Source organism: Metopolophium dirhodum, chromosome 1 (genome assembly GCF_019925205.1).
Source record: "Metopolophium dirhodum isolate CAU chromosome 1, ASM1992520v1, whole genome shotgun sequence".
Lineage (NCBI taxonomy): Eukaryota > Metazoa > Arthropoda > Insecta > Hemiptera > Aphididae > Metopolophium > Metopolophium dirhodum.
This window is the reverse complement of record NC_083560.1, coordinates 87,198,933-87,259,880: the sequence shown is the minus strand read 5'-3', so window position 1 is coordinate 87,259,880 and position 60,948 is coordinate 87,198,933. Positions and strand designations below refer to the sequence as shown.

At 27.7% G+C, this 60,948-nt stretch overlaps 3 protein-coding genes across 3 annotated transcripts; all 3 read right to left on the bottom strand.

Moving 5' to 3' along the window:
- Positions 1–9,602: 9,602 nt before the first annotated feature.
- On the bottom strand, positions 9,603–27,849 carry LOC132935515 (tyrosine-protein phosphatase 99A-like). The gene is given in 13 exon segments (XM_061002095.1): positions 9,603–12,229; positions 12,298–12,433; positions 12,876–13,147; positions 13,210–13,340; positions 13,816–13,987; positions 14,054–14,342; positions 14,421–14,776; positions 17,686–17,900; positions 19,109–19,413; positions 19,545–19,807; positions 19,889–20,178; positions 24,210–24,395; positions 27,062–27,849. Coding segments are annotated over 13 exon segments (2,916 nt in total). The 5' UTR covers positions 27,174–27,849; the 3' UTR covers positions 9,603–12,040.
- A 4,317-nt stretch (positions 27,850–32,166) lies between these two features.
- LOC132934730 (tyrosine-protein phosphatase 99A-like) lies at positions 32,167–37,496 on the bottom strand. The gene is made up of 4 exons (XM_061001067.1): positions 37,302–37,496; positions 34,033–34,218; positions 32,564–32,853; positions 32,167–32,482 (listed from the first exon to the last, which is right to left on the bottom strand). The coding sequence occupies exons 1-4, from the start codon at positions 37,411–37,413 to the stop codon at positions 32,303–32,305; spliced, it is 768 nt and encodes a 255-aa protein (XP_060857050.1). The 5' UTR covers positions 37,414–37,496; the 3' UTR covers positions 32,167–32,302.
- Positions 37,497–39,874: 2,378 nt separating this feature from the next.
- On the bottom strand, positions 39,875–45,148 carry LOC132934607 (uncharacterized). The gene is made up of 8 exons (XM_061000942.1): positions 45,046–45,148; positions 44,810–44,926; positions 44,624–44,720; positions 44,037–44,311; positions 43,303–43,535; positions 41,773–41,932; positions 41,401–41,570; positions 39,875–40,503 (listed from the first exon to the last, which is right to left on the bottom strand). The coding sequence occupies exons 1-8, from the start codon at positions 45,055–45,057 to the stop codon at positions 40,203–40,205; spliced, it is 1,365 nt and encodes a 454-aa protein (XP_060856925.1). The 5' UTR covers positions 45,058–45,148; the 3' UTR covers positions 39,875–40,202.
- Positions 45,149–60,948: the final 15,800 nt, after the last annotated feature.

The window sequence follows — 60,948 nt, the reverse complement described above, 5'->3', positions numbered from 1 at the left end:
ACCAACAAATAAAATTGTATTGATATTTATAGAAAAAAAATGGAAACGGAAAATGTGCGTAAACAGCTCAAAATATTTGGAAAATGTTATGGGGTATAGAAAATCCTAATATAAACATTCAGTTAAGATTTCATGTACCTACGGTTTTTTGTATAAGAGTCGCACTAAAAACCAAAATCGATTTTCTCAAAAACATTGATTTGATCTCAGTGATTTGATACCCAAGCTCTAAGAAGTAGTTATCTTTTATTCTGTTATAGTTATTTGAGAAAAACGTATTTGCATCGATTTATCTGATTTTTTCATTACTGGCTTGAAGTCGTTACTTATTAGTTATTACCTAGTAATGACTAATGTTTAGTCAAGGTAGATTATGAACCTTTATTGTTTACCCAATGGCCAATTTTAGTTAGGTTAGGTTAAAAAGTTTGAAACCAACTTTGAATACCATAAAAAATTGAAATTAATATCAATAATTGAGTAACTTTTGTTTTTATTGAACAAAAATTTATATTTTCAATTTGTATTTACACATTATACAATAATTAAATATGATGTGGTTTGATTGACGGGAGGGGAAAGTCACCCAATGGCGACACCCCGAACCCGTGGAAAATTGAATAACTTACAAATTTAAAACCGATATTCAAAATCAAAAACGAAAAAATTTAAAACCGTTAATCATTATCGAAATCAAAACCGAAAAATTTAAAACCGGTATTCAAGATTGAAATTAAAATGAAAAAAAATTAAAACCAGTTATCAATATCAAAATCAAAACCGGTAACCAATATTAAAATTGAAATAAAAATTTATTTTTTCGGTTACAAGCCCTGAATTTTACTACGTTTACCTCCATACCACTGCGAACTCAATCCCATTGAGTTGGCATGGTCGGTAGTAAAAGGACATGTGAAGGCAAATAACACAGCATTTAAGATAAATGACGTTCGAAAATTATTAAACGATTGTATACAAAAAGTGACACCTGAAATGTGGTCCAATTTTGTTTCACAAACTATATTAGAAGAGGACAAATGTTGGCAGGTAGACTATATTTCTGATGAGATGTTGAACGAAGAACCGACATTGCACGTGTTAACGATTACTGAATTGACAACTTCTGTTTCAGAAAACAGCGTTTGAAGATTTTTTTTTTAAATATTATAATATCTTTGTAAATAATCATGTTCAATTTGATCATTTTAGTTATACTGAAAGCTAATAAAAAACAAAACAAAACATTTTTTGTTAATTTATTATTATTATGATTATTATTTGTATTGTTAAGTTGTATAAATATAAACATTTAATTTATTATTATATTAAATTTATAAAAATGAATACCGGTTATAATAATATGCAACACCGCGGCGAAGCAATTAATTAGCTGTGTTTTTATGATCCGCTGTATTCACGTTGTCGAGTGGTAAGAAATAAGAATGGCACTATGGTGGGCGAAAATTCGGCCGGCAGACGCAGTGGCGTAACTAGAACTTCGATTGCCCGTGGCAAAATAATCCAGTGGGCCCTATGGTCATACAATTTTGTAATATGAAGAGTACCTATGCACTTACACAATTTATATTTAGATACACCCCTGCTAAAATATTTAATAAAAAATTAAAAACTTATTTATTAAACAATTATGAATAATATGGTCACTTTTTATGACACATTATAATATGTATCTCATTTTTTAAAAATAATATAGGTAAATAAGGTAATAGTAAAATATTTAATTTTATTTTCAAGAGGAACATCACAAAAAAAAAACAACTTATTTTAGGCAGTTTTAATAGTTTTACTTGTTCTTCCAATTATTTACTCTTTTCGTAGCTATACTTTATAGGTACTTTTTTCGACGTGATCACAATATTAATTTCGATTAACGGGTGACGACTGACAACAGAATGACTAAAAATAATATCGAAAAACGACGGCTGTTTCAATAATGGTGAGCTGTTTTTTTGATTCACCACATTTTTTGAAGGGCCCTCCCTCCCTCTGGGCCCGTGGCACTTGCCCACTATGCAACCCTATCGGTACGCCACTGGGCAGACGTCGCGTACGTCAGTATCGATGCGTGGTTTGGACTCTCGTGGGCCGGAGTTTAGACGTTTTCATATTTTCTCAATAAATCTCGTATTTTTTTATAGTTTATATAGTTTATAATCTGTTATCTCAAGAATTGACAGCAAACGCTGAAATTCGACTAGAAACAAAGAAAGAATATACATTATACACAGATCGTCGGAATCATCATTTAATCGATGGACTAAACGGTTATATTAATGCTCTTCAAATGATAGGGCAGCAGCCTAAATTGTGGAATTACTATAATTCATTTGAATACGATTCAACTCGACAAAAATGCCTTCGCGAAATGTAGTGTATTATTAGACACGGACTCACAAAATAATTTTATGACCGAGGAAGTATGTCAAATATTAAAATTACGATGGTCAAAAATATCAAGTGCTATTGTCAGTATAGGACAGTCACAACAAAAATCGTCACATGCTGAGTGCGCAACAATAGAATTACTAGATTCTAATTATAAATCAACCTTTGAATTTTCGGTGCTACCCAAGTTAACAAACAATATACCGTTAATGCACATAAATACATTCAACTTGAACGTTCCAAAAAATATTCAGCTGGCCGATCCACAATAAATCTTCAAAAAATTGATATTATTTTAGGTGCCTCGGTGTTTTTTGAAGTATTAGGAACTTATCGTATATCCAGTCAGTAAAAAATGGAGTTTTCTTTCAGGAAACGCATTTCGGTTATATTATAAGTGACCAGGTACCCAGTGCAAAAAACAACCCATTTAGCTCAATTATGTCGTTTGTCGCGTGCACCAATATATGCTAAGATTAGAAGAAAAATTATATCGACAGCACTTTGATAGTACAGTAAAAAGACGAGAAGAAGGAAGATTTACGGTTTGCTTACCGTTTCGCGAGTCTGTCATGAAATTAGGCAAGTCACTGGCGTAATGTAGCGTTACGAAGATTTCTGGCATTAGAACGATGATTAAATGCAAACGAATCCTTGAAAAAGGACTATGGGAAATTCATGGAAGAGTACCAAATTTTAAAATTCACCTTTAGATTCATATGACACAGAAAAGCATTATTTTTTACCGCACCATGCCATAATAAAGACTGATAGCACCACCACTAAACTACGTATCGTTGTCGAACTACTTCAAACCTAAGTCTAAACGATGTATTATTGAAAGGTCTCGTAATACAAGAGGAGCTTGTTACCTTGTTGGTACGTTTTCGTACCCATAAATACGCCCTAACAGCCGATATTAAAGAAAATGTATCGTCAAGTCCCCCAATCGAAGAAAAGCAGCGAGGTTATCAATCGATATTATGGCGTCCTAATACTAGAGAAAAAATACAAATATATCGTTTAAACACCATAATGTACGGCACAGTTCCAACTTCAATTTTAGCGATAGGTTGCCTACACAAGTTGGCAGATGAAGAACTGACAAATCATCCGGATGCCTCCGAAATCATTCAGAATGATTTTTATATGGACGATAGCGGGTCTGCGGATCTGTGGGTTCAAATACAATTCCAGATACTATATACGTATAAGGGACGACGTTATTAGTATTTTACGTAAAGGTGGTTTTGAGTTACGTAAGTAGGCAGCCAATGATTCTGATTTGCTAGAAGGTATGCTCGGATCGGATAGCAATGAAAATAATTTAATTTTAGAATTAGATAAAGGTCCTAAAAAACCTTTTGGAATCCAAAAGGTGACGTATTGCAGTATACGGTTACTCCATACGAAAACGGCTCCGTAATTAACAAAAGAAAAATACTGTCAGACATTTCATCCATTTATGATCCGCTTAGGCTTATAATAGGTCCTATTATAACTCAGGTAAAATAATTTTTACGGACACTAGTTTGTGAAAAATATGATTGGGATGAATCATTTCTGAAAAAGATAGAAAACGAATGGATTGCAAATAGAATTAATATATACTCTTTAAGACAAGTAATTATTTCGAGATAACAGTAGTCGATAACGGTAGTATAAAAATGCAGGTGTATGGATTTTCGGACGCGTCTATTGAAACCTGCGGGGCTTGTTTATAAGTAATACAAAATTGAACACCGTTGTAATTCAGGTAGAGGCTTGTCTAAATTTTCGTCTCTAGTCCTTTGTCCTCCGATTCTTCCGACTTAAAAGCTTTGAGTCCAGGTCATTTCTTAACTGGATATTCGTTGATCGCCATACCTGTGTGCCTGACGTTACCACCACATCTATGAATAGATTAAATAGGTGGCGAAGAGTGACCCAGGCATTCCAACAAATATTATTGTCCGTTGGAAAAAAGAATATTTGGCTCAGTTACAGCAACGTAATAGATGGGAAGGCGAGAAGGGGCCAAGGGTGAAGATTGGTACGGTGGTATTGATGAAGGAAGACAACTTACCTCCTTTACAATGGAATTTGGTTAAGGTAGTACAATTACATACTGGTCGTGATAACGTCGTAAGAGTGATCACATTACTGTCTGCCAAGGGCCAATTCATGCGAGCAGTGATGATGGTGGGTCCATTGCCTTTTGAGGGGAATCAAGCTGATTAAAATGTTTATTTTATGCTAATATTGTATTTATAATTATAATTTTTTTTTTTTTTTTGTAGTTTCATATACTTTGATTTATTCTATGTTCATGTTAATGTATTTTTTATTATTAGAGTATTGTACATTTTAAAATTATATTTTAAGGTTTTGAAACATTATTTTGTTTTGTACAATGTTTCAAGCCGGGCGGTATGTTTAATTTCGAGCACAACATCAGACGGTCGTTCTTATTACTATACTAAGTATAACATTTTAGAAAGTCATTTATGATGTATCAAAATGAATACGTTTCAGAAATCTATAACTTTGTTAATAAAATATATTTTTTTTAATTTTGTTACTCATAATTTTTACATAACAACTATATGCAGACACAACTAAATGGGCCATTTGGTCATTTGGTAATGGTCCCAGGTCTGACCCCTTTCTCCTTAAATTCATCACTGCTGATTTGTACTGGTTTAGGTTTACATACACTGTACAGTTTACAGAGAAAAACATATGTATACGTGCCAGTACATAGAATACATACATAATTCAAAATAAATTCATAAACAATAAATAAGGCGTATAAATATAAAATTTATTTTTTCATTTGTTATTGCGTGAATAAAATAAAGTTGTTATTACAATTTACAATGTAACTTAAAAATGTACTGTATACAAATGAATTACATATTTTATTTAAACTATTTAAACTATTCTATAGTATATTATAGTATTAAACTATTATATTATAATATTGTCTATAGTTATTATACTCCACAAGTACATATAATAATAATGATCATAATAATAATAATAATTTTGTTCAAATATGTGTACAGGTAAATAATATAAATATTTAACAAAACGTTTGTATAAAAAAAGACATGCAGATGTGGTAAGTATATTTTTTAGACAGTAAAAAATAATGGTTTATGCATTTGTTAAAAGTACCATAGCATGTAATTATTATTAACTATACCAATGTAATTTTTCCTTCAAACATTCATGCCATTATGAATATTTGTAAATTTAGAAATTATTAATAAATTGTGTGTGTATGTGTGTGTGTACCAATAATTATATAAAGTGAATCAAAAACTTAAATGAACTGGTCAAACATTTCTTCATAACGTTTTTTAGTTTTGACATTATATACTTGACTATGTTAACAGTAAATTGTTTTATAAGATAATAATTTAGTTTATTCAGTTAACAAGTATATTTGATCGTAATTTAATAATAATAATACAATTTATTTAATGACAACTATAATTCAGTTTATATTTATAAAAATTATAATAATTAAGATCATTTATTTTTTATATTTTGGTATTTTAAACAAACTTTACAACAAAAAAAAAAATTTAAAAAAACCAGCAGAAAACAAAGCATTTTTTAAATAATGACTAGTTTTCTATACATCTAATTTTTATCTCAAAAATTAGAATGAACAAAATTCGAGTATTTTAGTAACTAAAATGTGTATGCAATAATATTAGGTAACTAATAAATAAATAAAAAATACTAAGCATTATACTCCACAAAAAAATAATATTAATTCAAGGGACATTGAATTTAATTTAAATAGTAATATGTAATTCTCCTTAAACTTGGAGTGGAAAATAATCATAATAAACCAGACAGTAATACTTTATTAATTCTTTACAATCGAAATAGTCAGAAAAATAACCAAAAATAATATCATTCATATATAGCATCTACATAACTACATCTATACTATTTAATCAGACTTCAAAACATTAAAACAAAATTCGTTTTTTATAAGACAGTGAACACTGTCATATAATAATTAAATTTTGGCACAATTTACTGACAAAGTGTAGGTGGTTAAGGATAGAAAATATAAAAAAATACAAAATTTGATTGAGCATAATCAACATTTTAATGTTTCTTACTCAATGATTTGCCAATCATTATTTAAAAAATTTAAACTTACAAAACTCCAAATAGAAATACACAGTTCATTAAATAGTTGTTTTAAACGGTAAACTTGAAAATCAACCATTTAATAAATGTTTAGCACAAACATAGGTAACTCTATGAAATTAAAACATGTAGCTGTAATTAGCTTAGCTATATACACCTGCAATTTAGAGGCAAAAGTGCCGATAAATCAGTAAAAAATAAAAAAGGCACTGTTATATTTAAATATATTTACTTACTCTAAAATAAGTATAAATTAATTTTATGGAACTTGAAGGATATTTCAAATCACCTCGATAAATAGGAAAATAATAATAATAAATATAAATTAGGCCATACATATAAGACTAGTAAATAAAGACATTAAACATAATGGTAAATTTATACAATGGACCATTAGGGAACAATTATAAATAGGTAGTGACATTAAAATTAAGTTATACCGATTTAGAAGTAAATGTGTGTAGCGTAGCTTGGAAGTTTGTAAACATTATATGTAGAGTTTGTAAAAATGGAAGGTTACCGAACATTCTAGAAAAACCTATACATATATACATATTTTCTTAAGTGTTTATATCTAAAGAAAGAAAGCCATACTTTGATACATTCTAAAGAGAAATAGAATCCTTTATGTTAAGACTTATATGGTTTTCCCTTACAAATTTCATATAATATTATGATCATTATCATAAGCATCTAAAATACATAATAAACTTATAATTAACTTCTTTGATAAAATTGTAGTTTATTTTAATTTGATAAGGTTCAACCAATTTAATATTTTATTTAAAAGATCTATTCACTTGAAAAAACCTTTTAACTCTTAATATTTGGAGCCAATCTCGAAGAGTCACCAGTCTTCTATCTCTAATTTAGAAAAAGTTAATTTCTTCTATGTGTATCATAAACCGAATGTATGTTTATCATGCATTTTTTTTTCTACAAATATCAAATTAAATGATTTGTTTTAATACATGGTATAAAACAGTCTTACTAAATATTTATTAACGTTTAAAACATCTAATACAATTGTCAACTACATTTAATTTTTTTAATTATTGACTAGTATTAAATTAAAATACACATTAATGTATAATGTTATCATAATTCTAAGAGGTTACATAAAAAATCAGTAGCGTTAGACATAAATGGTTGTATAAATATGGTGCAACATAAAACTAAATCTAGATTGTGCATTAAATAAAAGTACATAAATACATAAGCTTTAAGGATCAATTAAGTGTGTTCAAATGTTGCCGTAGTGTTTATTTAGGTACTTCAATGTTTATTGCTGTTTAAATTAGGTTCATCACAAATGTATTAAATAAATAATTGGTTTTATCCTTAAACATTATAAATTGACAGGACTAATAATATATATGAAAGTTTTAAATTATGGCACTACAATTTCCGATTTGTATTTTAATTTTGTAAATTTTGCCTAATATATGAACAACAAAGATCTAAATTTGTTATTTTGAACTGTAATAATAAAACTAAAACATAAATATAAAACTGTAATTACAATAAATATATTAAGGTTGACATAATATGCAGTATGTTTTTATTAACTTAAAAAATCATAATTGATATTGTAAGAAGAATAACTTAATACTTAAAGATTTTAATTATTATATGAACTAATGATCAATATTAATCAACTGTCTATTTAATTAGTTTTAATGCATATGTTATTTAATATAGTTAAAAAATATAAGCATGTTAAATGTCTATGAAAAATAACTAAATTTCTCTGTTTTAATAAATAATGTACTAAATCCAATTCAAATTTCGAAAATAAGATTTAAATTCCCTATAAAGTAATTCTAAGGATCAATTATTCACTTTTAATATTTGTCAAGATAATAATTTAAAAATAAAACAACAATTCATACACAATTTGATCATTTTAAAATTGAAACAAAATGTTAAGAAGCAAGGAAGACAATTCAAAATAAGCCAATCAATCTGAAGCAATTTTTCAGACAATTGACTAAATTATTATTTGTAAAATTAATTGATAACAAAAATGTGTAATTTGACTGAAAATCAAAGTAAAAAAAAAAAAAAATATTTGAAATGATTGAGCGAATTTTTATTATTGATGTTAAAAATTAAGTATCATCAGAAATAATTATTTTAATAGATTTTGTTATTTCCTTTAAAGATTTAAAATGTATATTATGATTAAATAATATTCATTAGGCCTGTAATTTAATCAAGGAAAACTATTGAAATAACTGTAAAAAAATTATATGTATAAAGTTTATAATTATTTTATCATTTCAAAAAAAAAATAGTATACTATTGAATAATTTAAAACAATTTAGAATCAACAAATATCAATATTAACATTCATAAAATAACATAACTATTAATAAGATTTAATAGAATAAAGATTTGGAAGGTATTATTTTAGTTTCATTATTGCAATGTAATATGTACAATAACACTGATATACTAATAATAAATACAATTATTATAACAAAAAAAAATTAGTCCTCAAGGTTTGTTTTATGTTAAAAACAATTTAAATGTTACATTAGTTAAATGGTTGATGTATATTTAAAAATTAGTTGGATAAAATCATTTCAAGTTGAATATTTAAAAATAGTTGAGAGAAATGTGTTGGTGTCTTATGTTATTGTATATTAGAACTATGTAGGTAATAAACGTCAAAATAATAACATCAAGTACAAAAAAATACTTTTTTTCTTATTTTAAAAATGGGCATTGTGCTAATAAAATGATTATATAAGAATAATATTATTGGAAATTAGAATATGGTAGTAAGTTAAAATGCAACAGCAGCATGTAAAAATAATAAATACTTTTTGGCGGCCTTTATCAATTATGGGGTTAAATTATAAAGTGTAAAATATTTTGGAAGAATTAGAATATTACACAAAATGTATACCATAAAAAATATTGCAAAAATTATTTTAACTCAAGTTACATATCACATATATATAAATAGAAACTGAAATTCAAATTATGAATATTAGTTAAGAATATTCAATATAACTAATAATTTTAATGTAACTGTACAAAATGATAATATTGTTTTTGTTTTAAATTTTTACATTTAAGTAATAATAGCAGATTTTTATAGCTGGACAAAAATATTTAAAAATCGAATGACTTCATAAATATGTTTTTAAAAATATCCAATTGTGTTTTACAATATTTATATTTTTGACAAGAATAATTAGATATGTCTAGTTTAGAATAATTGTGTTATAACAACTGAAACATTTACATTGGTAGAATAATAAATTTAAATTGACTATAGACATGGTAAACAATAATTACCAACATTTAGTAAAGATATATTACCTAAATACAAATTATTATGATTTTATTAAAATCCAATTAACAAAAACATACATAAAAAACGTGTGAAGAAAATGGAATGATGATTAATTCATAATAATTTAATAGCTTGAGTTTCAATATAAATGAACTGAGGGAAAACATTGTAAATACGGTTACGAAATTGCACTTATACTATTGATTTAATAGTCAAATTTACATTATATAGAAATATAAGAAGTATTTACTCATGGTGATCATTGATCAATGAAACATGATTATTCACTTATGTTAATTACAGAAACTATAAAGATTTTGAGAGTTATAATGTTTATTTATCTATGGTATGAATATACCCAATCTAAACGTTCTATATACAATTATAATTAGGTATTTTTAGTTTGTACTAAATAAATAACAAAGATTTAAAAATATATAATCCAACATTTTGAAAATGTTGTAAATATATGGACTGCTGATCTATTTAATGTAAAACACTATTTATTTCAGAAAATATTTCTTTTACATAATTTTAAGCAGTTGAAAAATAATATTTTTGGAAAAAATATTATTCCTTACTAATTTTTAAGTTTTTTATTCTTTAAAAAGATAATTTACATTTTTAATTTTATCTTACAAAGTAGAATATTATTCGGGTTATACAACATGAATTTTTAGTTTCTTAATCTATGGTAGAATATTTGTTGGAGTACTTCGATCTATAAAAATCAAATTTCGGACAAGTAGTTTATTGGTTATATTTTTAAATACTTACTACCCATAAACTACATACTCGTCTAAAATTAAATTTTTATACGGCAAAGTAGATACTACAACTGAAAAAGCATTCTGCTTTAGAGTAAGGAATTAAAATTCATGTTATATTTTAAAAAAGTAAAACAACTAAAGATTGTAACAATAAAACAACGATTTTTTAAGTTATGTAAAAAAAGAATATTTTAAATAACTATTTGGTTTTTGAATATTGAGTGTCTTAAGTTAAATAGATCATCCAGTATCCTAAAAAAAATAGGATACATTTATGCAAAAGGCCGCCACAGAAGTGTTTTCTTATACAGTATATTGAGGTAAAAATTATGTACACATATTATATTAGTCTGTACATCTGGTTAAGCCCAACAAAAACAATTTATATACAAACACTCATATTATTTATAATATCATCATACAACATTATACCAAAATTATTCACAAATATTTAATAATATAATTTTGTTATACTAAAATATATGATTTGTTTGTAAGGTTGGTAATATTATATTCTAAGCATTGATAAATAAGATTCAAATTTAACAATAGATTAGCAGAACTATTTGTTTTTAAATTTCACCTGAGATGTTTTTATATTTGAGTAGAGTAAATTATAAGGGTTATGGTTAAATAGTTAGAATGGTATAATTATTATAATAATGAATTACATAAAAAATGAATAAGTGAGGTACTTATCCATCAAATGTATAAAATTGCTTAAATTGATAGAAACCTTGTATACAATTCTAATGGCATTGATAAAACAGTAATGATAGTAATGGCAGTAAAAAGATATTTTTCTGGTAAAAAGATTTTAATGGAAAAATACCTTACACATTTCAAGACAACTTAAATCAATACAAACAAAATTTACAATAACGGCGAGGAGATCAACATTTTGAATGATGAAGATTTGTATGAAATATTACTTAGGTATCTCGTGTTAAATTATAATACTATAATAGTCTTTAATATTAAAATTGCTGGTCTACTTTATATAAAAAAAGATTGTAAATATGCAGGTAAATCAGTAATTAAGTAACATACTAAATATATTGCAATTATAAACTAAAAATAGTTTGTTATTTTTAAAAATGTTAAAATAAAAATAATTTTGATGATAATTAATTGTTATCATTACCAATAATAATTATTAATTTATGTTAATTTTAATGAACATTTGCTTAGTTGTTTATTACTAAGATAGTTTCTATTTTAAATTCAGATAAATTAACAGAAGGTTAATTGTGATATATAAATTTACTAAGTAATTTAAACATACAATTTCTAAACATTTTGAAGACACTAAAAGACTTGTTTAATGCACCATCACGGTAATTGAGTAATTAGTTAAAATACTTAATAGCTACTTTTAAACTACATACGGATTTATGAATTACTATGATTGAGAAATTAATACTCCATTTTGTTTATTTGGTGAAAGAGCATTTCCATTTGGTAAAGTAAGTGAACTATGACTACCGTTTGCCACATTATTTATACTGGTAATTGAAGTTGATGGTAATACATTAAAACAGCTTCCTCCAGACATGAGTTCCAAAGCCCGATATAATAATAAATAATTTTCCTATTCAAAATAAATAAAGTAATAAACAGTACACTTAAATATAATGGTTTTTTGATAATTTAACTTACTATGTCCTTCCAAATGCCTGGTCTTTGATTATGATAAAGTTTAGCATACAATGAAATATCAACCACATTTTCATGTTGTAGTTGCTTACCAATAGTTGTTAAACAACAAAATATTGCAGCTTCTGTTCCACCAAATCTATAATAAAGTGATATTTAAATAAGTTAATATTTTTAGAATTTAATTAATAATCACGGTTTTATACCAAATATTTTAAATTTCAAAACTTAAGATAATTAAAAACTACAAGCTTGATTTGTAAAAAAAAATGTACATCTGACAATATATGGATCTTTAAACATTAAAGATTAACATTATAATTATATTTTTATTTAAAGCTTATTGATTTCAAGATTTATTGAACGTTAATCAGTTAAGACACTTTATATAGCATGCCTTATTTACACACAATATATTACACTTAAAATGCACAACTATGTTTTAGAGTAATATAAGTACTTTTATGAATGTTGTTATAAATTTGTATGCTACTTTATAAACTATCATATAACTAAAAAAATTAAATATGATCATATTGGTCATGATGGTATTTTTAATTATTATTATATATAATACTTACTTATCTACTACAACAATAGGACCATTTTGGTATTCTAAATGCCACATTTGTACAATTTCTAATAACTTAATCAATGAAGATAATTCTCTCACAGAATATTTACTGTGAATTAATCTAACTGGAAGCATAAAATCATCTTGTACAGATTGAATGACAAGATCTCTTGTTTCATAATCGTCTCCTATTTTGTCTTCTTGAACACTTTTAACTTTGAAATTGTCACTATCTAATGTTGTATCAGGATCCACAGGCCAAAATTTAATAAGTGAATCCTATAGTATAATAAAAATGTATATTTTAGTTAGTTTTAAATCATTAAGCTAATAAAACGAACCGTGTCTTCACTCATGTCAGTTAATATTACTACAGTCTGTGCATTGTGGTCCCAGAGCATTTGCCAAAAATCTAAAACTGTATTTTCTAGAGGATGCTGTGTAACAATAAATTCTCCTAGCCGCTTAAATCCTGAAAATGTATAATATAATATTTAAGTAGTACAATCTTATATCAGAAACATTTGTCATGATCATAACTTAAGTTAAAAGTAATATTTTTTTTTTGCATTTGGGTGTATTAACCAATAGTAGACCCAAAGGCCTAGTTAGGTTGTCAATTTAGAATTTTGCTTTTGGGCACTTGTAGGTTTCTGCCTACCCAGTCTGCTAATAATTATAATTTATTCCATAAGAGTCATAGTAAAAGTGAAATGTACAAAACGCTCTAGAGATGGCGTTTAAACAATTTTTTTTAGCTCATGAATTTTTATTTTTATTTAATTTATAGTTTATATACATAAAATAGAAAACTAATAAATTGCAAACTCTAAATACTTTTGTGAGTGTATTATGATTTAAGTCAACTAGTCAACATACCTAATTCCAATCTAAGTCATCAGATTCATTCAATCTTTAATTATTTTAGTGGAATAATAAATAGTTACCAATAATCCAAGATGCATTGATGTAATCACTTCCTTCAATTCCAGGTTTTGGTGTTAAGTGCACTCGAGAATTTTCTACAGGAACAAATTCTTGAGATCTATTTTTATTTCGATTAAAGGGTTTATTTGCTGAAATTAACAAATAGTCTTGTGGGACAAATGATGTTATCATCTGTAAGATAATTAAAAAATATGCATTGAAAATAATTTTTTCTAAAATATTTGTTTTTATTCAAACCTTATAATGTTTTTCAAAATCTGAGGCAAATGATGCAATTTTACAATCAGCTATGTCTGTCTGAAGATAACTTGTTAAGGTTTTTCTATTAATACTAGAATACATGCAATTTATTGCTTCTAATAAAGCGTCATGGATAAATATATATTGTTCTTCCGTTTGAACTAAAAAATTCCTTTGCTGTCTAATGTGCTTTAAGAAATCAAATATATTCACTTCTTTTTCACTTTTAATTTGCTTAAGCATAGTATCTAAGACAATATATGTACCAGTTCTACCAACACCAGCACTACAAAATAAATTTAATTATCATTATTCATCAGTATTTTTAACTTGAAATTATTAAAATATAAATTCATTAATATACCTGCAATGAACAACAATAGGACCAGCATCAGCTGGATTAGCACCAGCTGATTTATTCACAAAACTTAAGATCGGCAAAGGATGATCTGGCGTACCATGATCAGGCCAATTAGTATAATGATATTGATATATAGTTCTACCTAATGGCACGTTTTTTTTTCTTTTTAGCCTAAAATATATAATTTTTTAAAACATCTTTTATTTTGAAAATATATAATATAATAATATTACTCGTGTATGATGCACTTGAAATGTACGAACAGTATACATAGCCATAAGTTCTTCTTTTAATAGCTTAACCTGAATAAAACCATATGTTTCTATACCTTCATTTGGCCAATATAAATCGCACTTCCTCTATTTAAAGAAACAAACGGTAAGTCTACTTAACATTTTTATACCTTTTTTTACCAGGCTTCTAAAGTCTAAAATGTATTATAAAAATCTTTACTATTACAGTATGATATAATAAGGAATTTCATAATATTTTTAGACTTTAAATTGCATCATATTAAACAGAATATTTTAATGAAAATATTGATGGAATCAGAATCAATATTTGATTACTTATAACTAGAGGTCGAAATAATATTCTCTTAAAAAGTTGAAAATATTCTTTTATATAAATATATTCTTAAATTAAGTATATGCCTTTATATGCGGAAGAATAAAGTTACATACATAATACAACAAAATACTTATATAAATAGGTATAAAGGTAAGTGAAAAATAATACCGCTTAAATAAAAACTTTAACTTATATAGGTAATATTTGATATATTTAATAAAATTAGATTTATGACGCATTTTTTTTTAATTAAGTCAATTTTTCATTGTTATCTACTGATTATAAAATTAGTAGAAGAGTTATAATTATCGTATATACGTTGGTAAATAAATATATAATACAAATATATATATATCACTATAATCGGGCATATAATTTATATTATTTACGCCACTACAACACAAAATATCTAAAATCTATTAAATTAATCGATATAATCAGATATTCTCCAACATTCTTTATTATACACAATATTCTTGTATCTTAAAACATTCTCAAATATGCAAAAAAAACTTTTTCCATTAATTTACGGGTTTCGTGATTTTTAAAGATTTCAAACCCTTATATGACTGCATAGACTCCACAACATACAAATTAAGTTTTTATTTTGCTTATTCATTGTTTTATTGTTACAAAGACCTCACACCAGTATTTAATATCTGTCTTACACACGCAGAACATTGCAAATATATGTACTAAATTCTTACTTAAGTTTATTTATTGTTAATATTACTATCAGATAAAATGTATGAAAATATAAATAAGGGCTGGCAGAATTTCAAATTTTGATACCGGTATTCATTATTTTTTTACTCCTGGTAAATACCAAAATAACTGAACCTCAGTAATCAGTATATCAGTGAATTTTTAGTTATAAATAATGTATATGGTATTTTTGGTAATTACCGTATTTACGGTAACTGTAAATACTGAAAATACTGCCCTAAATTATCAGTGCTTGAGCAAGTATTTTCTTTTCGTATTCTAATTTTATTATGAATTATAACAGGTACTTAAATAATTTCAAATTTCAAATTCATGTGACTCGTTATTTTAATATAAACTATAAATAAACTGTAATATGAATCTGTCATGAAGATTAGTATTTGTTAAGTAACATATGTGTATGTTGTCATCTTTTTCTTAATTACTATTTTTGAGATAATACTTAAGGCAAAGGACTAATAGTCATAAAAAGTTACCAAATATGCATTTTTATGCAAAATAAAAAATATACCCAAAATATACATTTTAAAAATTCAATTTAATGACGGCAATACGACATCACATGGTAAACAATTTAACAATCATCTATCTATTAAAAAAATACAGCAAATTAATCTTACTATCTTCAAGCTCTTTTAGGAAAAACGAGTGCCCGCTGACAGTTAAAAACAATATTATACTACAAAAATCAATGTATGTATTGGTTGTATTAATTAAAATAAAAACATTAGTGGAGAAAAAAAATTATAAAATTATTAATTAGGTAAGTTGAAATAATATTATGTCTCCAAAAGTATAAATTTGAAGAAATATGCTAAAAATAAAACTCAAAATATGCATTTATATGCAAAATTTCATTTCAAAACTAGCTTTGTAAAAGCATGAAACATATTTGTTTCGTACTCTGATATTTTTGAGACTGTGCAAAACAAATATGCAAATGCTACAAGTCCTCTGTCTTATAATAATTTTTAGTATTTTAGTGTCGTGATGATAGTTGACTTACACTCTTCGTCATCGCAGAGAACGATCAATGATAAAACTAAATTTGGACATCAAAGAAAACTAATAAACGTAGAATATAGTAAGTAGTTAGGTAGTAGGTACTAAGTACACCACTTGCATGGAAAATACTGTCAATCATAAACTTGTATTCATAAATAAAATATTAATATTATCCAAAAAGAATCAAATTTTTCCAAAAAGAGCAAATAAGTGACACAATCTTTGGGAAATTTTTTGATAATTTTATTATTATAAAAATTTAACACAGAAAACTATCTTGTTTATTATAAAATATAAGTTATCTTTTTTTAGTGTATCTTTGACATTGTTTAAAAAGCAGTCAAAAACAAATCTAGTAACAAAATCTGTTGAAGTGGTAAAATATAAATATTTTATGTATACAAATAAAGTATGTTAAAAGCAAAATAGAAAAAGGGTATTTTATTGTAGAATATATTTCTCAATGTGAATTGACAATGTAGAAATTATTTTTATCACACATTCTATACAAACTCTAGCAGATTGTCTGATGTAAGAGATTATGTGATGTTATGTATTTTTAGTTGTAGATTTTAATTTTAATATTAATCTATTTGTTATTGATTAGACTACAAATAGTTTTAATTATTATGAACCTCTTTATGAAAAAATACGTAATAAAATGTACTTCTTAATTATTTAATTTATTGTATTATGAATTTGGGGTGCTAGGCTGACAAACCTAAATTGTTAAACTAAATAATCACATAATATCTTTAAAAAGCATAAATCAAATTTAGGGGTTATTTACAAAGAACCAAACTTCAAACGATCTCTATCACAATATATTAAGTTAACTTTTGGTAGAAAACGCTCTTATAAAATACAGCAATAATGTGTAAAATAATAAATTCAATTTTAAAAAAGAATTCAAAAATAAAAATTTCATTTTCATATTTTATTTATACTGATTCTTAAAATATATTACCCGACCACGTTCCACTAAATTTGTTATCATCACAATAACATAAACATGTTGTTCCCACATCATTTGCCAAAAATCAATAATTGTTGATGGTAATGGTCCTTGTGTACCAATGTATGCATTAGCTTTTTCAAAACCATCAATATAGTTTGCATTTATATAATCAGAATGACTTCCTGGTATATTATTTATGTGGAGCTTAACTCTACTATGATCGTCTGTAAATTAAAATATTATCATAGGAGTCATTGATTATATAGTTTTAACCAAAAAATAAACATAAGTTAGTTAAATTAGTATAATTTTGTATAAATTGTTTTTAATTAAAACCCATTTTTCAAATTATAATGGATAATGATGATCCTTTATTTTATAATATTATCATTTGCTGGTTATCATTATTTTAAACTTAAATAATTAGATCATATAGATCTTAAAATTAAAATTTAATATTTTATTTTACGTAACATTCACAGATTGCAGTAAAAAATAGTTTAAAGAGTTAGTTGAACCAAATTACTAGATATGAACTGACCTCAGGAAGAATCAATTATTATTATTTAATAAAAAAAATAAAAATAATATTTAATACTGACTACGGAAAATTGCAATATTATAATGGAATGACATTTCCTATCTCACTATCTGCAATGTGTAGATACTCGAATTTACCATGATGTGAAATACACCTAACGAGTACTGATAAAAAAACTTGTATTTATAACTAGACATCTACAATTAGATGTTTAGTTGTAATTCCAAACCTAGTAGATAAAACAAGGTTTACTTATTACTAACTAATAAATGCACCAAAGCTAGTAACGAAGTGTTTAAAATTAAAATCACTTTTAAAATTTGGTATCATTTGTGATTATCACTAAGATAAATGAATACGATTTATCTAACTTATTCAGTGTGGATCAGAGCAATCTTCTCAAATAAATAAACAATTACTAACACAATTAGATTATGGTTTCAGTATAGTATATAAAAAGGGAACACCAATGTATGTGTTAATAACTAAAAATGAAATATCTTCAGTATATCAACATTATCTGTAACATATATTATTATTATATCAGATTATATAAACAGAGAGTGTTTATTTGGGATTTCAACAAAAATTAATATAAAAGAGTGAATTTGTAAAATAACACTAAACTATATCAGTTTACATTTTTAAATAGACTATAGTATTATAATGAAATACTTGGAATGAAGTATGGAACTATAAAATATGTTTAATTATTTTATCTGGCCATATTACAAATTTTCGTATACCAATGAATCTAGAATTAATTTATTGGTTTATCGTCTTAGTCCAATTGTGCTGTTATCAGATACTCTTAGGTAATTTCTTAGATCATCATTACAAAATATATGAGTGGATTACAGTAGCATGATTAATTATAACTTATTTGCTTACATGGAACTATGTTGAGGTATCGGTTTTTTGATTTATTTTCTGGTAGTTGTGATGATTCAGTTGAAAAATCAAAATTCATTGACTCTTCTTGAATGATTTCATATTCTTTGCTAAAACCAATATCTCCATCAACATGCAAATTAGCTACATGCCTGGCAAAACTGTCCACTGTCACAACATGAGATTCTTGTTTATGCTTCCACCAATCAGAATTTGGCAATGTTGGTACAGTATGTGACACAAATGGTGGATCCTCCAGATAATAATAAGCAGCATGAAAGTATACCCTACACACAGGATGGCATCTATAGTACAAAACATTTATTTTATGTGTTACATGTAAAGCATCACACATATTATTAGCTATGGCGATAAAAAGATTTAATTTAAAAATATTATATTAAATTAATGTTAATAAACAAAAATGAATACTTACTGCCAAAATAAAACAACAGCTACAATGAATAGTAATCCCAATACGCAACATAAACCAATCAAAAGGGATTTTGTATTTTCAATTAAATTATGATTATTTTTCGAAGTATTATCATTATCACAATCTTTATGTAAGTAGACAGAACGAGGTTCTGAAGCTTCACCTTCAATTAAATGATTGCCTAGGAAACTATTTGTCGCTCCATTTATTTTTAATTCATACATGGTATTGTCTGTTAAGTTTTGAACAATGTACTGATTATGCTAGAAAACAATAATAATTTCACAATTAATTAAATCAAGTATTATGTTACGATGCTATTTTAAAACCTATAATTTACATACATTTGAATTGATACTGTCTTTTGGTAATGAAATGTTGAAATTCTTAACAATATCAGAAGTATCATAAACATATATAATATATTCATCCACTGATCTATAAAATAGTCGAGGTGTAGTCCATTGTAAGAAAATAGATGTACCATTAGTTCCTGGTACACATGTAGCATTTGTAATAATTGGTGGACCTGGACCATCAACATCAGTATATTGAATTATCGTATCTGAAGATTCACTTTTTATATATTGTTCGCATTTGGCTACAATGTGTACTTGGTACTCAGTGTAAGGTACTAGAAATTTAAAAATGTAAGTCAATAAAAAATGTACAAATACATATAATTGAGATTAGACATTTTGTTTTAATAATAAATAATAATAGAAATAAGTAAATATTTACAATAAGAAAATGTAACATCTAAAATTTGTTGTAATACCACGATAACATTAATATTTGTATTACCCAGTTACATGGGTACATAATGGATAATATATGATATGATATAATTTTTATAGTAAAACAGGAGATGTAAACTAATTTCAAATATTTGGAAATATAAAAGTTAATTTTGGTAATTAAATTTGAATTAAATAAAAAATAGACTTACAATGTTTGGTTCTATTGTATACTCAAAGTCAATAAACAATTAACTTTATAATAAATTTTCAGAATATTACCAAATATATTCTAGAAAATAACCATAAAAACAAATAAATTAAATTAAAAGATGATAATATCCCAAAGCTTATAGTCAACATGGAAATGTGTTTAAAAATAAACAAGTTCCTACTAGGTAAGGGACTGTTGTCATGAATGAAAAGATTGTAATAGTAATGAATAAGGTCCAGATTTAAGGCACATGTATTTTTTTTTTGATAATGATAGAAAAATAATTCTTATATAAAAATGTGTTTCATTTAATTTATAATCTAACCAACTTAATATCAGTTTTTTTTGTTTTTTATATTGTATATTAAATTATAAATTTATCACAATAGTATTAACGGTACAAATCAATAAAAGCTCAGAGGATTTTAAATGTGTGAGTGCCTAAAAGACTTTTTGAATTTTGATTGATACAAATTAATCTGGTATGTATATTATCTAATTTGAGAATTTTGCCTGACACAATTACAAAATTAGAAACACGAGGTTTTAAAATATTAAAATATTCTATGTGTATTGTATAATTTTTTAATTACCTTATTGAAATAATACATTAAATGATTTTTTTTTGCATTATTTCACATTTTAAGTGTTTTTTATTATTTATATTGCATTAAAATCTAAACACTAGTATTAAGTGTCAAGAAATATAGATTATTTTTATATTTTATGTAAGGTGTAATGTACTTAAAAAAATAAATTTTTTTAAGGGAAAAGATAACACAAATATTAAGTTTCTTAAGTACATTTAATTAAAAAAAGAGTGATATATTTTAATTATACGGTTTATTGTTTATTTATGAATTAGATGTCATTACTAAAATACTATGGCCATGACTGTTGCATAATTAATTAACAAAATTAATACTTATTATGTTTTAATCATTAGTAGGCGGGTACTTAAAATTACAAAGTTCTGTATTGATTTCACCATTGTGATTTAACAACTAAATACTAATATAGATACAAGCAAATATGATCAGTTCAATTTTTTTATTATTGAAAAAATCTATAATAAATATTCCATACTTATAGCAACAAAAATAATTATGAATAAAATAAAGATATTTTAAGTAAAATTACTAAGAAAAAATATATTATACTGACAAAAAATAGCTATAAATATTAAATACATTATTATTTCTTTATCTTGTATTCTGGATCCCAAACTTTTTTGGTTCATGATTCTCTAAATATTAAAACTTAATTACCATGCATCTTAACTGTAAGAGCTTCCTCAAAAAAATGTGGGAGTCACTGGTTCTACATACTGATAAATATGTAAGTCAATATACAGGGTGTAAATGCAAATAAAAGAGAATATTATACCCATTTGTTTTTAATATTTTAAAATTTCAGTAAAAAGTACTTATGAGGAACCTTGTATCAAAATATGAATTCCTATTACAAAGAATTAAAAATGATCTCAAATATAAACTAAGCAAATTAGAAAATTTCAAGTAGGTACCTACAAAACGTTAAAAATTATAATTATATTTTAAGATTTAATTATATATATATAATGATAAGTAATATTAGTAATAATGGAATGTTTCAAAATGTCTAATATAATTTAAATTACAAATCAAATATCTAAAATTGTTTAAAAAAGAATCATTACATTTAATTTACACTACAAACAATTATACAAAATTGTGACCACACTTGTGATTATTTTTAATTGTTAAAGGAATCAATTTATTTGGTATTTAATTTTTAAGGCAAGAACCAAAAACTATCAAAAAAGTTGAACTTTTTATAGGTTTATAAACAAATTAAAAAGTTCCAAAATTATATAAATTCTAGAAAATGTTGATATAAATTTTAAGTCCTTATTCTTTTTAATTACAACAAAAAATCGATTTGGTTTAAAATTTGAAATTACATAAATATCCTTGAAATATTTTCCCCTTATATTTTGCAGATATATTATGTCACCAGAAACCAGCATCAATGTCGAAGTTGGAGCAATATTTTAGTTCTAAAACTTTATTTTTAAAAAACCCATTGTAAAACCAAAACATATTTCTTTCTTCAAATAGAATTTAAAATAAAATAAATATATACCTATCTATATCAAAATTGATAAAATTCAATGTCACAGTAAAAATGGCAATGCTTTTGTGAGCATAAATCACAGTTTAAAATAATCATTTATCAAGTTAAAACCATTAAATATTTAATATCCACTACATTTTATACTCATATGTTTAAAGTAATATTATATAATAAGATTTTATCAATAAAAAACAGTTGAAATGTGTTCTATAAACTACGAAGTAGAAAGAAAAATGTACATTTAATATAGCCAATCTATTCAACAAAATATATTATGACATTTAGAAGTTATATTATCATAATAGGTACTTTTTGTTATACCGTTTAATTTATTATTTGTTTATTACTTTTAATAAATTTATTCAAACATTTTCAAGATTTAGTTAAAAATAGGTCGTTGCTTACACATCAAGTTATTGGACTTTTACTAAAAACAATTAGAAACTAAAAATATGTACAATTTTAGGTTGAAGAATAGATCATTTACAAATATATTCTGGTATTGGATATTGTATAAAACATTTTAAAATATTAGTCTCGTATAACAAAAAAATATATCAAAACAGATTTTCAATTATTAATTCCAACATTAGGACGGCTTAAATTTATCTTTCGATATGAGAAGTTATTATACAATCACCTGTAACTTTAAACAATTGTTGATTTTAATGAGGACAAACATTTTGCGAGGTAATCCCATACCACTCCACTCCGCCCATCTAAACTTTAAATACTTATAACTCATAAACTACTCGCCCTAAATTCGATTTTTATGAATCAAAATACTTAGAAAAATATTTTGCTTAGGAAAATAAAATTAAAACTCTGTTGTCATTCAAAAAAGTAAAAAACATAAAAATTATAAGGATAAAAAATATTAAAAAATATAATATTTAATAGAAACATTGTTTTTTTAACAACTTGAAAATACTTAAAAAAAAATATTTTTAAAAACATTGATACTTTTTGAGATAATGAGTGTTCTACGCTTAATAAATCACCCTGTATATTATTGATTTTATCCTCTTTTTTTCAGAATTCATTCAAACGAAAAGTATCAATATTAGTAATAAGGAATAAGTAATAACAATGGTAGTAAATTAATGTAAAAAACTTGTATTGGCTAATAATGAATAAATATTTATAAAAAAAAAAGATATTCAATATGATGTTCCGGTTTGATAATTTCAAAATCTGGCAACCCTAAATTAAGGTAATTTTATGTCTATTTGGAGTATAAAAATGAAAGAAAGATGTTTCGGAACTGAAAATTATAAAATGCCGAGGACTTATCCATATTCTACAAGTAGTAAGTTTACCTCAGCGGTTCCCAACCTTTTTAGTTGTGCGGACCACCAATTTTGTAAAAAAATCTTTGAGGCCCACTAATAGCACATCTATTACGTGTGCATATAATATATATATATATATAAATTTATATACATATATATACGTAAGTTATTAGAAATAAAAGAATTAAAAACGGCTGGTACACCTAACTAAATGGATTTTAGAAGACTATAAAATAAACATTTTCCATTATAAAATTACTAATAAGAATATTCTGTTTAGAATATTTTAAAATAGTTATATACTTACTGAGATTTACAATTGTATATATGTGTGTATTTGCCAATAATCTTGCATATGTGTTATTGTCATGTGAATAATAAAGATTGTAATTGGTTATTCCATCCTCACCATCTTTTGGTGCGAGCCATGTTATTGTTATTGTTCGACTGGTTACATTAGCAACAGTTAAATTCTGTGGTTTACTTTTGGTTACTGTAACAATAACATATATATACAATTACAGTTTAAATATAGGTAAACTATTCTATTAATATTCAAACATTTAATTGTAAATTTAAAAAATACAAATAGAATATTTTACAATCAATTTTGGAAGCCTTGTAAATGAAGTTGATAACAATAAATTTGATAAAATCATAATTAGGATTTAAAACTAATTATAAAAGAAAACTTTATTAAGAAATAAAAAATAGTAAAAGTATTATTAAGTGTATTAGTATATATCAATACACATATTATACAATAATAATAGGTAGGTAATAACTTTTTATTTTTGAATAAAATAATTTTCTTATTATACCTAATTCAAAATAGTTTATAGATAATAGATGTAAATTTGACACAACACCTATCTATTATTTTAAATTAAATATAAATTCATAATCAAATACCTAATTAAATTTTGAATCTGAAATCTATCATTTGTACCTATTAAATAATTGAATATCTAAAAACTCTTACCAGTCTACCGATGACCATAGATGCAAGATACGCTAATGAAAATTAGGTCTACATTTAGATTTTGAAGAAGTATTGAAGTAATATGTTACTGAACAATTTTTGTTTTATTTTTAAATTAGGTGTATAAATAATATATATATGCGTTACAATGGCTGGTATTCATAATAATTAATAATAGTACAAAACGATTATAAAAATTAATGTATCAAGTATTATTATGTAAGTATTTTATTATATATTAATATCTATAATATCTTTTTGTTAAAAATAAGCTAGCTAACTTTTCTTATGTAAGTCATGGAAAGGTTTTGAAGATAGAGGTTTTTATTGGTTTGTGTCATGTTAGTACAACAATGATTTAGTAACTTTCTCAATAAATAAATCTAATTTTAGATATAATATTACAATGTATGGTTGCACTAATGAGATAGACTCTATCACACTTCTAGTTAACCAAAATAAATAGTAAGGATTTGTTTAAATAAGTAGAAATAGTCTAAAAGGATCCACGAAACATAACTTTAAATATGTAGGTGTCTTGTAGTAAGATGCTTATATGAAAATGTTCTTCCAGTAAAACATATAAATAAATCAGTCGTTTAGTCAGACTTTTGTGGATTATTTGGATTCAGTTTATTTTAATGCAATGCCAAATGAGTAAAAAAACAAAATTTATAAAAAATTCTATCTGAAAATATAAATATTAAAGGATTAGTATAAATGGTTATTTTTGGAACTATCTAGATAATTAAATTTATCTCTGTAAAACAATGTTTTTTTTTTAAATCTAATTTTCTTTTGATAATTTGGTACGTTTTATAATATTATAACAATAAAACACTTTTGTTATAATAAAACCCACAATTAAATGCTACCTATATTTTATGTTTTAATATTATTCTCTAACTCTATCACAAGCAATATCGTAAATGAGTTAGATAAATTAATTTATTAATGAATGTATTGAATGTGTTAGGTATGTCTTATGTGTATCAATTGGAAACATCAATTTACTACAGTATATCATTATGACTATGCACAAATACTTTTTTTCATCACTTTATAGGGATAATTTTATAGTTTTAACTTATTAGACAATAGCTGTTTTTAAATAAAAAAAACTAAATTTATAAAAACTATAATATGTGCTAAATGTGACTTAGTAATAATTCTATTGTTTAAGAACATAAAATAAAAATAATAGGTAAGTATAATATTATTTTTGCTAAATATTTGAAAAGATTGATCATGGTATAAAGGTACCTAGGTATTATATTATTTAGAATAGCGAGAACATTTTTTTTTAGTTAGCATGTGCCCCATATAAACATCAGGTAATGGGGCTTGTACTTTTCTATTGATACAGGAGGTCCCTAATATTAGAATAGGTGATTACCTATAATATATGGTCATATTCAGTACTCGTCTTTAGGGGGGGGGGGGGGGGGGGGGGGGGGTACACAGGATGACAGAGTACCATAACTAATTTTTCAGAAATTTTAGTATACAGTATACCCCAACTATTATTTTTATCAAAATGTGTGAGATACCATCCATAATTTGTTTTATGGATTATTTAATTACTGTAGATCTATAAATCAGTTAATATTAACTAATTATTACTAAACCATTAATTAATTTACTTTTATTATCCATTTGCGTTTGTTATTATTTATTATATATAATATATATAATAGGTACGTACAGTAATTACCTAGGTATGACTTATTTTTTTAGTTAATTATTAATAAATATTTCTCTATATAATTTAAAAAGGGTTATTAGGGGATGCGGGGGCATAGCCCAAGTTTACCAAGTGATGGGAACTCTCTTTTTTTAAAAGTAAATAGTAAATAGTAAATAGCCCCCTTACTTTAATTTTGCCAAGTTAAGCACTGGGCATACTAAAGGAGCAGTCAGAGAAATGTGCTCAAAAGAGGAGTGTATGGAGAATCAGGTACTTGGAAAAATCAATAAACTGAGTCAGTGTCGGCTAGTAATCTGCAAGCGGACAAAACGTATGAACCGTGTGAGGAGCCGCCAGAAGCGGGCGTTGCGAAGCACCCTGTAAACTATAGGGGGCAAGACGGGCGACCGCCAGCCCGGACCGTCCGCGATTACGAAACCGTAAAGATGACAGAAACGAGACACCTCTTTACTGCAGATTATGGACTTACCCTGTGAATCACAGTTGCTTTTGTTTTGGGCGGCTGCGCGTCCGACGCAAACGTACAGGCAATTGGGACACGAGAACAAGACGAAGCCCAGACACCATGTTGCTATCCACATCTCCCGGACGGTGTGTATATACGATATGTGCGGGCGTTCACGACGCGGCGTGGCGTCGTACCGTCACGATGGCACCGTCGTTGTTGCACTGCCTCTCTGATTTCGGTAACGGTGGCGCGTTCATCGCATCCGCCGATTAGCAACCGACTGACGGCGCGGCGCGGGCGAGCACGTCATTATTCCTATTGCAGTAGTCGTACGACACACGACGCGATCCGCGCAGCGCAAACGACGACGACGGACCGACAATATGATGCATCAAGGAAACCGGGCGACGCGCGCTTACAATTATTACAATTTACTATTACTGCCGCTGTTGTTTACGATTTACGGCCGTGCAGTCGTAATCGCTGGCGAGCGGAGAAGTTTATAACCATAGACAAATATTAAGTACTGAATTGCTTATAATATTATAATATTTATAAATTATAATATTATTAAAGTTGTGGATACCGTCGTACACCGCCGCAGTGTTTACGACGATAGCTTATCAGTTTATCAAGTATCAACGCCATCGCCGACGATGCCGCGGATCGAGGTAACTGCGCCGGCGCGGCGGGGGGCAACGGTGGTTTTACACGATCGCACGCACGCGCACGTGAAATGGCAGTATATATATATATATATCATAATATTATTGTAAGGTTGAACGAATTTCAGCCATGGTTGAGCTCATTCACAGGACGGGACGCATAATTTGCAAAAGCGGGAACACTAGGACTCGGACCGCCTTTCTTTCTTTCTTTTTTTTCATTTCTATGAACACGGGCGTTGAACAGTGTGACCAGAACAGGCTCACTACGCAAGGTCGATGTGCATCCATAGTAGGCTTCGATTGTTTCGAGTGTTCCTCCTCTTCGCCTTTGAGTAGGCCATGTATAATTCATGTTGTTCAATATTCACGAACGATACCGGGTTTTTTGTATAATATCAGATTTGTAAAACTATGACGGAATTATTTTTATGTTCAACGCTTGAATTTAGAAATGAGAAAAATACCAATCTAGTAGGTACATTTAAAATTTTTTATTAATTTGTAATTTAAAAATATTATATAATATACTAATAATTGTATGCAATTAAAAATCCCTTCTAAATCTTACTACAATACTCTACGGCAGTACATGAGTACATCACTAATGTTAGGTATACGCTTGTTAAGACTTAAATCTAATGAAAATAATAATTCACGTCTGTCATAGAAATTCATTACTATAGGTACTAAAATATTATGTTATAAAATCTTTAAACTGCTTAAAAATTAGGATTCTAAATTCTAGTGTATAACGTAGCAACATATTATGCTATTGTGAAAATATCAAGTTACGCAGTTCAAAAATTTATTTCATGCATAACTTTCATAGTTTGAAAATATGAATATATTATATAGTAGTATTATGAATTAAGAATATTAATGAGTTTAATAAATGTCTCTATATCATCTGGTCATTTGGATACGTGAGCGCGGCAGCGAAGATCGCGAACGTTGGCACATATAGACCATGACGCGGGTGCAATGCACTGGCCAAAGGGACTGCATTAGAATTAAAAATATATTTTTCGACACTTAAATTCATAAACTAAAATATCTTAACGTGATTAATGCGTAAAAAGTAAGCACACTCATAATTCAGTTTTTAAGTGAGTTATGAGCATTTTTAATTTACGCTATATTAGTATATTAGTATATTACCTACACACGCAAAACTTGCTAAAAAAATGAACTATCGTAAAAAACCCATACCACATACATAGATAATGTTCTTACCACCAAGTTTCATAATAGGTCGATACACTCAAGTTTTTAAGTACTAACGAAGCTAAACGGGATCTGCTGGGCGTAAGTGTGCCATGTCACGCAATTGTATTGGGAACAACCTTAGGAACCTGTTCCTTAACAACATTTTGGTAATCATTAGTTCAATGAAAAAAATTTTAATGTTTGGGTATATTGTTCGTGAGAATTGCTATAAAATGCCAACTGGAAATAAGAGTTGCCGATACTCTAGGGGGTGTCACCCCATGGGCGAAGCTAGGGGGAGACTTGGGGCTTTATTTTAGCCCCCACTGTCATAATTCCACTTCCACCAACAGTATAGCTAAATTTACAAATTTTAATTTAAAATATAATTTTGTTTTTGATATATTAAAATGTCGTGTAGTCTTTACTACACAGAAGTTGTTATTAAAGTTAACACGAAAATAGTCTTCACCACCCAGAAAAATAGACTCAGGATAATATTTTTGTAATATTAATATATAAATGATGATACGCTTAACGACTAACGATTGACGGGACGATATAGGATATAGGATATGTTTTTATATTTTTTATTAAAATATAATTTATCACCGTCATTCAATCTTTGTAAGTACAATGGTTGTCTGATGGTTCGAAATCTGGTCAACATCGTTATTATTATTATAATAAAAAATGTTGGTTGGATAATCAATTAGTAATCATTTAATTGTATTATCATTCAACAATCACCAGGGTAATTTAAAACGTCTAAAAGCTAAGAAATATTGTTCAAAAAACTATAGTACCTACCTATTGTTCTAAATGTATATAAAATGCTACATTTATCACTATCTGTTCCAACAAGTTCCACATATAGTTAAAGAACATTTTCAGCAATGCATCGAATAGATACTTACATAAGGGCAACTATATTCCAAATCAATTCTTTAAGTTGTATATTATAGGTATTGAAACATTTTTTTTTTTTAATGCCAATAGGTATACTGAGCATTCAGTGAGCAGAGGCTTAAACTGTATGACTGTAGTCTAATACATATTATTATGTTACCCAAATCAATTCTTTAACTTTCAATAATACTATAAAAAAATTAAAACCTTGAATTTGTACCTAATTAAAACAACATATTTAATAATTTAAGGTTTACCTCCTCATTCCGCTTTTTAATGATAAGTATTAATAGTATTATATACACACATTAATAATAAATTAAAATATTAATTTATTGATTTACATTTACATTACATTTATAAACAATTAATGTAACGTGTTTGGGAAGTGTGGGGACAGAGCCCTCCACTTAATTTACTCATTATAACATTTTATGGCTGAAGACCCCCCCTCCCCCTCTGACTTAGGGTCTAGTTACGCCTATGGTCACCCTTCCCGCCCACTCCTAGAATCGCCACCCAAGCCAAATAGCTGACTTAAGTTAATTATTAAGGAACCTATTTAGTATTATTTCTTTGTTATTATTTGTATAGAGAAATATATTCACAATTTTTGCTAATTTTTTTTTAAGTGATCTAAAACTTTTCCTAATTTATTTGTGTTGTTCACAAACACATACCTAAAATAACATAATATATTATATTATACACATACTCACTAGCAGTTAGCACGGCTATCAATAGAAGATAAGATAATAATATTCACATATTATACATATTATCTTTAATCGCGGGGCTCACCAGTCACTATATATTATCATAATATCATATATTTTTTGTATTACGTACGTACCTCAACAGTATTTGTCCGGCGAACACGATCAATACTGATTTAGTTACACATACCACTACACTTAATTCATACCTATACATTATAATATTATCCAGTCGGTGTGTACCTATACTATATTACTACATTTATATACACTTAACATTTTAAGTATTTCGGTGACTACGGCGTGAATAATATTATTTTATGTTTTCGAAACACATTAATATTATAATTATTTATATCATGTTCTCGTTGACTATACTTTGGATTTTAAACTTTGAAAATTTGAATAATATTTGATATAATAACACAGTATATTAATCGTTAAAATCATCACTTTTTTTGGACCTAAGTGTGAATATGGGGCAACCCTATTGGTGCCAAGTGTACTTCATCATTGTGTAGGTCACTGTAATGGATATGTTAAATTTGTACTCAATGATAAATCACTGCGTTCGTAAAACGATTCTAAGCAGAAATAGCTTATCTGTCTATATTACTATAAGTATACATAAGTATATATTTTATATTACTATTCATTATTCAAAATCCTTTAGTTACAGCCTTTGATTATAAATAGGTACTAGTTTTTTTAAACTATAATCAGTGGTACTGTACCGTTGATATTTGATACATCAGTACTTCACTACAGCTAAGCCGGGGGTAACACTTCATTGAAATTACGTACGTGATGGAAATTAAACCACACTTATGAGTTTAATAAAGCTATAACTAGTTTAAACTCTATATCAAATGCAGGGAATAAATATATTTTATTATACATTAAAATTACTATTATAGTAATACGGTAAGTTGTCAAAAACATTGCATTTATTATAGTATTAGTTGTATTAGTTTCCTACTATTAGTTATTATAATAGTTTAATATTTACCTACCCATGTCATATAGCTACATCATAATATATTATATTTTTATTGTTTTTATAACTTGAGTGAATACCGATTTAAAGAGTGAATGGGTACATGGTAATGTGGTATAAATTGCAATAGGCAATAGCTAAAATATAATTTTATATATACATAATATAGTAAAATATAATAATATACATAAAACTATAATAAAAGTACCACTACTACAACACGAAAAAATTTTTCAACTATAACAATAGTATATTGTGAGGCACGAGCTGTAGGCAAGGCCGCATTTCGCCCAAGACTAAAATTGCTTTCCCGCACGAGCCACACAAACTATTTTTTGTCTTTTTTTTTCATATTCTTTGCTAAAACCAATATATCCATCAACATGAAAATTAGCTACATGCCTAGCAAAACCATCCACTGTCACAACATGAGATTCATGTTAATGCTTCCACCAATCAGAATTTGGCAATATTGGTACAGTACGTAACACAAATGGTGGATCCTCCAGATAATGATAAGCAGCATGAAAGTATACCCTACACACAGGATGGCATCTATAGTACAAAACATTTATTTTATGTGTTACATGTAAAGCATCACACATTTTGTTAGCTATGGCAATAAAAAGATTTAATTTAAAAATATGTTATATTAATGTTTATAAACAAAAATGAATATTTTCAATAATAATAAAACAACAGCTACAATGAATAGTAATCCCAATACGCAACATAAACCAATCAAAAGGGATTTTGTATTTTCAATTTAATTATGATTATTTTTCGAAGTATTATCATTATCACAATCTTTATGTAAGTAGACAGAACGAGGTTCTGAAGCTTCACCTTCAATTAAATGATTGCCTAGGAAACTTTTTGTCGCTCCTTTTATTTTTAATTCATACATGGTATTGTCTGTTAAGTTTTGAACAATGTACTGGTTATGCTAGAAAACAATAATAATTTCACAATTAATTAAATCAAGTATTATGTTACGATGCTATTTTAAAACCTATAATTTACATACATTTGAATTGATACTGTCTTTTGGTAATGAAATGTTGAAATTCTTAACAATATCAGAAGTATCATAAACATATATAATATATTCATCCACTGATCTATAAAATAGTCGAGGTGTAGTCCATTGTAAGAAAATAGATGTACCATTAGTTCCTGGTACACATGTAGCATTTGTAATAATTGGTGGACCTGGACCATCAACATCAGTATATTGAATTATCGTATCTGAAGATTCACTTTTTATATATTGTTCGCATTTGGCTACAATGTGTAATTGGTACTCAGTGTAAGGTACTAGAAATTTAAGAATGTAAGTCGATAAAAAATATACAAATACATATAATTGAGATTAGACATTTTGTTTTAATAATAAATAAAAATAGAAATAAGTAACTATTTACAATAAGAAAATGTAACATCTAAAATTTGTTGTAATACCACGATAATATTAATATTTCATATTTGTATTACCCAGTTAGATGGGTACATAATGGATAATATATGATATGATATGATTTTTATAGTAAAACAGGAGATATAAAATAATTTCAAATATTTGGAAATATAAAAGTTAATTTTGGTAATTAAATTTAAATTAAATAAAAAATAGACTTACAATGTTTGGTTCTATTGTATACTCAAAGTCAACAAACAATTAACTTTATAATAAACTTTTAGAATATTATCAAATATATTCTAGAAAATAACCATAAAAACAAATAAATTAAATTAAAAGATGATAATATCCCAAAGCTTATAGTCAACTTGGAAATGTGTTTAAAAATAAACAAGTTCCTACTAGGTAAGGGACTGTTGTCATGAATGAAAAGATTGTAATAGTAATGAATAAGGTCCAGATTTAAGGCAAATGTATTTTTTATTTTGATATTGATAGGAAAATAATTCTTATATGAAAATGTGTTTCATTTAATTTCTAAGCTAACCAACTTAAGATCAGTTTTTTTGTTTTTTATATTGTATATTAAATTATAAATTTATCACAATAGTATTAACAGTATAAATCAATAAAAGCTCAAAGAGGATTTTAAATGTGTGAGTGCCTAAAAGACTTTTTGAAGGTAATTTTATGTCTAACTGTCTAACTGGAGTATAAAAATGAAAGAAAGATGTATCGGAACTCAAAATTATAAAATGCCGATGACATATCCATATTCTACAAGTAGTAATTTTACCTCAGCGGTTCCCAACTTTTTTAGTTGTGCGGACCACCAATTTTGTAAAAAAATCATTGAGGCCCACTAATAGCACATCTATTACGTGTGCATATAATATATATATATATATAAATTTATATACATACATATACGTAAGTTATTAGAAATAAAAGAATTAAAAACAGCTGGTTTACCTAACTAAATGGATTTTAGAAGACTATAAAATAAACATTTTCCATTATAAAATTACTAATAAGAATATTCTGTTTAGAATATTTTAAAATAATTATATACTTACTGAGATTTACAATTGTATATATGTGTGTATTTGCCAATAATCTTGCATATGTGTTATTGTCATGTGAATAATAAAGATTGTAATTGGTTATTCGATCCTCACCATCTTTTGGTGCGAGCCATGTTATTGTTATTGTTCGACTGGTTACATTAGCAACAGTTAAATTCTGTGGTTTACTTTTGGTTACTGTAACAATAACATATATATACAATTACAGTTTTAATATAAACTATTCTATTAATATTCAAACATTTAATTGTAAATTTAAAAAATACAAATAGAATATTTTACAATCAATTTTGGAAGCCTTGTAAATTAAGTTGATAACAATAAATTTGATAAAATCATAATTAGGATTTAAAACTAATTATAAAAGAAAACTTTATAAAGAAATAAAAAATAGTAAAATAATAATAGGTAGGTAATAACTTGTTATTTTTGAATAAAATATTTTTCTCATTATACCTAATTCAAAATAGTTTATAGATAATAGATGTAAATTTGACACAACACCTATCTATTATTATAAATTAAATATAAATTCATAATCAAATAATTAAATTTTGAATCTGAAATCTATCATTTGTACCTATTAAATAATTGAATATCTAAAAACTCTTACCGGTCTACCGATGACCATAGATGCAAAATACGCTAATGAAAATTAGGTCTACATTTAGATTTTGAAGAAGTATTGAAGTAATATGTTATTGAACAATTTTTGTTTTATTTTTAAACAAGTTATATAGATAATATAAATATGCGTTATAATGGCCGATATTCATAATAATAGTACAAAACGAATATAAAAATTAATGTATCAAGTATTATTATGTAAGTATATTTTTATATATTAAGAGGATGTGATACCGGCATGTGCTGTCTCCGTCTTACGAGTGCATAACATACCAAATTTTACGCTCAGCAAAACACTTGTAGCTCCGTTAATTTAAAATTTAGAATAATTTGACCTCTTATAAAATCTAAAGGTAAGATTATTATCTAGACAACCTCATAGGCTTTTTATTATATTTCAATTTTAAAGCGAGCTATGAGTATTTTAAAATTCTAAATTGTTTATACATCTTAAAGTACTCTTAACTCGCTTAAAAAATAAAATATAATAAAAAGCCTATGAGGTTGTCTAGATAATCTTACCATTAGATTTTATAAGAGGTCAATTCACTTTAATGTTTAAACTAACGAAGTTACACGTGTTCTGCTTTGAGTAGAATTTGCGTATTACGGTATCACGTCCTCTTAATATCTATAATATATTTTTGTTAAAAAAAAAGCTAGCTAACTTTGGTTGCAGTTTACTACTTGAACTGATGCAGCAGACCTCATAAAATGTACGCATAAATATGATAAGAAAAATATATGGGCATATTCAGTACTCGACTAAGGGGGGGGGGGGGGGGGGTACACAGGATGACGGAGTACCATAACTAATTTTTCAGAAATTTTAGTATACAGTATACCCCAACTATTATTTTTATCAAAATGTGTGAGATACCATCCATAATTTGTTTTATGGATTATTTCATTACCGTAGATCTATAAATTAGTTAATATTAACTAATTATTACTAAACCATTAATTAATTTACTTTTATTATCCATTCGCGTTTGTTATTATTTATTATATATAATATATATAATAGGTACGTACAGTAATTACCTAGGTACGTCTTATTTTTTTAGTTGATTATTTATAAATATTTCTCTATATAATTTAAAAAGTGTTATTAGAGGATGTGGGGGCATAGCTCAAGTTTACCAAGTGATGGGAACTCTCTTTTTTTAAAAGTAAATAGTAAATAGTAAATAGTAAATAGCCCCCTTACTTTAATTTTGCCAAGTCAAGCACTGGGCATAGGTACTAAAAGAGCAGTCAGAGAAAAGTGCTCAAAAGAGGAGTGTATGGAATCAGGTACTTGGAAAAATCAATAAACTGAGTCAGTGTCGGTTAGTAATCTGCAAACGGACAAAACGTATGAACCGTGTGAGGAGCCGCCAGAAGCGCGCGTTGTGAATTTAGTGATGGGCACTATCGAATAGTCACTATCGAACTATTCGATAGTAGTTCACTATTCGAACTATTCGATAGTCATTCCAAAACTATTCGAATAGTTAAAACATTCGAATAGTCACGATATATTCGATAGTTTTAAGACTATTCGAATAGTTATTCATTCGAATAGTTCGAATAGTCGAATAGTTTATTCATTCGTATAGTTGAATAGTTCGAATAGTTTTTATTCATTCGAATAGTCGAATAGTTCGAATAGTCGAATAGTACGAATAGTTTCTTTTTAGAGTTTTAGACCATTACATTTTTTTTCATTGTTTTTTTTCTAAGTGAATTTAGAATTATCAAATAAAAAATTCGTAATAGAGTATTTACTATTTACTATTTTATTCGTCGCTAAAAACTAAAAAGTAAAAACCCGGATGGTTACACATATTGTTAGGTATATAGTATATACTATATACCTATGCGCGGATTTATACGCATTTGCATATTTATTCTGCCTGATTGTATGATATGCTAAGTGAGCATAAAATATTGTTTCATAGCATAACGATTTTAAAAATGAAACTTTTTTAGTGCATATTTTTGCAAATATTTAATATTTATCCATTTTTTTTCTATTTTGAAGGCTTTATTTTACGATTTTAATTGTATATTTGCCATTTGGATGTTTTTTTTTTAATAAATCATATTTTTTTATGGATATTTTTTATTTTTTGCATATTTCAACGTTTTACTGTTTTAGCGCATATTTAAAATATTGAAGGGCATATTTGGTTGGTTTTTATTTTTTAATGCATATAATTCTATGCTCTAATAATAATTTACGAATTGAAATATTCGAATAGTCCATCTCCATAATAAAACTATTTGAAATTGAAACTTATTCGAATTATTCGATAGTGCTATTCGAATATTATTCCGAATTATTCGATAGTACTATTCGAATAGTCTTCCGAACTATTCGATAGTTTATCAACCTATTTGATAGTTTTTATTTAAAAACTATTATTCGGTTATGTAAAAAACATTCGAATAGATATTCGATAGTTTATTCAAACTATCGAATACTATTCGATAGTGTAAACTATTCGGTAGTGCCCATCACAACTTGTGAAGCACCCTGTAAACTATAGGGGGCAAGACAGGCGACCGCCAGCCGGGACCGTCCGTGATTACGAAAGCGTAAAGATGACAGAAACGAGACACCTCTTTACTGCAGATTATGGACTTACCCTGTGAATCACAGTTGTTTTTGTTTTGGGCGGCTGCGAGTCCGATGCCAACGTACAGGCAATTGGGACACGAGAACAAGACGAAGCCCAAACACCATGTTGCTATCCACATCTTCCGGACGGTGTGAGTGTACGATATGTGCGAGCGTTCACGACGACGTCGTCCCAATAGATAATAAAAATATGGATACTATGGATAGGCCATTGAAGCTTATCATGCGTTCATGTATTACTATCAAATTTGAGGTTATATGAATTAAAATGGTAAATATTATATATTATATAATGACAAAAACTACTCAAAACTCAAAAGTCTTAATAGGTATATTATATTATTATTATAATTCCATTTTAGAAATTTAGAATATTTCATATTATCCCGGCGGGCGGCAATTATTTGAAGTTTGAACATAACCTTAAATAGTACCCCATGTAGGAAAGAGAACATTATAATGAAAAACACACGAAAAACTTTTTTCAACTATAGCAATTAGCAATAGTATATTGTGTGTCAAGGGCTATTTCAATCGCGGGCTATGTGTGTGGCACGAGCTGTAGGCGAGGTCCGTATTTCGCCCAAGACTGAAATTGCTTTCCCGCACGAGCCACACATACTATTTTTTGTCATGCCTCTGCGTTCATTGATTGTGCCATCACGTCAAAGGTAATTCAGGCTAGGCATCTATGCAAGAACCGGACTATTCTACGAAAACAATATTTCATGAATGAAACGATTTGGTTTTATTTAGTTTAAGCGTCATGCATAGAGATTATAATATGAATATAAGATGTAATCAAAAGTTTAAGTTTTATGAGTACCGTAGTATAGATTTTAGTGTCCGTTCAGAGAATACGCGTGATATCTGAGCTCAGTACTCTTGGGGATTTCCACTTTACCGCCCGGTACTTTTGGGGATTCCCACTTTATCGCCCGCTGGACAGAAAAACGTCGCTTTCCAACGGTCCAACAGTCATCGAAAACTAAACTTTCGGCACAGGCGTGAAAAAATAATTAAAATCATCGTTTTTCGTTAACTAGGTATCTAATTTCTTAATTTCTATTACGATTTTAAGATTTTCTTTACATATTTTTAAACATTATATTTGATTTAATTTTATATTTGTCATTTGTTAATTTTAGTAGGTAAGTAATTTTAATAATATTGCAATCAGTTTTTTTATAATGGTTGTCGCTTGACTGTTATCCTCATTATAATCGCACGATACCGCTTTTTTATACGATCATTTTTCGTTCCCATAAAATTGTGCGTCGTAAAAGTACCGATTGCGAAACCGACGAAACGGACTCCAGAGTACCAGGAGCGCAGGGGCTGGTCGCCACTCGTTCTCGGTTTCCGTATCGTAGGTCGGCGGTCGCAGTGCCAGTAAATACTTTGTAAATACGTTGTAAATACGTCCAACAGCAATCATAATCACAGCATACGTTCAACATATATTTTCATTGTTTCCTAATATTTATATTTTCTAACCTTTACAATGTTTCTACAATATCACTGCAACATATCCACAATGTTACTACAACACTCTCGCGAGTCAAATGGAGCCAAATGGAGTCAAATGGAGCTATATTCCAATAGCTGATAGAGACGTTTTTAGAAACTTTTAGTACCTAATTATTTTTAATAAGATTGATTATTAAATATTATTAATAAGCTTTTTACTTTAAATATTATATTACTTATATATTTTAATTTCATTCGTTGAATTATTTGGTAGATCCCGGTACAAAACAACCAATTTTTAGATTCTGAGCGGAGTGATGATAAATTATATTGATTTTACAATGATGTTAGTTTTTTTGTGTTTGTTATCACCTTTTAGATCAGTAAAAATGCTTCAGTTTTCAACTTTGAGGGCGGGTTCTGGTAGTAAATTTGATGTAGTTGGTACTTGGAGTGGTCAAAAGTAAAATTCCTATTAATATTCACAATAATCGAGCAAAATTAAAAAAAATTAAAGAATAATGGCATTTTTACGCAAAATTAGTTTTTTTGGTGTAACTTAAAAACAAATAACCGTAGATACTTAAAATGTTCACCAAAAATGTATATTAGTATTTCGTTTTTTCGTTTGCGTAACAAAATTTTCAAAATATTTTGACATATAAAATTTTTGTTTTTTTTTAAATGCCGATAAAAAATATTTTGCAGGGTCAAAGCTTGAAAATGTTATACAATGATCTTAATAAGTTGTTTTTAAAACATTAAAGATGCATAGGCACGATCTGTTTTGAAGGCATTTGACAACATTTTCAAAATTACAAACATTTCTTAGTCATTTTGTAGATAAAATGCATAAAATGTTAAATTTCTTAAAGCTTGGGATTGAAAATGTAAAACTAGGTTTCTCATAAGTCATAACTAGTTTATATACAGTAACCAAAAAATCTTAAAAAATATAATTATTTTGTTGTAATTTAAAAATATTATTTTTGGGTATAGGTACTTGAAACTTTTATAGTGGGTACCTATATATTATTATATTTTATATACACAATGCATTATTTTCGGCAAAAATGTATTCAACCTAAGCCGTATAACTAATAGTAAAATAAATTAATTTAATAACAATAAAAATATATCATAAAATATATTTATTAATATATGTATAGGTTAAACTGGCTGATAGGCAAAGTTTTTGCCATCTCCTGTTAAAAACTGATTGGACCCCACTTCTACCCGTACTATATATTTCCCACTATAATAGTATGATTATCTATAAAATATGTACTGTGGATATAATGACATATAGATATAATATGTACAGTTATGTATATACACATATTATTATAATAGTTAATAATTGAGACCAAAATATAATCCAGAATCCATGCCAATGTTTGGAAATAATCAAACTTGCATAATGTTAACCGAAGACAGTCTACTTCGCTGGGACCTGTTGCTGATCTTGCGAGGAGTACTCTTCTTCAATAATTCCCTCATCACCTTCGTCAAATTCGTACTCCGCGCCCGTATCCTCCTCGTTCCGATTGTCCTGCTGTTCCAGCCACAATTTTATCTCACCGTCCATCTCGTCGAAGTTATATGGGAAAAACTTAATAGCATCATCGATGCCCACTTCGTGATTCGGGCTCACGTATATCGGACCAATGTCGACCAACCGCAACAGACTCTTGTCCTTGTCGTCCATAAGCACAGACAACACCAATTTAGCCTCTTTGCTATATAAAAAATATAATATTTGTATTTATTATACCTACTTTACGAGTATATAGATAAAATTAAAAAAAAAAAATCAGTAACACAATTATTATCTTAGCGCAGATATGGAAAAATTTAAAATTTAAAACTAAAAATGTGTTTAATAATATAATATACGGTGTTTCTTTTCATGTTTGACCACATCAAAAATTTTTTTTCCATTTAATATTTTTTAAATTCGAATTTTTATAATAGATAATAATAAATTTGATAGTACTATAATGGTAAATCAACAATAACATAGGCACTACCGTGAAATAATGATTAATATCTAAATATCATCACGAGATAAATCATGGTTAAACTCAAACCATCAATGTATTATTGAAAATTTTATGAATAGACTTATTAGTTATTACTTATTATTGTTATTCGTGTCCTCCAGTAGGATAAGCCCGTGTGCTGTTGCCTGTTTATGTCTATTAATTATTATCAAGTATCTAAAAAACTATTTCTGGCACACATTTTCAAATTCAAATTCCAGAAAGCTAACATAAACGTCTAAAAAGTAAAAACTTTATAATAGATAATCATTAGATCAATTGGTATATTTGGCAAAAAACACGTCTAAAATACTACGTCGCGCGTGTGTTAAACAAAAACAGAAAATCACGGTATCGAATCCCCTTAAAAACAAAAACTGCGTAAATTACAGGAATGCTCAACAATCTGATAATCATCACGAATTGTTAGTTTAAAAATAAAATATATATTTCGTAGTTCATATATCTAATATTTTTTTGTAAACCATTAACTATTCTGTTTTAATGGCTACCTAACCGATCTTAATTCGTATTTATTTAATCTTAATAGGTATATTTAAGCACTATATTGTTATAATAATATAAGATACCTACCCAACCTTGTCCATGCCATATACAGACAACAATTCAGGGTCTTTACACAGCAGCTTGGGGTTTTCAGGATCGGCGCTACGGAAAAACCCGTAGTAGATGACTGTGTCTTCCAGATCCTCAATGATCGGTAACACGGCGTTTGATTTGTTGATATCAAAAATGATAAGGTACTGCAAAGTAATACGCCGTATATGTGTGTAAGTGAGTGTATGACAAAATATAGGTAATTTGTTTTGGAAATGCGCCTCTGTGACCAGTGCAACAAATAAGTAATATAATAATTAATAACATTATCGGTTTCTGTTTATATACCGTAATATATAGGAAACAAAAAATATCTACCGGCTACCAAGCATCTGTTAGTTCTCTAACCTGTGGTAAAGGTGGCTGGGGTGCGATGTATCCATTGTTTCGGCAGAATTTGTCGAACAAAATGGTGAGTGCTGAAGCTTTACCCAAAGGATTTCTAGGGGTATATATTGATGGTATTTTTTGTCCGTATTCGTCTACTGCCGCATGTAAATCTGCAAGTCTATATTAAATATGGTCACTAACTGAAGTGACATTACCGACTAAATTGTTGTTACATATGTATTAAAAAAACATTAAAATACGAGTGTCCTACAAAAATTAACCTAATGAATATAATATAGGTATACACATTTATGAATTAAAAATATGTCACTTTATAATTTCTTAATTTAAATAAAAATGTTTTAATAAAGTTTAATAAATAAAGTTTTGTACCAAAATTTATTAATTTGGTGTCATGAATAATAATATACACTATATACGTAAATACTAAATAACAATATTTATGCACATACACAGAAAGTACATGAGTGGTTCCTCATAACTCATAAGTAGTTAATTTACCTATTAAAGAATATCAAAAATATATATATCTAGTCAGAATTTTATTTTATAAGCATTAAGTGTTTAAATTTGACAAATTTAGTCAAAATTATGAAAATTTACATAATTTTGTAGTTAAAAATGCATAAAATGTTCGATTTTTATAGCTATAACTTAAAGGATTAACAATTCAAAACAAGGTTTCTCATAAGTATTGTATACTGTAATAACCACTTTTTTTTTATAGACATTTTAAGTTCATATTTGGACGAAGTAAAATATATTAACAAAGAATAACAATTTTAGTTATTTTCTTGTAATTTAAAAATAGTATTCGTTGTAGGTACATGAAACATTTAATATATATTATTATATTTTATACACATAATGACAATATTTCAGATGCAATGTTTTAAGCAAAAATTAATTCAACCGACTACTTACTATTAATAAATTAGATTATACCTACTTAAATAACAATATAAATATTAAATAATAATATATCATATAATATATTTAGTAATATTATTAATTAGTAATACATAGTCTTCGCTCAGAATCGTTTTTCGTATACAATGATATAATATTGTTGAATTAAAATTTAGTATATCCATTACAATTTACAGTGACCCCACACGACACCTAGTGTACAGCAGAGCACGGTGGCGTGTATCATAAAAAAAGTAGTGTTGCTCAAATAATTGTAGGTAACCTACCCCTCATAATATTGTTATACTGAGTACTGACCTATAAAATATCGTATTTTTCTTCTTTCAATACCCACCCACCCATATTTAAGGTGTGCCTGAGCAAAACTTGAACACTATAATATATGTTACACGCTACTGGCAGAGTGGTACCCAGGGCTACCTAAAGGGCCATGCACCTTTTTGTAATAATATTTTATTTTAAAATTAAATAAAATTAAAATTTTCTTAAATGCTACGTTAACGCGTATACATTACCACACATAGTATACCATACCTAGTAGGCAACATACATGATACGTACTTAGTTTAGTACTTACTACTTAGTTTAGGTACTTACGAATTCGGACTAGGGTTTAATGGGCTTCCGTCACCGTAAATTATGTTGCTCAACTTTAACTCTATTTCTCCCATTAAGTCCGGAACAGGTGCATTTTCGGCTGCTTCTTCGGCAGTGGTATCGCGTTTGACAGTAGGCATTGACAACATTACAGAATATACTTTTTTACTCAACAGCTCATCGACCAATTCTTGCGAAAAACTTTCCAAAAACTCTTTTTCCATAAAAAACAACTACAACGGTAAGATGATATATAATTCATATACCTATAATTTTCAATCGACAAACTAGTCAATGAAACAATAGACAACCGAATAGTATAATTCGAAATGTGCAATAATCAGTTTATATCTTGATGCCATTTGTCTATATGAGTATATATATGGTATATATTATATGGTATATATACATGAGTATATATATGGTATATATATATAGTACCTATATGAGAATTTTAGTCCGAAATATTTAGTTGTATTACATGCATAATATATACCTACCATATAATACATATTGACATATTGTAAAAATATTCGGTAGATTATATTGTATTAAATTTTTTTTTTATGTTACTAAAATATTTTGCTATTATTATTTCATCAAATTGTTTTGTTCCTGTCTAAGATATACATTTTTTTGGTTATATTTTATGATTTTTCAATATCATCGAATATTTTTACTGGCTATATTATTATCCTTACTGACCGTAATATTTAAAAAATGATTATATTTACCTGGTACAAACTATCTTCCGTCAAATTCACTTCTTTAGCTTCAATAACGATCAGTTCCTCATACTTACTAGCACATGAATTGGCCACCTCACACACCCTTTTTTGTATCATCTCAGGTTCAGGAGGTTCTTCGAGCTCTTCGGCGCCATCTTCGATTGGTTTTTCCACCATTATGTATTTAACTGTGTGAGGGAAAAACATGACACACGTTTGCATTTGGATGGTATACGAAAATTGTTTCAAAGCCCGTTCTCTTACTTTCATCATTCTTTTATCTGAAATCATCGAATTTATAAGTTGTGTTAAATTGCAGAACTACCCACTTGTACCATTTCATAATAGGAGAAATGTATGAGAATTTATTAAAAATATATAGGTATCCCAACGGCTATTGGGCTGACTACATTACCTAGGTATATTAGATTTTAATATTATAACTATCTATATTATATAATATTATACACGGATTAATATTATTTAGTTATTTTTTATGACTGCAAACTGCAGTTTAATAAGCAGTGAGCCAACAACATAACTGAGTATTGAGTATAAATAATCAAAAGTCAAAAAATAAAAACAACACAAACCTCTAATTATTTTTTCTTTCTTTGATTTCTGTTTTTGATAGTTTTCAACTTCCATTAGTCTTTTTTTTTCCTCATCAGTCACTTTACTTATTGGTATCTTAATTTATAACAATTTAATATTTGGGTATAACTCAACGTTAATAATTGTCCATGCACATAAATACAAATTCTCTATTGTATACTCACAAATTCCTTATAAATTTCTCCATTCTTGTACTTAACATACTGATCCAACTCCTCCACTATTGATTGTGTTATTCTAGAAGCATCGGCGCCAATAATGACTTTAACCAATTTCCCATCCTTTTTTTTATAATTAATGAAGAAATCAAAAGTTATAGTAAGTACGTTAAATATTATTTATTTTAAATATATTTAAAATTATGTTTTACTCACTATTAATAATCAATATATATACTTACAAAAAAAAACATCCAATGTGGTTCACTTTTATGTCGAAATCTTTCTAACACGTTTATTTCGTCAGATTTTGCCTACAATTGTATTATCTTAGTGAAACAAAATTTTGGATTCTGAGCGGAGCATTAAATGTATTGATTTTACAATGATGTGTGTTATTTTTTGTTTGTTTGTATGTACTATATGTACACGGTATACAGAAGAAAAAATGCTTAGATTTTTAGACTTTCGGTACATGTACATATTTACTGGTAGGAAATAATATCTTATTGGTAACTTTTGGAAGGTAAAATTAAAAATTCCCAGTACTTTTTTTAATAATTGCAGGGAAAAACAAACGGGAATTTTTAAGAAAAACCAGTTTTCAACAAAATCGATTCATTAAAACAAATAACTGTAGTGACCAAGTGAATTAAATGTAAACATAATAATATAATATATTTATAATAAGTTTATATCAGTATTTTCAATACATGTAATTAAAAAAATGTTTGACTCTTTATTAGCTATTTAATATTTATAGATAATTGTAATTTTGGATTTTTTTCTATCAAGGGGGCTCCACTCGATGAATAAAAAGTGACTTTAGACCAAAAAGCCAGACAAAACAGGAGGAATTTGGTTTGACGGATTTTAATTTTTAAAACAGATTATGGTTGATTAACAAGTTTACTAGGTTTCCATCGAGGTGATTTTTAATATTCCAATTATTGTTAGTGACATATTGCATATTAATGTGATAATATAAATACAAAAATATCATATTATTTTTTTAGATATCAAAGCTGAAAAAATAGATATTTAAAATCACTTTGATGGAAACCTAGTAAACTTTATTAAAAATATTAAAACAAACGAAATTTATGTTTAGATTGGTCAAATCTACATTAGTTTTGACTTTTGATAAAACCGACTGGAGCCCCCTTAAAGTCAATAAGATAAAATACCTTTGTTTAAAATGCTTGAAAAATTAATTCAAGGTTCTTCACAAATTTGTATTACTATTAATATTTTTTATGAGCGTCTGAAGTATAATTTTCGACAAAATATTTTCATGCGTAAAATAAAGATTTAAGTTTTTTTATGTAATTTGAAACGAATAAGTGAATACTCATAGATACTTGACATTTTTATCAAATGTTTGCATTATTATATTGTATATATAGTCTTATTTTAAAATATTTTGATTCTTTTTGAGCTATTTATAGACTTAGAGAATTAAAATACTTTATATATCTACAATCTAAACATTTTATTAAAAAATAAAAAATGTACAGCTTTGCTGTTTGGTGTACAGTAGGTTACAAGTGGGTAACTGTAATGGAAGGTGTTATATTTGAATTTAATGATATAAAATCATTTTATACGAAAAGCTATTCTTAGCAAAGATAATCTGTCAGTCTATGATATTACTAAGTATATTTGATGATATTATTGTGATTAAAGTAATTTATTTTACTATTAGGCATTAGTAGGTAGGTACCTATAAGTTACAACAGTAGGTTAAATTCATTTTTATCAAAAAAATTACATTTGAAAATGTCATTGTGTTTATAAAATATAATAATATAGGTACTCTGAGAGTTTCATATAGATACTTACCCACGAATAATATTTTTAAACTACAACAAAATAACTAAAATCGTAATTCTTGGTTTTAATATATAATTTCGTCCAAATTTGATCTAAAAAAGTCTATACAAAATAACTGTGTTTATATATTTTTTAGATTTTTTGGTTACAGTATGAATAATTTATGAGAATTCTTGTTTTTTCAATCCTTAGCTATAATTCCACATTTGTGGTGAATTTTTCACAAAATGTCTAATATTTGGAAAAACTTTAATAGATTTCTAACTGAAAAATAGTTTGAAAATTTTCAAAATTTGAACTTTCAACGAATATAAAAATAATCGTGCATATTAATATTTAATATTTTTGGACTTACTATATAATCATTTGTTTTAGAATTGCACCAAAAACCAAAATCTGATTTTGCGTAAAAATTCCCGGATTTCCTTAATTTTTGTTTTGTTTAACCCTGCGCTTTTAAAAACTATTGAACATTTTGATCCCTTCCGAATGCACCAACTAGATTCACTTTCCCATCGAACAAGATACAGTTGAAGAAAATATAGTAGTTTAACTGCCTCAAACAATGATGACTGACACAAAAAAAAAAAAATTAAAATAAAAACACACATCATTTTAAAATCAATGCATTCATCGTTCCGCTCAAAATGTAAAATGTTAATTAATTTTTTATTTGAAAAAATATGCCAATTTTCGTTTTTTTTAATTAACTTTTTAACATTTTAATTCAGACGCTCATAAAATATTATTGTAGATTTTCGCTCAACTTTTTTTAAATTCCAGTCTCCATTAACATAATTTTATGAGGAACGTTGTATTAAGTTTTCAAGTTTAAAAACTTGACCAGGAGAATTGACCAACTGAAAAAATTTTTATCCACAATATTTAAAAAAAACTAATTAAACACGAAAGTTTCTTATGCCTATAAATAGCGCAAAAAGAGTCGCATTATTTCTAAAATGTTATGGTGCATAGAAATTGCTATATAATATAAACATTCAGTAAAAATTTCATCTATATTCATAGTTTCGTAAATTTTTTTAGAGTTACACTAAGAAACAAAATCAATTTTTTCAAAAAAAATTCTCAGTTTTTCCTTTTTTTTGGATTGTTTTTCCTGACACTTACTGTGACCTACTACACCACACCTTTCTTTTGAGCTCCCAAAGTACCAATTAGATTCACTTTCTTACCAGAAAAGATGCTGTTGAAGAAAATTGAATCATTTTTACTGTCCCAAAATGTGATCAGTTCTTAATGACAGACACAAAAAAAAGACATATAATTGTAAAATCAATACATTAATTGCTCCTTTTAATTCTTGTAAATTCTAATCAAGTTTACCACTTAAACTTCATTCATTATTCCCCCATGTACTTTTGAAATTATAAATAAACTAATGAAAAGAAAATAATTTTTTTTTTCCATCGAAACTACACAAACATAATAAGTAATAACAAATAAAATTTATATTACCACACTGTTGTATACTATACGTATGTCATTGAGTAGGCCACTGTAATAGATGTGTTACATTTTAGTTCAATAATAAATCATTGCATACGACCAAAAACAGTTCTGAGCGTAGATGGTCTATCAGCCTATTTTTTGTTGTTTTTTTATGATAATTTTAAAAACTACTGGGAAATTTCTAATTTTGACAAACCCCCACAAATACAAACTAGATCCAATTTTCTACCAGAAACTTCACTCGAAGTTGATGATTGAATGATATATTTTCAAATTTTTAATATATTGTATATTACCTACGTACCTATACAACTAATTTATTTATTGTATTACTTGTAAGTTCATACTGTAAATAAACCTTTGATTTCTTTAAATATAAAATTATATTTCCATTCTTAAAAAAACTTTTAAGTGAAAAACATTATCAAATTAAATTATTACAACTTTTTCAATCAATTATACGTTTAATATGCATACCAATATCTAGATAGAAAGATCGATAGAAACAGTGTTATATTATTTAAGATGTAGGTAGGTAATTGGTAATTGGTAAATTGGTTTGACTTTTGCTATAGGTATATTTTAATTGGTCATGTAGTTTATACAATATTGAACATATAATAGGTATAGAATATTTACTATGGCGTAATGTAGATTTTCGTTTCCTAATTCCATTTTGATTTTTTTTAAGTATGTCGTCATTGGTATACAAGGGCCGCACCATTCAGCATATACGTCAATGACTAAAATAATAAACAAATTACTAAATAATAATAAATTATAATATTTTGGTTATTAATTTATCATTGTATGTTTTCTTACCATACATTCCTTGGTGTTCCATAACTTTTGTCCAATCATCATTGTTATTAATTTCTTCTTGAAGCACTGTTGGCCCCCCTCTTCTAGCCATTCGTACGGGTTATTATTATTATTTCTCTTATTCTGATTACCCTGTAAATTATATTTTATTATTAAAAATATATTAGGTCAAGTATTTAAATTTAAAACATAAATTGATCACACATACAATGTACCTAAACTGGCTAAACTTATATTTGTAACTTTTAGGCTCATCACATTTCGACCGTTTTTGGCGAAAGTTTCAGGGATTGATCTTATAGAGATATCGAGAAAGTTTAGAGAGTAATTTGAACATGTAAGTTCGAAAATATACCAAGTACTATATCCATAATCCAACCTACCACAGTCCAATTTTGCCAATCTCGGTCGAATTAGTTAAAAAATCGAAGTGCTGAAGTGCACTGATCCCGATTTGTCCGTGAACTGATGCACACCACAACTACCGAGATAAGTACACCAATTTTGTTCATTTTTTTCCCGGGTGAAGGCAGAATTTAGGTAGGTACTAGGTACAACTAGTATTATATATTAAATATTTATATAATTGTTTATAAAAAATTTAAATGTGCATGTCATGCAGACATGTAGTTCTTCAATAATTTATTTTCGTCTTAATACTGTATAAATGTATAATACGTATTAATAATCGTATTGACATGAAATCAAGTACAATTTATTAGAGTAAAACAGTTAAATACCTGACACCATGTTTTGTAACAACTTAATTACGAAGGAAAGAACTTAGTGAGACATACGGTATACTTAAGTATATTCTAATTTATTAAGAAAAAAATGTGTTTGTACAACGACAACGACATTACTACTATATTATGAAATACAACAATTAAGACTTTCTTGGACAGTTTTTCCTTATCTTTATATATATATATATTTTTTCTGTCGGTGTGTGTATTCAAACTCCTAAACGGCTATACCAATTTTGATGAAATTTTTTGTTTATGTTTGAGTGGGTCCTTGAATGGTTTGGATTCACAATTGGACCCGGTAGGCCCAACCCGGGGAGGTGCTCAAACAGGAATTTTTAGATTTACAATGGATATGTTTGTTTATAAATGGTTAGCTTTTGGTTATAGGAGAAATAATTAGTGGAAATTAATATTTATTTATTATTGGTTGCCATTGGTTATTCGGGCAGATCGGGTAAAAGTATGAACCAAATAGAATTTTCGCATATTGCCTACCAAGGTGGTTGAGTTCCAGGTGGCTAAGATTTGTCTTATACAAAATTCAATAGAACAAAATTAATTAATATTACTTAATTTTTATTTTTTAATTTGCATATTTTAATAAAAATGCATATGATTGCATATTATTTAGGTTTTTTCATTATTTGAAAAAAACTAATACAAAATCGTATTTATCTATGAAGATCTATAACTTGCATTTCTTAATGAATTGTGATACATATACAAATTTATAAACTAACATGGTCGTTTATTTCGGTAATTACATCACGTAAAAGATAAGTTTTTATCTTAATAGGCTTGTGGACTATATTATGGTTGTTGCTAATCTTTATTTTTCGTGTAGATACAACATTTTATATTTAGTATTTTAGTATAACATTTACAAAAACAACTTAAAAGAATGACGATAGTTCAATTAGTTCAAAGTTAAGTTGCTATGACAATTTGTTGAAAAATTGTCTATGGAAATTTTCAAAACTGATGGTAAAATACTTTATTATATTATTTACGATCAATTTTTATACAAAAACTATTTAATGTTTGATAGAATTTAAAATACTTATATTTTTATTGCATATAAATCCCAGCACTATTCATCACAGACATTAAGGTAATACTTATTTAATGTAGTAAATATAAAATAAAAATAAATAATTATCACACTGGTAGATCATTATCATTGTTGCTCTGTTCAGCAGCGATAACATAAAACATATTTTAAAAACGTACTGCATTCGATCACGCACTCCGTGATATTATTATTAATACCTGAATGATCAACCCAATAAATGACAATATTAAATTATGTTATATTAGCTTCAGTAAAACGTTTAAAAATTCTGATTTGACACTATCGTGCCGCCCAGGCAGTGGACACTGGTGGTAGAAAGTTATCTGACAACGACCGCATAGTATTATAGTAAGTATCTTAGGATTATAGTAAGTACGTTAAATTTAACAAAATTAATATTATATTTTATATGTATGTTCATTTTCCCATCAGCTGATTGTCCTTGTCCACCCAAATATTGAGTGTCGGTCGATTGTTGTTGTCCGGTCGATCGGTTATCGGTCGTCGGTCGAATGACCCTACCCCTCTGCCTTGAACCCAATGCCTTGAAAATACCGTATTTACGTCTATACAGCATGCCGTAATAGGGACTCGTCGAGATAATTATTTTCAACTAATATTACGGTGATTAGCAGCCGGTGAACTTCCGGAAAGTTATCTCGAAAACGCGATAATCACTCGCATAATATAACAAATTATTTTCCTGCATGCAGAACGGGCTGTGCAATCCTCGAATATCGTCGTTGTTATTGTTTAGCACACACACGGCCTTGTCGGCGATAGATTAAAATTCGTAATTATAACACTTTTACATCATACGTGGTAGAGGGTATAATACTATAATATATTATATATCTATTAAGGTTAATATTAGAAAATATAGCCTACGCATAACATTCTATGCGTAACGTCGCAGTAAACGATATTGGGTGGTTAAATAATACTATATCTGGTTACTGGTTAGTGGTTACTATGTATAAACCATAATTAATAGGTACTCACAGTTAATTATTGAAATAACAGGAACTTATAATTATGAAATTAAAAGTGATACGAGCACTGAACGCGGAGAACTAGTTTTATTTGTTTCTAGGTATTTTCTTCGAATTTCACGGTACCTACTGAAATAAAAAATAAGAAAATGTGTCGACAGTTTAATATGGCCCGAGACGTCTCCTATACCTTATATATTGTTTCCATGGATACAATGGCGGTGATATTATTCCACACGTTTAATTGCGTTAACAACACCTGTAATATACATATAAATACTAATGCCGGGTTCCATATAATCAATCACTAAACATGTAAATGTGTAACGAATCAATAATGAGCTTAAATATGATTTAGAGGCCCATGGTCCTTTACATTTTAGTGAACCATTAAATGTATACATTTTTATACAACCTGGCATAATAATATTAGTCGAATATATTAATATAGTATTATGGCTAGTTGTATGGTACCTGCAAATGTAATTTAAATTGGCGTAGAAATACCTAAAGGATAAAGTATAAAGTGGACATGAGCCATGGGGAAGAGATGCTTAGGAGGGCCCACCAGATGTTTTTCATGTTATATGTAATATTTTTTTTTATTACGATTGTTGATTACCTAGGTATTGAGTACGTATTGATATAGACACATATATAGTTAATAGTTAAATAATTATGACTTATAACTAACGAGTCATGTAAAAAACATGGCTGAGAACTTTAATGGTTCAAAATCGTTTAAACTCAGTGTCGATCATATCGTCAATATTGAAAAATGTTTTATCAAAAAGTATTGATAATGGTTATTGGAAAATTCGCTTAAAATAATGGGGCAATGATCTTACAATAATAGTTTTATGATATTTTTAATACCATGTCAACAACTCAAAAAACATAACAGGTGCACTATAATAGCCGATATATGTAAATAAATACGTCTTTTTAAAATGATATAAATATTTGTTTCATGTTTTATACTTATTTATTTGATGAAAAAATATTAAACGTATCTGTTACAGTGTTTCGACATAATTTATAGATAAAAAAAAATGAACGTATTACAAAATATTATAATAGTGTTTGTAGATGATTAGTGGCTAGGGCTGCTCCACGTCTTACAGGCGCATTAAAAATATTAGCCCCCTTGAAATTATTGTAATGGATTTCTGCCTATGCTCACACCCTATGTTATATGTATGAAATATTGGCGAAGTTTTACCAAGACTAACAAAAAAAGTCTAATTTTAGCCACCTGATTTGAATTAGTTGAATATAATTACATCAGAATCGAATTGCAATTAAACCTAGTTACACTTAAACCAAAACACACAAAGTAACTTGCATTCGTGTTCAATTCAAAGTAATACTTAAACTAATATAGAGGGCTTATTAGCTCCATCTGCAGTAAATTGAAGCGCAAATGGTTTCTTTTTTTCTGACGTCATAGTTATAATAATTGGACATTTTGTAAATTTTGAATTGAATAATAGCACATGTAAGCACATTTTCGTTATTTTAACGAATTTTCTTAAAATTTGAAATTGAAATGCTTATAAAAAAAATTGAGTAGGTACTTATAATATTATATTTATTTATTTTATTAGTTATACGGGCTTAGCCCTTTTTGACATTAACATTACATATTTGTGATAACAGACTTCGTTACAAAAGAAGAGAGACAAATTGTAACCTTGATATTTTTAAATAGTTATATAATTACAACTTAATATGTTAACCATATATATTATTAATAAATTGTTTACATTTATAATTTATCATTATTATTTTATAAGTACAGCGTTTTTCTAAAACTGTTGAGCTTTGCCGGTTATTACCTATATTATGTATTAAAAATAAACTATTATTATTAATTATTAATTAGACTTGAGTTGTTGTTTTATAGAGCATAATATAGTAGTAACACAAATTGTAATTGTTTTATACCTGTACATAATATAATATAATAGTATATATATATTATTATTAACGGTTGTCTCTCATTACTTATTATTTATATATGTTTAAAATGTTCTTAAACAAAGACACAAAGTATAGCCAACCTAAATAAGAACTATGTAAAATAAACAACAGATCAAAAACAATTGATAGAACCAAGCTTGGGTAAAAGTTAATGACATTTTTTAACTCAGGTAGTAAAACTATTTATTTTTTTCATTTAATTTAAATATAAATTTGAAATACATCAATTGAGTAAAAAATGCAATAAATCAATAGCGAACTATGTATTAAACTGAATACCTCAGAGGAGGAGACCGATTGGAAGACCAAAGCAGAGATGGATGGCCAAAAATAGGAGGGAACTAGGACAACTAGGGATTGACAATGCAAGCAGATCTGAAGGTTAGGATACGAAAAGATGTTTTTGTCAGACCTTACACTAAAAGTTTAGTTTTCGATGATGATTTAAGCGTTGGAAAGAGACCTTTTTCCGTTCAGTTGGCTGTAAAATGGAAATCCCAAAAAGTGCTAGACGCACATATCACGCGTTTCGGGTACTCAACTAGATACTGAAATCTATACCACTGTCCTTACAAAACATAAACTTTTGGTTACATCTTATATCCATATTATAACCTCCATGCATGACGCTTAAAATAAATAAAACCAAATCGTTTCTTTCATGAAATATTCTTTCGTAGAATAGTTTGGTTGTTGCATAGATCACTGCAATACCTTTTCTAAAAACATTAGATAGGTAGTATAATCGTTTTCAGTGTTGTAAATTGTTATTGTTTTATTTACTTTTGTCTATTATTTCTTGTCCAAAAATAATACTGTTTATTTTTATGTCCTTGCTTTTAAATAGGGGCCTAACTGGCCTAACTGGGGCATGATGAAAATTGTAAGTAAGTCATAACTCATAAATCATAATCAATTGATTACATTTCAATTTTTTCAACGCATGGTATATCAGTCTCTTGATATATTATTATTATTTAATATAAATGATTATAGCAGACCATTTATTTCTAATAAGAGCCACTTTAAATTCAATTGAACAATCAATACATTTATAATTGTTTCGGATAAAAATTGAATAAAACCATGTAAATACAAATGTATTGGTAGTTGGCACAAATAGTACTATTGTTATTTGGTTAATTGGCTTTGAATATAATTATATATACATTTATAATACCTCTAAAGTCAATACATTCAAGATCCAAATGTATTGTGTATAAAACTATTAACAAACAAGAAACTAAATATATTCTTCATTATTGTAAGTTATAGCCTATAGTAACTAACTTATATCATATATAGGTATAGTTATGTTTTTTATATAATTTATTGACAAAATTACAGTTTTTAACTTTAAGTACTATATTACTATATCAAGACATTATGTATTGTTAATATTATTATTATGTATTGCTTATTACTAGGTATATTATATATGAGTACCTACAGTTTAACCATGGAAATCAATTCACGTCATCACCACTTCTAAATCTGCCACCGCTATTACGACCGATGTAAGGTTCCTATATATTACAAAACGGGGTCGGAAATCTATTCGTCACGGAAACGGTTTGCCTTATTAGGTATCAATGGTATCATCCACCATCATTATTAGTTTGTACCTGTATAATATTATACACGCTTTATATTTTATTATACAACAATACAACATGGTCATAATGACCTATCTAGAATATCACCACGCGGCCCACTCTGTATACTCACTTGTCACGCGTATTGCATTAGACTCAATATGGTGTAAAATATAAAGGTGTATGTGTGTGTTTGTGTGTTTATTTACCTGCGTAAAATATAACTATAGGTAGCTAAAGAGACAAGAAAATGTCTATATAGATTTAGTGTGAATTTAAATTTCTATATATAATATATGTTATACACAGCCGTCGTCAGGTTATGATTATTATGATTATGTTTAATGTTATATTTTATCTACAGTGGCGTAAGGTCAGGTAGGGCAAGAGCCTAACGGAGCTAGTGTCTATTATCAGGTTATAAAAAATACTAGTTTTCAATTTCAAAGTTAATTTCATGAAAATTATGAAGTTTCACACTAATTGAGTACCTATTGTATAATGTTAGTTACACTGTAGGTATCAAGCACAGCAGTTTCGCTATCTGAAAATCTACACAGTTTTCTACTTCTATTTTTTGAAATCGATGTTTTTTTATCGGTCTAGTTTTCGCATATCAATAGGTAGTTCAAAATCGTTTCAAATTTGATAAGTTGATTTTAATTTGCATATATATTACCATTTAATTATTAATTTTGCTAATTGTATAAGGAAAATGCGAATTACCTGATTAGGCACTACCCGATTACCCTCGTGCCAAATTACATACGAAGGAACATGATCAAATGGGGCAAATGCGACATATTTTGTTGCATTAACAAAATAAACAAAATAGGCCTAAAAAAAAGTTTACGTATATCTATTATATATCACTATATAATATTATTTAAAGTAAAATGAAAACTCATCTTTTAATCTGACCTGAAAACATTTTTCTCTTTTTTTAAATAAAAAAAATTAACGAAATCCGACTATTCTACAGGGCGCGGGCGTGAGAGTTTTTCCTTACCCAGACAGTAACGTCATTTCAGTTTTTAAGAAAGGGGGCAAAATTTTTGACCGGCTCAAAATAAAACTGAAAAAAACCGCTCGCTAACAATTACATTAAAATTGCATTTTTATCTCAATACAAATAGCCTTCTTACATAATTTTATACTTACTAGTATCAAAGGTTACTATCATAAGTATAAGTTACCCATTTTTTTGAGAGATAACAATAACTAAATAATTAATACATATGTAGACTGTAGAATGATACTTAAATACCTTTAGCTACTATATGAAGGCCCAAAACTAGCCCATACCCGGCCCGACAGCGGCCCGCTCTTTACAAGGGGGGGAATGCCCAACCTACCCTCCTAAATTACGCCACTGCCTCCAGATAAACCCTCTAAATAGGTATCGAGCTGTAGATTAGTGAAAAGTATTATAATTAAGGTAGAAACTAAAATATAAAATATCACTATTTTGAACAAAAATTTGAATTCCTGATGCGTTCATTAATATTTGATATTAAAACTGCCTACTTTCTTCATAGGAATAGTAGGATAAATTACGTGCAGTAAGACTGAGGTTTTGCAAAATAGCATCGCTGTAACTCCACCTGACGTTACACAGATATTTTCAGTGGGAGCGGTAATATAGAATTATATGTCATGATTTTGGTTCAGTTAAAAGTATTTCTAAATAATAAATTATAACTACCTACATAAGTTCGGTCGTTTTCTCCAGCGTCTACACACGTACGTAATGAGTTTCGCTCCGTTATCGCAAATGTTATCGCAACGCTTGCGGTCTTAATAATTAAGTATTTCGTCTGAGATACACATATTACACGTTGGTCGAAGTCCACGTCTAATGTCGCGCTTTGCCAAATATGCCGTCCAAACGTAATTTATCCGATTCGTCAATTTCACCCAACGCCTACGACAACAAGTCAAAAAAACAATTTTTTGTTTCACCAAATCGGTTCTCCGTTCTCGCTACGGATGATTCCACTGATAGTGCACCCGAAATGCCCGTTTCAAACAGCTCAAACATTCCAGAAAAACCAACTATCATCGAACATGTTGTGGAGCCGGAGCCTCCCCCACTGTATATTAAAAATATTAACAATTTCTCAGCATTTATAAAAGAACTAGCTAGGATTACCAATCCAAACGCCTTTACGTGTAAGTCAACTTCTCATTATCTGATCGTTCGTCCTTGTGATCGTATCAGTTATAATACAATCATTGAGCACTTAATGGTTACTAACGCCAGTTTCCACACTTTCTTACCTCGTCATCTTCGTACATACAGAATCGTGATCAAAAACCTTCACCACACTACTCTGTGCACTGATATTTCCGCCGCCTTGTTAGACAAAGGACATTCCGCGAAACACGTAATGAATATAAAAAATAAAAACAAGTGCGCCCTCCCAATGTTTTTTGTCGATTTATTTCCCCGAAGTAACAACAAAGATGTCCTTAATATTACGTCTTTACTCAACACCATTGTCGTCATCGAGAAACCTCATAAAACCCGTCGTGGTCCTCCACAATGTCATCAATGTCAAATCTACGGACACACAAGAAATAATTGTCACCATACTCCTAGGTGCGTCAAATGCAGCGAAGATCATTTTTCCGAGGATTGCACAAAAGACCAAAACAGCCCAGCTACATGCGCCCTCTGTGCCGGTGATCATACGGCCAACTACAAAGGCTGCCCAGTTTTCAATTCACTTTCAAAGCGTCTTAAAAACCATCAGAACAAAAAACGAACGCAGACTCTCAAAATAAATAAACCGGTCGAATTATCTCTTCCAAACACTTCTACTACCTCTCAGTCTAAACCGTCTTATGCATCTGTTGTTTCCAAGCCCAATGATATCAATGCTACTATAAATAACAATAGATCGGATTCATTTAATGACCTTTCCACATTATCTAATTTTCTGTCCGAGCTATCCTCACTAATTAACCCCCTCCTCTCTCTGCTTACAGCCGTTCTACACAAACTTAATACACCATAAATATTATTGTATTCAATGTTATATGCTATATCCCATTGTGCTAACATGCAATCTAGTTATATTTTATACTACCTCTTATAACCTTTATATTTATATTATTATGTAATCTTGTCTGATGTATTATATATTAATTGTTGTGCTGTAATGGTTTATACCGAAAGCAAATAAAAAAAAAAAAAAAAAAAAAAAAAAAAACTACCTACATTTTTATAAAAAAAAAAAGATAATATATTTATTTTTATCATAGTAGTTCAAGTATGTTTAAATTGTTTTTAATAACAAACTATATTTTAATATCATAAGTAATGAGAAGCAGAATACTTTTATAAACTTATTCATCCAATATTCGATACATAAAAATTAGTAGAAAAAATCAACAAAAAAAAGTATTTTGCTCCTAAAATAAAAAATATGGGTTGTCATTAAATTAATAAAAAACAACTGAAAAAAAAATAGTATCCAAACATTCTAAATATTTTTTTTTTTTTTGTAAAAATGTTGCGTTTGTTACATCACCATCATATTTACATTATATATATAAAAACATTTTTTAATTTTCAAAACTACAAAAATTGAATTGTAAAATAAGTGTAAACAGTTAAACGGATCACTCGGTATATTTATGTATATATTTGTACGACGCGGAGTTGCCAGACTTATTTACCTATTAGTGTCGGTATATAGACATTATAGTCATAGTCGCGCGTTCAGGTCGTCGTTTTTCTGGACACGTAAAAAAATTGCTTACAAATAATGAAAAGAAGAAGAAGAAGAAGAAGAAGAAGAAGAAGTGTAATAATAATAATATAATGTGTATAGTGTGGTACTGTGGTACCTATAGACTAGTAGTAGTATAGTAGCAGCTCGCTCTGCACGCGCACGATAGTGATACGATTATAACATATTATGAATATTATACTGTTATCCACTCACAGAGGGTTGGCGACGACGAATACAGCCGAAAAGTGTCGGGTGACGCCGCCGCAGTAATATTATATACCTATTATCATTATAATTTATTAATGTTTTGGCAGCCTTCGTCGTGCCGAATCCGTACAACTGCCATAACCACGGTTCGTCGCCGTGTGTATGATTCTCTTTTTCACCGCCATTATTGCTATTGTTATTATTTAAATCCGTTGTCGGCATATTCCTTGCCGAGGGTGCCACCGCCGGGTGAATATTCGTATCGTTCTCCGCCGCGGGCGTAATGGTGTTTCCCCGAGTAGTTGCATCGTCAGCCCGCCAATGCAGGGACAAATTGGGTGAGTAGGTACCAACAAACTTTAATGTACATAGGTAATTAGTTATAATTATACACAATATTACTATGTTACTGTGTCATTTTCGTAGGCCAATAATATATATTTTTATTATTTTATTATCAGTAGAATATAACTCGGTAAATACAAATCAGGGAAGTCATTTCAGGATCTTACACTAATAACGAAAAAAAAATAACTTATAATAATCAGTACCATTTGAGAAACAGGTACTCTCGGATTTAAAAATGACCACGGAAGTCTCTGAAGGCATCGAGACATCGAGTGTCTCTCTTCATTGAATAGCTTACTGTTGTGGAGGGGTTAAATTTGATTTCAATGATAAATCATTGAATACAATGATAAACAATTCTGAGCGGAGACAGTTAATATAAATAAATACCGACGTACCACAGAATTCTGTGAATGGGATTGTGGTATGGATAAATATTAAATAGTTTAAAATGTATCTAAATATTTTTAAAATTGCACATTGTGTAGATATACCTAGTAAACAATAAATGTAAGTAGTGATAAAAAGTTTGAAGCTCCTACAAATAAAATTGTTTGTATTATAAATAGTTACACATACCTAAAACCATTGTTTTTGTTTAAATTTGAATTTGAAATTCCTATAGGTATAAAATAGGTGCATTTGTATATTTGGGGTTTTTTGGTTTCAGTAAGAATAGTTTCTGTTTGCTATTTTTTTACTTTTTGTTAAATTTTGGAAGTCAATAGCGATGCCATATAGACATATAGATTACAGATTACTAACCCTCACCAACCCTAACCCTAAAGCCTAATTAATAAGACATATTACCGTCTATAATCTATTTAATCTATATTGCATTATTATAGAAGTAAAGTTTTGTTTAATATTCTCTTTCTTTTATATACCTATTGTGTTTAAATGGTTATGACAATTAAAAAATTTTATTTTATTACAGTAAATTCTATTACGTTTTAACTGTATACAAAATATCTGAAACTGAGAATTGAGGTGATAATATTAATTGTTATTTTATAGTACCTAATATTATGTGAGTACCTACTTACCAATACTACGACAGTGTGACACCTACCTATATTGCATTTCAATTTTCAATAATTTAACTGACCACATATCATCGTAAATACGTAATAAATTGTGTTAATTATAAAATTGTAGCTTTGAGTTAGCGTCATTTTTTCATGTGAATGTTCTAATGTTGCTTGATAGATATCATAATATATAACTATACAAGTAATTTATTGTGTTCAGCACACGTTATATGAAACACGGTCATTCAACCGTAACTATGTTCTATGTTTATCACGAGGCGTGACGTGTGTTTTCAAACATTT

Excerpts from the sequence above, each read along its gene's own strand:
- LOC132934730 (XM_061001067.1), bottom strand. The coding sequence starts at position 37,413 with ATGTGGATAGCAACATGGTGTTTGGGCTTCGTCTTGTTCTCGTGTCCC. Across the intron at positions 34,219-37,301 it reads AAACAACTGTGATTCACAGG|TAACCAAAAGTAAACCACAG; the intron begins GTAAGTCCATAA and ends TTATTGTTACAG. Across the intron at positions 32,483-32,563 it reads AAGACAGTATCAATTCAAAT|CATAACCAGTACATTGTTCA; the intron begins GTATGTAAATTA and ends ATTGTTTTCTAG.
- LOC132934607 (XM_061000942.1), bottom strand. Across the intron at positions 44,312-44,623 it reads GAAAGAAAAAATAATTAGAG|ATAAAAGAATGATGAAAGTA; the intron begins GTTTGTGTTGTT and ends CGATGATTTCAG. Across the intron at positions 41,571-41,772 it reads CCCAGCCACCTTTACCACAG|TACCTTATCATTTTTGATAT; the intron begins GTTAGAGAACTA and ends ATTACTTTGCAG.